We start from the raw sequence: 71,610 nt of genomic DNA, 5'->3' as shown, positions 1-71,610 counted from the left end.
ATACCAGCAGCTGCGCTCACCACTGTGATCACGTTTTTTTTTGTCTATGTGTTTCTTTCGTTCTTACTCATGGGCACGTGGCAATAATTTCGCTCTTGAAATCTCTCCATGCTTGGTGTTTGTCAGAATAAGCCAAATATATACCCAATAAGGTATTAGTACGTAGGTAAAATTCCACGTAAACAAAAAGGCTATTCGCATCGAGATAAAACCCTTCCGGAAGGCTCGCGAAATATGCATGCTTAGAATGGGTTCCCTCAAGGGATCACAATGTCTGGATCGCAACAAGAAGAATGACAGCTGATTTAGACAAATGAATGCACGCAGATAAAAAAAAAAGTGTTAGTCACCTTCGCTGTGTATCTTTGCAAGCAAAAGGCTAAGCAAGCAACTATTTGTCTGAACCAGTGTCGTTCTAGAACCCAATTGGTCGCGCTTTTGCCACTCTTAATGAAAGGATATTGAAGATTTGTTGGCTATTAGAAAGTAAAACGAAAGAGGGCTTCTGCCAGAACAGAATGCAGCACGGAAGGCAATGACTAACGCAGCTTGCGCAAATCATGGCGCGAATGATCATTTGTGACTAATAACTGAGGTAGTGCTTTTGACAGCTTTAGATCTGTGTGTTGTATTATTAAAATGTTGGGCAAAAAAGGCGGCTCGTTGAACTGGCTGCCATAGATGTGCCTGGGGTAGCCGTGCGCATGGTTCAATGTTTGTCATTGACGTTGTATTCTTTACATTTACATGTGAAGACATTGTGGTGTACTATGAAAATGAAAATGAGCAGGGTAATGTTAAGAGACAGGAAGACAGCAGAGTGGGTTAGATAACAAACGCGAGTTAGTGATAGCCTTGCTTAAGATGAAAATGGCAGACATGGGCAGGGTCCATGATGCAGAGGGCAGATAAGCGATAAACCCTCACAGAATAACCGAGTGGATTCTAAGAACGCAAACCCAGCAGGGGGTGAGATAGAGTCGGGTTGGTAGGTGAGATTAGGAAGTTCGTGGGGATAGGGTGGCTGCATGGTCCAAGCACCATGAATAACAAAGGCTGAAGTTAGCGGAGAACCGCCGAGGTTGCCAGGCCACAGTTTCCAGGATGGTGTTAACAGCGGTTGCTTTCATTTTTATTTGAGCGAGCCGGCTTCGATAACGTAGGTGGTTAATTTTTTTTTCTTGTTTGAAATTGATGATGTATTTCTTGAGCGTAGTAGCTGTTACAGAAGGAGGCGAAATGATGATGTAACGAGTCAGTCAGAAGCAGAGCGCCACCTCTGTGATGGAACAGTATTTTAAACTTTCGGCGCCTGGCTACCTATCGTAAACTGCTATTCTCTTCCGAGGCTATTGAACAGTACCTTAATTTTCTGCATATTAATATTTAGACCCACCGTCCTGTTTTGCCCGTCTAGGTCCTCCATCATGCTTTTTAATTCGTCCCCTGAGTTACTCAGCAAGGGAATGTCATGAGCGAATCGCAGGTTACTTAATTATTCTTCATTAACTTTCATTCCCAACTTTTCCCAATTCAGATTTCTCAGTACCTCGTGTAAGCAAGCTGTGAATAATCCGGAGAGATCGTGTCTCCCTGCACGACATAGCTTCTGGTTACCATTTAACACTTTTCTTATTTCATCACTGTCCGCAAATATGGAGACCCAACAACAACAAACAAGTAAACAAGCACACAAGAAACACTGTGCTGTTCTGATAAGCATGAAACTTGGATTTTTAGCTCCCAAGCATTTGCAGCCTCAGCTCTAGCTTTCACAGCGCCGTGTTGCTTTCGCTCGGGCCGGAGTAAACAGTCGACGCGTGCCGCTCCTTTAACAAGCTGCCGCGCACAGTGAATGCCTTGTTTGTGGCCAGTACTGGACGGGGAGTATTCTGCGTCGGCGCGGGATCGATGAGGGCCGGCCGGCCGTCGTTATGTGAAGCACGCACCTGCAATCAGAGTGGGTCCACGCTGGCTGTTTATTTTCATTAGCCCCGCATTCGCACGACACAGCTAATGCGCTGGAGGACTGGCGGGCTTTCTCCGGTTCGCGGAAATGATGCCGTGCTTGCGCTCGCAAACACTCCAGCGGGTACCGGACGGGAAAACCCGTATCATATTTTTTGGCGCGAAATGGTTGCAAAATCAATTCATAGAGGGCGGTGCACTAAGTACTTGCATATGCAGCCGCCTCTTCGTGTGCTGACTTGGAGAGGAACGCGGATGGGCTGTAGATAGAAGATAGATTTTAAAACATGCACGTGGACGTTGACGTGCTGCTTGACGTATCCTGCTTTCTTTCTTAAAAGCATGAAAAGAGAGCGAGCGAAGCTTAAAACAGCATTTAGTGTGCATGGCTCGAACGACGTATGCCTTATTTTTTATTCACGTACACCGGAATTAATCAAGTAATGAGCTGTATTAAATCTTACTATGTTTTATACGTTTACCTCGCATTATCGCAATGTCGACATGTGCCTGAAGGTGAACAGCACATACAGGGCGCACAGAGCGAACAACTGATGCTTGGAGTGAATTCTAAGAGAAGGCATATGTAGCAGTTAGAAATGTTGGCGACAACTGGATGGCCGTAGCTGGCGAGCACAGGTTTAATTGGAGGTTGATGGGGGAGGCTTTGTGCCTGTAGTGGTTGAAATAAATCCGGATCCATCCTGTAGGACTTGTTTTATAGTTCAAGGCGTAGATTTATCACGCGATGAACGCAGCAGCTAACAGACTTTAGAAGAAACCTCCTCGAGAATGCGTAGTTTGGCGCGTTGGTGCACGCTGTTGGTAAATCGGCCTCGGTTGCGAGAGCGCATCCGACCCTGGGAGGTGCGTGTGAACCGTGAGAGAACGGACACCTGGTGGTTTAGAAAAACGCCTCTCTACTGCGTGTGGCGTTGGCGGTCGCTAAGGAGAGGAAAGGGAGAAGGTGGTTTGCTGGCCGCGCAGCTTGCTTATAATAAAGCAGTGGCGAAATAGTGAGCTGCACACCAGTAGCCTAGCGTGCCGCAGGCGCCGACCTTGTCTTAACAAGCACCGTCGACGCTAACGCCTGAACTCCGCATTCTGCACGCCCTGCATGTTCCAAGGGTTGATGACCTCTCGGAGAAAACCAGCAGCTGCTGTCGTGGAAGCTGTTGGTGTTGTCTTTTTTTTTTTTTTTTACTTATACGTTCATGTGCGTGTCTCTTGCTGGGATGAGCTCTGGTTGTGTCTTTATTTTGTGGAGGTTGTGATTTCTGTTTACGGGGAAGAGTACTACGTGACACGGTTAAGTGTAGGTGCAGTAAACTGAAATAATTTGGAGAGCAGTTTATTCCGTAAAACCCCAAATTACCTTTGAATAATATTGTAACGGATAATCTCCGTGAAGACGACGCAGAGGAAGTGCCCAGTGTGTGCGCGCTTGCCGCTCGGGGCTAGCTGTGATCTGGACCCTGTGCTCCGGTCGTCCTTGTGCCGACATAGACTTCGGGCCACGTAACAATATCTAGCGAGTGGGTACTGTGGAGTTTAGTTACAGTCGCTATATCAGGTTTGCATAAAGCGTTTTTCCCATTGTCCAGCAAAAAAAAAAAAAATATATAGTACTAAGGTTTCAGCAAAAATTTAGCGTACGTTTCGAAATGTCGTAAATTTTTGGACAACTGTTTAGGCTTTCATATATTCATATATGCGAAGCCTTCTTGTCGCGACAAAACTGGCTCTATCATTACGACATGGAACTGCACAATACTACGGAAACCGATGTTGTCGCGACAAGAATTTCTGTCGTCAGGTTCCAAAATACTATAGGAAAATCTGTCGTGAGAACAAAAACATTTCTATTGCGTTTTTTTATTTCTTTTTGTTTCTGTGAGTGAGTAGCTATTATAAAGCTTTTCTGCCCAATGGACCGCAGCAGTCCGTCGTTCCTAGGAACAGTTGCGTGACTACCCCTCGATCACGTCATTCGAAATGCTCATTAAAATGTATTCTCAATCACAGTATCCTCAAGGCCGTCTGTATCGTATCGTCACGACCAGCTCGCACTGGGTACGATGAAAAAGATGTCACGGACTTTCCGCTCTTCAGGAATAAAGCGCGCGACTCCATATTCGTCGACCACTAAACGCGTCGGCGTCGATCGATGGACAGTATGGAGAGATGAAGTCGGTCTTCTAGAGTAATTGCCCCTGCATCGCAGATGAGGTGCCGCTCACCATCGATTGAGCGCGAGCAGATTGCTTCCTGTAAGAAAATGAATGCGTTTGCAGCGCCCGTGGGTGTTCAGAGTAGCTTTGGTAATTCCCTTCATGTATCTGTTTTCTTTTTGTGTGGAGAAGAAGCACTCAGACGACTGGTTGCTTCGCCTCTTCGACAAATGAGCGCAACTATCAAAACTTCTGAAATGTTCCTTTAAATATGCGAAGTAAGGGTGTTTTCATAGCTTTTTTTCCATGCTTTAAGAAATCAATTTTATTCAGCTGTTTGGGCTGTTTACCGAGTTTTACAGTCTTTCGTACGTGTAGCATTCGTGCCGTGATTTTTAAGCGAAATACACTACGACTTTTTTTTTGTGCTGTTTCACGTCCAACCAAATGGGTATATTAATGTAAATACAGCGGCAGGTTGCATAATAAAAAGTTCTGTAAGGCGCGCATCCATCTTGTGCTAGGAAAGAGAATTTTGTTTCCTGCGCAAGCAGGAACTGAATGTGAGGGACTCTCTAGTTTTGCACTTATATTCTAATAACTGCAGCAAAGCTTACGGCTCAGTTGGTACATGTGCGATGAAGGAACCAGCCGTAAGAAAACAAAAGGACATGAGCGAGGAGCACGTACATACAACCCTTGTGGTGCATGTGTACCTCTGTTGTGATCTTTCGTCTTCTTTCGACTGCAATTTTTATAAAGCATTTTATCCATAATCATCACTATCATAACCACCACCATCGTCGTCATCAACATCCCAGCTACGTTCAACGTATATTGAACAGTGAAGAATGACGGCCTTTCCATCAGTTCTGCCTGAGACAACAATCAAAAAGTGTTTATTTTTTCGCAGCTTCGCAAAAAGGCTTTGGGCATAGTGGTATAGCGACCTTTTCATTTTGCTTGCGGAACCCCCAGAAACGAACTGTTTTTGTTATCTATAGCTCGATGTTTGAACTCCCGTGCAAATATTTTTGTGTGTGTTCAAAGCACATACTGCGTTTATAAATGGTATACATATGGGTTACCATACACTGTGTTTCAGCTGAGCTTCGAGAAGGCTTTAAAAACACTCGTAGGATTCTCCCTCTCCTGTCACTCGTGACGTCACTTTGTTCGTGACAGTGACGTCATGCGTGACGTCACCGTATGCTAACCGTGCTAGCCTGGCGTGTTGAAGTGACCTTACGCATGACACTAATGCACGCTGAGCAGTGAGCGTGGCGTGGCGTTGCGCTGACAGCGCCGCAGAGCCGGTTAACGGGCCGTTAACAGCTGTCGCTGTAAAACGACAATGTGCTCTACGAAAATTCACCTACCTCAAGGCTGTACGCAGTTCTCTTGACTAAGTCAGCGTGTTTTTAATTAGATAGATAGATAGATAGATAGATAGACAGACAGACAAACAGACAGACAGACAGACAGACAGACAGACAGGCAGACAGGCAGGCAGGCAGGCAGGCAGGCAGGCAGGCAGGCAGGCAGGCAGGCAGGCAGGCAGGCAGGCAGGCAGGCAGGCAGGCAGGCAGGCAGGCAGGCAAGGCAAGCAGGCTAGGCAGGCAGGCTAGGCAGGCAGGCTAGGCAGGCAGGCTAGGCAGGCTAGGCAGGCAGGCAGGCAGGCAGGCAGGCAGGCAGGCAGGCAGGCAGGCAGGCTAGGCAGGCTAGGCAGGCAGGCTAGGCAGGCAGGCTAGGCAGGCAGGCAAGGCAGGCAGGCAAGGCAGGCAGGCAGGCAGGCAGGCAGGCTAGGCAGGCAGGCTAGGCAGGCTAGGCAGGCAGGCAGGCTAGGCAGGCAGGCTAGGCAGGCAGGCTAGGTAGGCAGGCTAGGTAGGCAGGCTAGGTAGGCAGGTTAGGTAGGTTAGGTAGGTAGGTTAGGTAGGTAGGTTAGGTAGGTAGGTAGGTTAGGTAGGTAGGTTAGGTAGGTAGGTTAGGTAGGTTAGGTAGGTTAGGTAGGTTAGGTAGGTTAGGTAGGTTAGGTAGGTTAGGTAGGTAGGTTAGGTAAGGTAGGTAGGTAAGGTAGGTAAGGTAAGGTAGGTAGGTAAGGTAGGTAAGGTAAGGTAGGTAGGTAAGGTAGGTAGGTAGGTTAGGTAGGTTAGGTAGGTAGGTAGGTTAGGTAGGTAAGGTAGGTAGGTAAGGTAGGTAGGTAGGTAGGTTAGGTAGGTAAGGTAGGTTAGGTAGGTAGGTAGGTAGAACTTTTATTCATGTCAATTGTCAGACAACATAAATCAGGCCTACCAAAGCCTCAAAGGGCTTGAGTGGCAGCGCCTGGCAGACAGCGAACATTGGCAAAACAAAGGAAAATAGAGACGTTGCAATGAACTTTGCAAAAAAAGAAAAAGGTCAACAAACGTAGTGAAACAAATATATAACTATTACAACATCAAGACAGATTACAGTACTTTGAAATTAATACAGTAATATAGATAAAATAACTACGGGGCAGGAAGCAACGTGGAGACATACCGCAAAGTTTTTTCAGGGTGTATTTAGTTTTCATGCGGAGTACAGTAGGTGGCAAGCTATTGAAACAGGCAGGTACATAGTAATGACGTGTGCGCTTTCCGTACCGGGTTGAGGAGCGAGGAATGCAGTAGCGGTATTTTGGTCTTAAATCCCGAGCAGGAACATATGGAATGGTGAACTGACTGTACCAGAAGTGTTTTAGCACAATAGTTTCTGTTAATAAAGAGTTAAAACTGATTGCGCCTGATTTGCTAATGAAGCAAGGTATAATAGCTAACATCTTTATCTTTAAGTTTCGCCCATAATTTTCAATTTATACGTTGTAAAGTATGTTGACAAATGCGAATATCAGTTGCTTTAAAGGTACCAAGAATAAATCATTGAATAAAAATTCCGAGAGGCTGAGCAGTCGGCCCACCGCAAAATGCGATATCGGGGAGTTAATGCGCACCAATGTTAATTCAATTTCTTCTTGTAATGTTCCTTCACAGTACGGGTACGATGGATCCGTCGAAATGCACACCCCACGCAAGCCATGGTCACGACTCAACACCTCCACATCCCCTTCAATTGGCCCCAACCTCTCCGGAGACAAGACTCCTCCAATAATAAGAATACCTACGGTGCATCACGTGAGCACTTCTCCCACCATGTGGTACCGACCACCCTGGCAGCCTTGTGCGCGCTTGGAAGAAGTCTTGCCTCGAAGGTTACGAGCTCCTATGCCATCGCGTAAAATAATTGCATAAATCATTAAATGAAGCAATGAATAAACCAATAGGAGTTCGGGCTGTTCGCTTCGTTAGAATAATCTTATTGCAGCACAGGCGCGATCACGTTGGACCAAGGATTTACCAGTGCTAGGGCGTAAGACTGCGCGGCGTGGTCGCGCTGCGCTATAGAATCATGATCCTCTCAAAACAAACATCTCGCATGCATCGCGGATTCATCGATGGGATCGATAGCCTTCATCCATAGTGGCGCATGGTGCGATTCCGCTATACGGCTCACCTGCCACTATAACTTTTTTTTTTAATCGTCACTGCCCTATCGAGGCAAAAACGCGTACGTATAAACAAGAATGTTTAGATTTCGCAGAAGGTGCTGCTTGGACCGACTTTTGAGAGTACTCTAAATTATACCTGTGGCCTTAAAGGTAATTCAGTGCCTCTCAACTGTTAAGCACATTTCTAATTTGTTTCTCCAGCTAAAGGTGCTTTGCCTGTGCAAGAAAAATTATGAGGGGCATACCGCTTTATAAAGTGCATACCGGAAAGAGAAATGGGAAGGCAAGAAAACAGTACAGATGATAACAGCGATGTTATTATTTTGAGCTTCAATCTTTTACAGCGGAAACTGCATAGGAGTTCACAGTAGGTGTTAATCCAACCTGATTTTCGCTGCTCTCTCGATCCTGGGTCCTCAGATTTGCTCAGCGTTGATGGCGGAGCTTTGTGATTGGATTTGAGAGCTGCTCAGCTTTTAAGCATTCTTCAAAAGGTGTGCACACTTTAAAAGTTGCTTTGCTGTTGGAGGATCGATTGTAAAGTGAAACAGTGTTAATACAAGAGAGAGGAAGAGACAAAAGAAGTTTAGAACAAGCAATATTAGTGGCAATCAGTGTAATGCTCGGTATCTTTTTTCTTTTACAATGATCGCTGTAAAGGGGTTTTAGTGATACCTTTATGTATGACAGACGTTTTCTCCGTGATCAGCGATGTTAAAGCAGGTGCTGTATTTCGGAACTGAAAACTCAAGCTTTCAAATTCTGGGCAATACGAGCGTTATCCAGGTGGGCAGGCCTACTGACATCCTCGATATTGGCCTATCTCTAGTGCTGAAAAGCTATCACCCTAATTTCTTCACCTGGGGGCTGAATAAGAACTCTGAGAGTTTTTCAGTCATCGATATACTGGGAGAAATCCCACTTTCTGCATTCCCTTTCTTCCCATTCTTTCCACTGTATTCTCTTTGTCGAGAATATCGCTATTCTATTTAGGGACGCGTTTTTTCGTCTTCTATTTCTTACGCTGCTCTTGCGTCTGCATCCAGGTTGCAGACAAAGACGCGCGCCATGCATGTAAAGAGGGGCTATGTCTCGATGCGCCCTGCAGCTTCAAGCCACTTTGGGGGCAAAAGGCCCATTCACGCAAACCTCCTCCGTCTCCTTCGTTTCATCCTCTCATTTCTCCATCTCTTTCGTTGCCTTGCGAGAAGCGGAGAGGCCGGTGAGGCCCTGCAGACGAGGACCGTCCATTACGTTGACTAGACTTGCAAATTGCTACTTTCCGTCCTGCAGACGTCAATCGCCGCAGCCAGCTTTCCCGTCAGAAATGCTCTTTTGCGAGGGGAAACTCCGTGCTGTTTCCTCCTTTCCTCGCCTTTTCACTTCCCGTCCCTTTGTAGTTTTGCCGCCGGCGACGCCTCTCTACCGTGTCATTTTGCCGCGTATGCTTAGTGCGTTCTTTTGGCGAAGGCTGACGTTACATCAGAGTGGTTTTTTCGCGACTTTCTCGTGATTTCTGCTTTTGATTGTTCGTGGGAGTTTCTATCTGATCACGCATGTATATGCGTACGCTGCCTCACTCTGACAAGTTCTAAGCACTGGCTCCGGTCTTGCTTGTAATATTGGCCCTTAGGCATTTCCGCATTCTCTTATCACCTCTTTTTCAGTCAAGCATGTGTCAGCAAGAGACTTTACCGTTTATTTCCGTTTAGTTTGTGTACTTCCTTCTCACCGAGTTTTGTAAATTTCCTGGAGTCTTCGCGCTTCGGAACTTTACTCTCCCTTTCCATCAATAAAGGTCTCTAACTGAAGCATCTGAACTGCGGCCAGTGCAAATAAAGGGACAGAGAGAGAGATTAAATAAAAGATGGGAGCGATAGGGAGAAAAGACAGGGCTAGGGGCATTGCAAGTGACACTAATATCAGTACAGTAGCTGGCTTTTCTGGAAGGAAGTCACGGCGCTGCGGACTAATTTAGAAATTCCCAGAATGTGCAAGGAGATTATAAGCCTACACTCTTGAAAGGAAAATGAGGCGCTGTAGATGAAGTTGCCCAAAATAATTTATCAAGAAATAGTGTGCGTGTGTGTGAGACCGTTTATACAGGCATCTGCCTTTTTTGCCGAAGGCACGAGGGAAGTGGGTAGAGGAAAATGAGGCCGCGTGGCAAGCTGATCCCAGCGCCTGGCCAATCCCCTGCCGTGGGTATGTGCCATTAAGCCTGAGGACATCATCATCATCATCATTCTACCGCCTTTGTTCGCACAGCTTGCAATGGAAACAATAGACTCACCTCTGGGTTCCGTGCCCATCACCACCCAATAACCCCGTCTTGTGTAGCAGGACACGTAGAATAATAAAAACAATTAAATTTGTGTCAGATGTAGAAAAGAGAGAAACCGATTATTATAAAGAAAAAGAGAGGAGCAATGAAAATTGCCGAATTAGAGCCGAGCTGAAGAAAAGAGAATATATATATAAATAAATAAAATAGAAAGTAAGAAGAAAAGAACAACACAAAATGATAACTACACAAGTATTGGAGTTGCTCTACTCCTCGGCTCGTGTCGAAGGAGCGGGAACAGAATGATTTTCATGTTAAATTAGGTGTATAATCTTTAGGCATACAGGGGAAGTGGAATGAGGGGTTCGTTATAAATATGAGAGAAGCCAACAGCCACATAAACCAAGGGGCACAGGGGATTTTTAAAATTAATTTATTTATTCTGTGGTGTTGATCAATTTATGATATTACTGAATATGTTATCGCTTAAAGATGATTAATTAGAAAAGCAGAAGAAAAAACAACCACATGCCGCCGGTGGGATCCGAACCCACGACCTCCGAAGGTCGTGGGTTGTGGGTTCGTGGGTTCGGAGGTCGTGGGTTCGGATCCCACCGGCGGCATGTGGTTGTTTTTTCTTCTGCTTTTCTAATCAATCATCTTTAAGCGATAACATATTCAGTAATATTATAAATTGATCAACACCACAGAATAAATAAATTAATTAAAAAAATTCCCTGTGCCCCTTGGTTTATGTGGCTGTTGACTTCTCTCGTGTATAATCTTTAGGCATACAGGTGAGTTTACCAGGGCTCTCATTCGGTCCCGAGGAAGCTTTTTTGGATTTATAGATCAGACACGTCTCTCGCACATTTCTGTCGTGCATGGTGTTTGCGGAAGTTTCCAGGATGGTTGCATTCAGGTTGCTGAATTCGGGGCCAGGAATGTTAACATACCTCGATAAGCGGAGATTACGGAGAGATTTAGAGTGTGTGCGATGATTTGAAAACTTATTCTGATGCGGGTCTCTGTTTGGCCGGCATATTTGAACCAAAGCGTTGAACACTGTAAGCATGAAATTCACCGCAGAAAAATGTGTAGCACGTTCCAGGACGGCGGCTAGACGAGCCGTCAACTGCGCCCGCTCCTGTTCATCCTACTGCACCGAAGTCTTCTTCTATTTAGCTGATTTAACAGCTTTTGAATCCGCACGCCGCCGCTGCACAAGAGATAGCGGCGTCGCTTAAGCGGGGGGCGACTTCGGGTCGCTCCTCTTTATCCGCTGGTAATAAATTTTCAGCACCATTACCATCATCACCACCACTACTACTACCAGCTACTGCGCCATTTCCTTTCTTCAAAGCCAATCTTCAATTTTCAATTTTTTAAATATTGCCTAGAAGGAAAACTGGTGATGCTACACTTCGTCCACCATGGAAAGGGGCAGGTTTGGCGAGAGGATGAAGTTTCGCATTTGTCTTGGCTGCTGTTTGACACGAAATGGGGATTCGGCCATAACAATACAACCTCAAAGAAATGCTGTGAAAGCTTCCATATCAGCTTAACACTTGTGCTGAATTTATTAAAGAAATAAAAAAAAAACGCAGTATTAAAATAATTCCATACCCACGCAGACGAGTGCCTCGCGGCGCTGCTGCCGATTTCGAGGCAGGATCCACGTCTTCGGCCAAGACTAGCCAAGTCAAATAAGAGAATAAGATACCTCGTATCTACGGCATTCCTGCGGTGGCCGAAGTGCGCTCTAAGAAACTCGCACAGACGGTGGCGTCAGCTTTCCTTCTAGGTACTATGAGAATATTTATGGCTCTAGCGTCCCTATAGCTCCTTGGGCGATCCGACACTGTCGCCGCAGAGCAAGGACACTCGTGCCTTGAGCTGTGCTCTGACTGGTGGCGTAGCGGCATCGCAATTACAAAAACGTAAATCACAAAATAATTCATCGCGAAATTACAAACGAAAAGCTGCTAGAACTCAACATCCGTGTTGCCACGAATGTGTAATTACCCTAATGTTTTCTTACTAATGGCTACTATTAAGACGCAAATTTCGGAATGGTTCGGAAAAATTCGCCCTCATGTTCGAAACGATGTTCGCCTGTTTGCCGATAAGCCTAAAATAAATTGAAAGAAGAAGACTAACTTCATGCCCAAGTCCGGAGCAGTTCATCGCTCAGGCCTCTTCTCAGTCCCACACACTGGTCTAAAATGAAGTTGCTCTAAAAACACTGAGTGCGGTAATTTCCCACCGACATAATCCCGTCACTTTTAAAAAAAAAAGAGATAAAGTAATGTCTTCCTTATCCTGTAAGCGGAACGCGCCAGTGCACAAACTTTTCTAAATGCACGCTTGCCTCCTTGGGGAAATCAGTCATATGGTGAAGCAGTGGTTCTGAAATAGACGGATTGAAGCTTCAAACCCTGGGTGGTAACACCGTGCAACCGAGAGATAAAATTCTTGGTATCGACTACTCTGCTTTCTGTTACGCACTTATTAGCAAATAAGGGGATGTTCGTTGCTCTTCAAATACAGTAAATTTTATCACTCAGTTAAATTCGGATTGATGTGGTGCCCCGCAGAACTGAAAACAGAAGTAGGGCAGACGATATGGATATAAATCCACGTACACGTTTTGTTGTTTAGGTACGGTCTTTGTCAAAAATACACAGCCCAAGGGGTTTGCTGCCAAGCCGTGCAGCGAGACTCTTAAGCACACCTGACACTCTTAAGCTTGGGAGGATTGAAGTCTTAAGTTCATGCCGCGTTCGTGGGATTAGGATCCCTAGGTATGCAAGAGGAGCCACGCTGCAGGCCTCAGAAGCAGGCTCCTCGGGCTGTGTACTTTTGACAAAGACTGTACACAGCAAATACAAACTGCTGGGTACGCTGGCGCATCAGAACGCGCCTTCGCCGCCTGAAAACAGACTCCTTGATTTCCCGGCGTAAAGCTGTTTTTATGCTGCAGCTTTTGGAACAACACGCGCCACCGAAAATGCAACATTATCTTGCTTTCCATCTAACCAACAATATCTTGCCAGCGAATGTCGAAGAATTCTGGGAAAAAAGATAGGTTTACGTGCGCTGTTCTTTTTTCATCCCTGATGGCGAAAATCTACGGCGATGCAGAGTGAATGCAGCCAAGTGAGATGAGAAGGGTTTCTTTTTACTTTCATTGTGCATTGTTTTCGAGTGGGTCAAGAGAGTGAATTCTTTTGGTTTATGCTCCGTTTACGATTGTTTTTATGCCTCAATGTCTCGTGCACCCAGCGGTCGTTCGTCTGCTAGAATGTGCGCACTAATGAGATGTTTCCTGCATACACATTCACGACCCGTTTGTGAGAGAACGTGTTATAGGATGGATGGATGGATATGAGTGCTCTCTTTGAAACGGGGTGGTGGCAATTGCCACCATGCTCAGCTTTTCTTTCTTTACTATTTTTTTTTGTTTACTGTGTTGGCAATTCTCATTAAGGTTCGCCATCATCTTTACCTACGGTTTCCTACAATTCTAACCTTATGCCACATCTCTGCTTTTCAGCCACCAATCCTCCAATCGCTTTTTGCTAACTTCCACTGCAGATTTATTTACATGACCATTGTTATATTTAAACCCTAGGACCTCAGGAAGAGTGACTGTGCCTGTATCGACATCCGGATGGATACCATCACATTTGATTATGAGGTGTTCAATTGTTTCCACAGATCTACCACACACTGCACATGTGTCATCTTCTTCGTTAAATTTCTTTTTGTAGCTGCGCGTTCTAAGACACCCTGACCTAGCTTCAAAAAGTAGGGAACTGCCTCTTGAGTTATCATAGAAAAATTCTTTCCTGATCTGCCTTTTCCAGTATCGATATAGTTCTACACTATGTTTCTTTTCTATTGAATTCATCCAATTTTTTACTTCCGCGTTTTTAACCTGTCGTTTAATGCTCTTTCTTTCTCCGTCCTCATGACCGGCATAATTGCGTGACCGGCAAAGTGGCGCCTGACAGCGCCCTCTATATTGTTCGGGCGCCCACGATCATTGCGGTAGAGGCGTGCCATTCAGCGCCTTCGCCCATGAATTGCTCGCTTTGAAGAGCGACGGAAAGATGTTAGCGGGGCCTCAAGAAGAAAAAGAAACTGCGAATTGTTCGTCGTGCTTTGAGATTTGCGGTCCTTTTTTTTTTGTTGAAACAAACTCCTCGCACAAAGTAGGGGCTGTCTTCGTTAGTTCAGAAAATGTCCCGCAATTAAAGTAAGAAGGCGCAATTGCGCTGCTAAATGCGTATTGAAAAGTGCCAAAAATTGGCTCGTAAATGGCAATAAAATACTCCTGCGATCAATAAGCAAAGTGAAATTAAATTTTAGACTGCTTTGTTGCAGATACATTGAATAACATTGACATAAGTCAAGCACAATATAATTACAAATTCGTACTGAGAAACTTCTTGAAGCTGCTTCTCAGCCTTTTTATCTTGCGCAGGTTGTGAATTCTGTAATGACATAGCCGTAGACAAAGCGATTTGCTTGTCATATTTATACTGTATTGTCTAAAATCGGAGGTCAATATATGTCACAATAAAAATTGTAATGTACTAAAACTTAAATTAAAAGTAAGTATATTAGCATAAAGCTTGACAAGTCGCGAAAGTCCAGTGGCTGTGGTGGCCTTCTTGCATGAAAAGAAACGTTGAAAAAAAGAATTCTATGTACACTATAATTTTGAGGCCAGTTAAAGTGGCAGAAATTAATCTCCAGCTGCCCACAATGGCGCTCCAAGTAGCCAAAAGTGCTGTTTTGGTATGAAAAAATCCACTAAGTGTAAACAAAAAACATTACGGTATACATTCCCTTTCGGACTATCGTAAATTTATTGCACGATATATTGCAGAGATGTAGCTTCTAGGGGGTTACGAATAGTACTTTTTCGAGACCGAATCTGTAGCTAAACACCGAATAGAATATGACCTGGATTTTTTTTTACGATATTCGGAACTTGTGCGAATATTCGTTCAATACGAATAATCGTATGGCTTCACTAAGACCTTGCGAAGGCACTGGGTTACGGCGCTATGACTTGCGGAGTTATAGCCACTGCTGTTAAGGGGCGCAATGCTAAATTCCACTAGGGGAGGGGGGGGGGCGGAGAGATACGCGACACGAAGTCCGTATATTCACTTTATGACCATCATGTAATAGATGCGGGAGAATTACATTTTGCTACCGAAGAAAACAGCGAACAAACAAGCGCCATATTTCAGTAGTCAAGGGCGAGGGCTACGTATGGTTCATGGATTTTGAGATGGTTCACGGATTTTGAGATTTGGTATCAGGGCAGGTTTCGCTAAACCTGCCTGAGCCCCTCCGCATCTTCTATTCTTGGAAGCCGTGTTTTGGAATACACTAATGTACCGCGTCATGGCAGTGAATCCTTCTTCCCACGCAGACCAGTTGTGACAGTGAGCTGTGTGAGGTCGGCATGGACCTTGTTTTTGAAACAGACTTAGAAGAAGACTTCGTCAAGGTTATGCGAAACCTTGAGATACATATTTGATTTGTTTCGAATTAATTTTGAAAGTGCACTATTTGATTCTTTCAGCGAATCAAATAGTCAAATAAGAGAATATTCGATTTCCTTTGATTTACTTTGAAGAATTTCAACTATCCGCACACTCCTATTAGTTTTATGTGGATGTAAATGAATTTTCTAGCGTGTACCCGAATCTCACTAGAATGAAGTGCGCCTCTGTTAAGCTTGGACAAGATGCCACCCAGAACTTAAAGTCTGCTTGTCCAGGAGGTTTGATATATGAATAGTTTTAAAGGAGAGGAAAGGCAGAATAGTCGCCTCACTCCCAGTGGGCATCCGAACTGAGCAGCGTGGCAATGAAAATTGGTTTTGAAGCAGTGTAAGGGGCAGTAACGCTCGCAATTCTCTGTGGAAGGCGGGAAGGCAGGAGTGAAAAAATAGAGAGACAGAGATATCAAGGGCTTCGGTATAATTTTCATCCCCTGGATTTCCCTAACGTGCACTGACATTGCACAGCATACGGGCGCCTTTACTCTTTCACGTTTATCCCTAGATTCGCCCCCCCCCCCCCCCCCTCCTTCCCTCCCCAAACACACACACACAAGGTATTATCGGGTCTTGCCCAGTGCAACGCATACTTTTCTGACAGGATGAAAAAATTGGAAACCCTGTCGAACAAGTGTCAAACTTTTTGTAGACTCTATGTTGGTAACTTACAGGACTTTTTTTTTTTTATCGCAGAAAGAAAGATGTTCAACTCCGTTTTCTCATCATCATCAGCCTGACTACGCCCAATGCAGTGCAAAAACGTTTCCCATGTATCTCCAATTAACCCTGTCCTTTGCCAGTTGCGGCTACCGTATATCTCATCCGCCCACCTAACTTTCTGCCGCCCCCTGCTACGCTTGCCTTCTCTTAGAATGCTCTCCGTTACTTTCAACGACCAGCGGTTATCTTGCCTTCGCATTACATGCTCTGCCAAAGCCCATTTCTTCCTCTTGATTTCGACTAGGATATAATTAACCCGCGTTTGTTTCCTCACCCATTCCGCCCGCTTCTGATCTCTTAACGTTACACCTATCATTTTTCTTTCCATAGCTCGCTGCGTTGTCCTTAACTTAAGCTGAACTCTCTTTGTTAAACTCCACGTTTCTGCCCCATAGGTGAGTACCGGTAAGATACAACTTTTGTATACTCTTCTCTTGAGGGATATTGGTAAATTGCCATTCGTGATCTGAGAGAACCTGCCAAATGCGCTCCACCCCATTCGTATTCTCCTAGTTATTTTCTTATCATGATCCGGATCAGCGGACACTACCTGTCCTAAGTCGACATATTCTCTTACTACTTCCAACACATCACTCCCAATTGCGAACTGCTGTTCTCTTGCTAGACTGTCAAACATTACTCTGCTTTTGTGCATGTTAATGCACAAAACCAAATGTTAATATTGCAACGGATATTCACAGAAGACGATGTGAAGGAAGTGCCTGACTAGTGCGCGCGCGCTATTGTTCGGTGCCTCCTGTGTTGTTCGCTCAGCGCTCCGGTCGCCCTTGCTTGTGACTAGCCTTCGGGCAACGTAACAATATTAATGTTAATGCCCTTTTCTAGTGGTTATTGTGGGCGAATCTCAAAGGTCTCTAGTAGAGTATTCTGTGAGACTGGAAACTTTATTTGACCAGCAGTGCGAAGCCATGCTTGGCCAGGCACATGTGAAGGACGCCCTAAGGGAACGGGAATACTTTGCATGACTCTGCGAGGGCTGGGCTGAAACTTGGCTGACTCCGCCTTATAGAGATGCTCATACGTTAAAACAAACTGCTTGTGACATTCGCACTGTAGATGAGTATGACTACTCCGCTACAGGAAAGGGCTTGTTCACAATGCTTTCTTGCACATTGACAGCTGTGTCTGACCTGTGTCCGAGAGACCAACGGCTGCCTTGTGGGGAGTCTACGGGGTCGTGAATAACAATTTCATCATCATCATTATAATGAGAACTGTCCACTGCAGTGTTATGTCCTTTCTCCCCAAACTAGAATTAACCCTGATCTGCGCCAGCTGCAGCCACTTTATCCTCGCACTCGCAAGCTTTCGGATCTCATCATTTCACCACACTCTCTACCACCCCGTGCTACGTGTACCCTCAGGGATCTACTTCGTTACCATCAAGGGCAATTGGCGTGTTTTTCTTGCCATCTGTGTTGGGACACCCATCCTCCTATCCTGTAAACAAACTTTCTTCAGTAACGGGAGCTGTACATGGCAGGGACTCGAAACTTCCATTTTATGTTTTATATTCGGTTTGTTCACTATTCTATTCGTATTCGATTCGATTTATAGCTACAATATTCGTATTCGAATCGCTAACAAGGCTACTCTATTCGTATTCAACTCGATCTTGAAAAAGATTGCGATGGTCAAGCTTATGGCTTGGCAAGAATAACTTAGCGAGCGGCTGACGCCTGTGCTCGGTTTGGCCGCGACGTCCATTACGTTCGCACTCGCTTCACGCGCTGCTGGGTCTAGTCGCCCCTCCCTCTTTCCCTCCCGATCTCGCGCCAGTTTGCTAGCAGCCGCGGACGGCTGCTCAGATGGTACCACATCCTGCATGCAAAACTCGCTACAACATGCAGCTGACGCGCAGCGCCATCTGCGGGGAAAGCGGCTTGTTCGAGTAGGCTACACGTGGGTGCCCGGTGGAGTGGTCACGTGTCCCCTCTGAACAGTGGTGGCCCTAGGGGGGGGGGGGGTGCTACCCCCCCCCCCCCCCCCAGGCCTTTGCAGATTCTCCCGAACGTCCGTTTCCGGGCTCTCCTAGAGCGAGACGTAATTTTTGACGAAGATCTGGAAAGCCTTTTCGCCTGTGATGTGACAAGTAGTCTCCTACTTTGTACGTTCACCGTGTTAGCGGATGTCTTATTTCACACAATTCCGTGTTCTACACGTTAGTAGTTATACCAAGCACAATTCGTAGTGATTGTCGAGCTATTGTGTTTCTGCCGTGCCCCCACCGTTGTCTTGCCATGCCTCCGGCGCGGCGACCACGGTGCCAGCGGTGCCATTCACCTGCGGTTGCGGTGGCCAGCAACCTCGTCGGGGCGGAAAGGAGCCACCCATTCACGTCATTATCCCCCCCCCCCATGGGACACAGCGACGCCAGCGCGAGGAGATCATCCCTTTTTGGCTTCACAAGGAGCGCCGACCAGCCGCCTTGAAGAAGGGGACTGAGGGCGGAACAAAGCCACTTCCCAGAACTGAGCAATGACGGCCGCTAATCCCACTGGTGAAATGTCGGGGCAGGTGCTTTGATCGGCATTCGCGGACATGTCGTGGCGGGATATCTCAGCCGTCCTCTTGTTTCCCCTGGTATCGAAATGAAGATTGCTCGCGTAAACGTTAACATTCAAAAAATGAGTAATGGTATAACATATACATGGTCTGTTCTGAAAGTAGTAGGACTGATTTTTTTAAAGAAAATTTATTCAAGAGAACAGTACAAACGATTATAATTTTTCAAGGTAGCACCCTTCCGCACCTACACGCTGCTTCCAATGAGTTTTACAGTTTTCGTACGCCTCCAGGAACGCCTGGACCGGAATGCTGTTTAGCTCCCTCGTCACGGCCTGTTGAACCACCTCTACCGATCCGTGATGTTTCCCCTCGAGCGTCGATTTTATTCTCAGGAATAGAAAAACGTCTGGCAGGGCCAAGTCGAGGCTGTAGGGGGGCTGAGGCAGCGTTGCCGCCTTGTGCTGGGCAAAAAATCGGGGTCCTCATTCACATGATGAAGAAGATCCTACCGGTTGGCCTTTTCCTCCTCTGACAACACTCCCGGCACCAACTTCGCGCACGCTTTCCTCATGGATAAGTTTTCGGTCACGATCTCGAAAACTTGGGTTTGAGGAATGCTCAAGTCATCAGCAATCATACTGATACTCATCTACGATCACTGTTAAGTAAATGTTTCACTCGCTACACATTTTCGTTGGTCTTGCTGGTCGAAGGGCGTCTGGAGCGGTCGTCTTCCTCCACTCTTTGCTTACCTTCTCGGAAAAGCTTGTGCCACTCAAAAAACACCTGATCTACCCATGGAAGCGTCACCGTAGGCCTCCTTAATCATTTTGTGAGTCTCTTTGCCCGTTTTACCAAGATTTACTCAAAATTTGATCGCGTATCGCTGATCCAGTAAACGCTCGACGATTCTGCGTGACGAGACGTTTCGGCAGGGGTTCACAGTACAAGCGACCTCCTCTCTTCAACGGCTGAGAGCCGACTGCCGATTTTCCCCAGCATTCCCAATATCCCCCTTCAACGATCCTGCACGCGCAGACCACCTCTCGTCCGCCCAATCGCCCAGAAAAAAACCAGTCCTACTACTTTCAGAACAGACCCTGTATATCGTTCGCCATTTATTGGTCAACAACAAAGCGCACAAATTTTTTTTTGTGTAAATAAAATGAATAAAAAATCGTTGTTTCTATTTTTTTTTTGGCATACAGAAGTTTGTCCGCCCCCCCCCCCCCCCCCCCCCACCGCCCTCCCTAAAACCACTCTATGGGACCGCCACTGCCTCTGAAGAACGGAGGAGGAACAGCTTTATAATTGCTACTGGCGGTGAAAGTACTGTTCGCGCATCTATAGTATCTAGGCATCGAACAGCACTGCCCTGAATGTTAGTGTTCTACTATATCACGCATATTTTTCTGACAATAATTTATTGCATTTCAATCTGGAGAACTACCACGTGATCGAATATTGATAAAAAAACTGCTCCTTCAATGAAGATACCTGTGTTTGATAGGTTTTATTGATCGCCATTTTACGACGGTACCTCTTCGCGCCCTAGAATATAATTCGCCTTCAAAATTACTGTTGATATCGATTATTGCTTAATTTTTATTTTTGTACTAATTGTTTCTAGTACGTACCCATCACACTCACTAAAACTAAAAGTGTTCAAATAATAGAAGAATAGTTTAGCTTTGTTACCGCGTCGAATACAAATGGCGTACCTAAAAGTCGAACTGAATACGAATACAAATAGTGAAAGGACCGAATGGAACACGCATCGGATATTCGTACGTAAATTTGTTGCTTATGGCGAATGTTCGCAATTTGTGGCGTGCGAGCGAAAACAGCGAATCCTGTGCCCGCTGCTAGGCCGACACGCGGGACTGGAAACACAAAAGAACAGCGACTACATTTCACGCAAGGAGCTTCGATATCCAGCGAAGTGAAAGTGAAAAGATCATGGAACTGATTAGGTGCTCGCGAGAACTGGAAGCAACCAGGTGTTTCAAGAAATAGGCGCGAAGCTAGATAAAAATAAAAAAAACTCTGAGAACGCGGCGACTACAAGTGAAAGAAGTGCCGTAAAAAGATGGCGGGAAAAGTTCTTGGAACGCACCATTGCTTGGTTCATTGTAATCGAGTTTCGTCGAAATGCAGCTGCTAGTTAAAACGAAGCGAGAAGATACGCGCGAAGTCCCGCGTCTGAAAGTGCTTAGATTTGGGTGCTGTATGCTTTGCCTAGCGTATGTGCGAGACATCTCGGCTTCTTGTGGAGGTTTAAAGACTCCCTGGCACACGCCAAAATACCGTTTCGCACTTCGTGTTAGGTGCAATGCGATTTGAATCGAGCGGCTTTGCCTGCGGCTTAGTTGTCCGAATATAAGAGAGCGAAAAAAAAATGTTTTTGTCCTTCTAAGTATTGACCAGTCTAGGTCGGTAACGACGGGTTTTATCCTCTTTGAGATTTTGAAAGCGAAAGCGAATGCTTGAGGAAATGAACGGACTGCAAAGCGATACTTAAATTATTTATTAATTTATTCACGCATACTGCAATTACTACAAGTCGACATAGGTGCTGTGCTAAATGATAGACTGCAGTACACTGCACAGAGATATAGGGAGTAAAGCAATAACCACTTTCGTAAAACAATAATAAACATCGTACTACTCTCAACAATTCAAATCTTGGTCCAAAATTAGTTTAGTAGAACCGAACGAGGGCTGTCGGATAGCGAGTTCTAGTCATCGACAATCGCGCTTGAACGCTGCTTTTAAGGACGTTAGTTAGGGTGTAAAAAGGGGGCGATGTTCAACGTATGGTCGTTTCTTGTCAAGGATGGTTTAGGAAACGCTATAGTTAGCATGTGTCAAAACTGGCGCGACAGTTGGGTTTTCCACAGACGACTGCGTCATTTCTGCCACTGTCTGACACATTGTCAATCAGCTAGGAGCAAATTTCAATTCTGAAAAAAAAAGATTGATCAATGATTTAATACCGAGAATACGCAAATTATTCTGAAAAAAAAAAAGCAACAGTTAGCTTAACAAGGAAAAAAAGTCCCCTTGGATTTCGGGACACGATGTCGGTTTGTATCACGCTTTGAGTAAGCAATGAAAAGAGTTTGGGTGTCACATTAGCAAAACGGCAACGCGAGAGGTTCGTGCTGGCACGCGCTAGCCCGTTGGAGGAATCAGAATTAGTTGGAAATTTAAGTCACTTCACATTATTTTGAATGAAGTCCATCAACCCATTTTAAAAATGTCATCAAGTATTCAAGTATCATTTGAAACGTATCTTGCACAAAAATTTCAAGTAAAATAAGATAAATTGGCGGGGGCTTAGCTTTGGTTAAGCCTGGTAGGTTGCGAAAGCAGATGTTTTATAGTGCATATGCAGCGCCTCTAGTGGGAAGAGCGCGGCGCGCCGTGGCAAGCGGCCGCCATTACCCGACGAGCCTAGTTGGTAGCCCGTCTCTCGCTCCTGGTATGACGTCACGCTATAACGTCACTAGCGCCTCTAGCGGGAGGAGCGCGGCGCGGCGCGCCGTGCCAAGCGGCCGAGACGGAACAGTGGGAGAGGATGCTATTCAGCGACATCCTGAAAGTCCAACAAGGACTAGTAAGGCGCGCACGCAGGGCAGCTACCCTCAGCGGAGCCCTGGACTAGGGGAACCGACCTTGATGATAAATGGAAGACTCCATCTGAAGACGCAAAAAAAAATGTAAAATAGAGCAAATAAACGTTTTCCACCACCACCACCACGGCCGCCGTTACCCGACGAGCCGAGTTGGTAGCCCGTCTCTCGCTCCTGGTATGACGTCACGCTATAACGTCACTAGCGCCTATAGCGGGAGGAGCGCGGCGCGCCGTGCCAAGCGGCCGCTGTTACCCGACGAGCCAAGTTGGTAGCCCGTCTCTGGCTCCTGGTATGACGTCACGCTGTGACGTCACTAGGCATGGTATGTCGTCAGGGGTCATTCTAAAGGTCAAACGTGCCAAGTGGCCGCCGCTACGCGAGTGGCACGTCTTTTCAAGATGTTTTTGGCATGAGAGCATAGAGACCATTTGCATATAGAACAGCTCCCGGAATTCTGTGTGGCATCAAGACCCGGCCATTTAAGTCAGTTTTCGTTCTCTATCATTTGGATGTCAATAGCAGTTAGGATGCTTATTGAAAGGAACACTCCAGCGAGCGTAACCACAATAAACGCATAGCGCAATCATCACATATCTGCTCTTTTTCCGAAAGAGATATAGAGTAAGAAATGTTACAATAAACAGTGATGTGAATTCTGGAAACAATGATAAGTTTGTTGATCAAGTTTACTGTTCCTTTTATTTTTCTTCCTAGAGCAAGCAGTAACGTATCCGTGGCTTTAGAAGTAGGCAGTGCACGATACCGACATTCACGTCCACGCCTCACTTACGTATATTTAATACCAAGGACACCAACAACTCTAGCTTAAATACCTGTGTTCCGTTTACTGTGCCGCGATTGGTGGTTCGTTAAACAGTAATCAACGAATTTTTACGCATCAAAACCAAAATGGGTTTCGCCGAGGCACGTAGGAGGGGACTCTAGATAGGTGTTGCCAATTGGAGTTCTTTGAAATACACCGATGTCTCAGTACGCGAGCGCGTTCGCATTTGATCTCGATGAAAATGCGGGTGCAGCGGTTACGCTCGAAGAAGAGACCCCATGACGTGCCTCTGTCTTTCTCGTGCGGTGTTTACGGTGATTTACATCAATATCATGCGTTCTACTTAGTATACAACGCGGAGAGGGATACCTTGAACGCATTTTTGAAGAGGATAGAGGCGTCACATGATGATATGCAAGGCATAATTTTCCTGCTAGGAGGACTGAGAATTTCAAAGGCATGCTTTTCGGCTACTTTTAAAGCAAGTTCATGACGCTGAACTAGGCTACAGATGGCTACGCTGACAGGTGGAGACATTTTTCGGGTTCATATTCGATTGGCAACAGGGGACTGCTACAGGCACTCGAACTATGCCGCGAATGCTCGACCATGATTAGTCACCTACCTTTCGCTAGGGTAGAGCGTTTTCGAGTCCCGCCTGCAACTTCACCATCCTCAATCTCAAAAGATTACACGCTCAGTAGCAAAAAGCTACAGCCAGAGCACCACAAACACATGTCACCGCCACACCTGTTCCTGCTTTGTTTCCGTGTCTTCATTAAATACGTTTGAAAGATTTCGCCCATTTCTTCTGTGAACCTGAAAAAGGCTTCCAGTGCAGATAAAACGATGGGTATCACAAAGACGTGCCGTATCCTTTAGAAAGATAAATGCGTCGTGAGGTACTAATACAGTCCTTCATCTAATATTATCAACCCTCGAAATTCAACCGTGTTTAGAAGCGACAAAGAAAACAGATTTTCGCAATTATTACTTATTTTAACAATTTTTTCGGTTTGAAAATGACTGATTCGAGTGTACGCAGTTATAATGCACTTTAATTGACACGATATAGCTGACGAAGCCAATCATTTGTTGTTGCAAGATAAAAACTTTGAAACGGCTACTTTCATTTTAGACTAGCTTGTATTGCTTAGTGGTACCTCGTGTACAAGATGGTTTTTATACGTGGATAAATAACAAGATACCTCAGTGACTTCGGCGCTTGGCTGCTAGTCTCGAGGTTTCGGCACTGAATCTTGTCCGCGGAGGCCGCATTTCGGTGGATTCAAAATGCAAGAACGCCCGTGTCCTGTTGGTGTCCGTGTCCCCCCCCGTAAAAATTACAATAAATAATAAGGGAGAGGCAGGCAGGCAGGCAGGCAGGCAGGCAGGCAGGCAGGCAGGCAGGCAGGCAGGCAGGCAGGCAGGCAAGGCAGGCAGGCAGGCAAGGCAGGCAGGCAAGGCAGGCAGGCAAGGCAGGCAGGCAAGGCAGGCAAGGCAGGCAAGGCAGGCAGGCAAGGCAGGCAGGCAAGGCAGGCAGGCAAGGCAGGCAGGCAAGGCAGGCAGGCAAGGCAGGCAAGGCAGGCAAGGCAGGCAAGGCAGGCAGGCAAGGCAGGCAGGCAAGGCAGGCAGGCAAGGCAGGCAGGCAAGGCAGGCAGGCAAGGCAGGCAGGCAAGGCAGGCAGGCAAGGCAGGCAGGCAAGGCAGGCAGGCAAGGCAGGCAGGCAAGGCAGGCAGGCAAGGCAGGGCAGGCAAGGCAGGGCAGGCAAGGCAAGGCAGGCAAGGCAAGGCAGGCAAGGCAAGGCAGGCAAGGCAAGGCAGGCAAGGCAAGGCAGGCAAGGCAAGGCAGGCAAGGCAAGGCAGGCAAGGCAAGGCAGGCAAGGCAAGGCAGGCAAGGCAAGGCAGGCAAGGCAAGGCAGGCAAGGCAAGGCAGGCAAGGCAAGGCAGGCAAGGCAAGGCAGGCAAGGCAAGGCAGGCAAGGCAAGGCAGGCAAGGCAAGGCAGGCAAGGCAAGGCAGGCAAGGCAAGGCAGGCAAGGCAAGGCAGGCAAGGCAAGGCAGGCAAGGCAAGGCAGGCAAGGCAAGGCAGGCAAGGCAAGGCAGGCAAGGCAAGGCAGGCAAGGCAAGGCAGGCAAGGCAAGGCAGGCAAGGCAAGGCAGGCAAGGCAAGGCAGGCAAGGCAAGGCAGGCAAGGCAAGGCAGGCAAGGCAAGGCAGGCAAGGCAAGGCAGGCAAGGCAAGGCAGGCAAGGCAAGGCAGGCAAGGCAAGGCAGGCAAGGCAAGGCAGGCAAGGCAAGGCAGGCAAGGCAAGGCAGGCAAGGCAAGGCAGGCAAGGCAAGGCAGGCAAGGCAAGGCAGGCAAGGCAAGGCAGGCAAGGCAAGGCAGGCAAGGCAAGGCAGGCAAGGCAAGGCAGGCAAGGCAAGGCAGGCAAGGCAAGGCAGGCAAGGCAAGGCAGGCAAGGCAAGGCAGGCAAGGCAAGGCAGGCAAGGCAAGGCAGGCAAGGCAAGGCAGGCAAGGCAAGGCAGGCAAGGCAAGGCAGGCAAGGCAAGGCAGGCAAGGCAAGGCAGGCAAGGCAAGGCAGGCAAGGCAAGGCAGGCAAGGCAAGGCAGGCAAGGCAAGGCAGGCAAGGCAAGGCAGGCAAGGCAAGGCAGGCAGGCAAGGCAGGCAGGCAAGGCAGGCAGGCAAGGCAGGCAGGCAAGGCAGGCAGGCAAGGCAGGCAGGCAAGGCAGGCAGGCAAGGCAGGCAGGCAAGGCAGGCAGGCAAGGCAGGCAGGCAAGGCAGGCAGGCAAGGCAGGCAGGCAAGGCAGGCAGGCAAGGCAGGCAGGCAAGGCAGGCAGGCAAGGCAGGCAGGCAAGGCAGGCAGGCAAGGCAGGCAGGCAGGCAGGCAGGCAGGCAGGCCGGCCGGCCGTCTGTACCGGCCGTCTGTACCGGCCTGAACAAGACTAGGGGAAATGAGGGGCTTGGTATGCCATACAATGAGGAAGCCAACAGTGACCGAAACTAAGTAAAGCAGAGGCGAACGTTTCTATTTTCTTTGTAACTTCGGATGTTGCTCAACGAGAAATCAATAGCGTAATTGCTTTATGGGTGAAAAATAATTGAGTAGAAGATAGAAGAGAACAACAACATGCTGCCGGTGGGAACCCACTACCCCCAAATTTTTCATTCCTAAAGTAATTGTACTATTAATTTCCGGCTGATCAACACCACAGCATTCCTCTATGGTTTCCATTGTTTCGGTGACTGTTGGTTTCCTTCATCTCTCCTACAGGCTAGCCGTTCGCTTGAGGTCCTTCTTGCTTAAAGTCGGTACGTATGCGTCGTAGCTGCTTTGGTTTGGTTTGGTTTATGGGGTTTAACGTCCCAAAGCGACTAAGGCTATGAGAGACGCCGTAGTGGAGGGCTCCGGAAATTTCGACCACCTGGGGTTCTTTAACGTGCACTGACATCGCACAGTACACGGGCCTCTAGAATTTCTCCCCCAAAGAAATTCTAGCCGCCGCGGCCGGGATCGAACCCGCGTCTTTTGGGTCAGCAGCCGAGCACCATAACCGCTAAGCCACCGCGGCGGCCGTAGCTGCTTTGAAAACGTTCTACTTGTTAGGCATCTGCTTCCTTTGCTTGACCCTTCAAGCTTTTCTGCTGTTCGCTCTTTCCCAATTTCATCACCCCTTTTCCACTTCCTCTCCCTTTCGTGCTCTGTGTACCTCTACGTTCTGAAATCGGGCCTAAACAGTGACGAATGACTATTGCTTAACAACACGACGTCAGGCGCCATTAGAAGCAGTCTTTGTGGCAGCAGTGAGGAACGACCTCGGGGAACACGTTGCATTAGTATACTCCGGTGCCAGGCGGACCCGTCCCGCTCCCTCACACCGCGAATTCCACTCTGCCCTTCATCTAAGCCTAAATCACGTGGACAGCCCGCATCCGTCGGACCTGGTTGCAGCGGCTGCAGTTACGCGCCGCTGACGAGCGCGGCTTATCGGTGTTCCGCCTGCTGCCTATCGGAGAACGCTGCAGGCTCGAGCCGCGGGCCGGACACAGTGGGCCGCAGTTTCCCCGGAATGCGTTCAGAGAAATTACGTGCAAAAACAAGAAGTGCAGTTCGCTTTCACAAGATGCAGCGTGTCACGCTTATCTCTCTTGCTTTGACAAATGAAATCACAAGCATCGCGTGCGGCGATCTGCGTGCAGGACAATTACGTCACCGCGAAGCGTTTTGCTGGACAGGTTTTGATTGCGTAACTTGTGATTGAACATTCCGCACGCTCGTCGGTTTGGCAGTTTGGGATGGGTGCGACTGGTTACACGGTTGCTAGAGAATCCCATGCGCTTTCGAAATGCACTGCTTGTGAACTTTCCGAGTCCTCGGGCATCAGATCTTATTTGAGTGCCGTACCGCGTTGGGGTACAAAGTACGAGTCGCTTTTGGCGCACCGTCAATGTGTAGCAATCAGCCAGAGCACTTGTTAGGGGGGAAAGAAAGCCGCGCATATTGTTGCGAAAACAACACTACGCGAGTAGCCGGGCCATTTCGCGGAGCTGACGAAAGGCCACACTGCGCATGCGCGAGAAGCAACGCCACACGGAGCGCAGCTGGCGCGTCGCCGCCGTCGCTGCGCGGGTGACTCAGAGGTGCCGCCGGCGCGCTCGCCACTTGAACAAGCGCAGTACCAGCGCATAGCTAGCGTGCCGGGGCCGCCGCCACTGCCGCGCGTTCACCATCGCCTCTCTCTCTCTCTCTCTCCCCTCGTTGCTTTTACAATCCTCCAGATTTAACCAGAGCTAAACCACTGTCAATTTTTTCTTAAAGTTCGAACCCTTGTAAACGGTGAGAAGAATTTCACTAGACGAACTAAGTCGCCGCGGTGGCTCAGTGTTTATGGCGCTCGGCTGCTGGCCCGAAAGACGCGTGGTCGATCCCGGCCGCGGCGATCGAATTTCGATGGAGACGAAATTCTAGAGGCCCATGTACTGTGTGATGTGAGTGCACGTTAAAGAACCCCAGGTGGTCGAAATTTCCGGAGCCCTTCACTACTGCGTCTCTCATAGCCTGAGTCGCTTTGGGACGTTAAACCTCCATAAACTAAACTAAACTAAACTAGACGAATTGAGAAGGAAGAACGAGCCAAACACTTGTGTAGCACCAAAAACCACGAAGAAAACTTAATTTATTGTCTTCTTAGAGGCGCAGCAGGACACTGAGGGGTGTATACTGCAGGTCGCCAAATCAAGTGCCATGCAAACCCTTCAATTCAAGGCAGCAAGATTAGACCATCAATAAAATAAGTGTTTGTGTAATTTCCGCCTGCAGGAAACTTTCGCGGGCATCTGTATAGTTTCTGCGCTCCATACCCGCCGATGCTTCAATAAACAGCTCGTTTCAAAGCTATGCCGTTCGTGGCGTTGTTCACGGCAATGTCTCCACACGTGGTTTGTCTCATGCCGCCGTCCAGTCATAACAGCAGTTCTTGCTTCATTCGGCAATCCCAGGCAGCGCACGGCAACCGTTGCGGCTGCGGTCGCCTCAAATGTGTTCCGCACGTGCGGCTACAGACGGTCGTTTCGTGTTTTCTGCTAATCTGTTTCCACCCACTCGAATCGCTCTCCGAGGCTCCTCGTGGACTGAAGCTTTTTATGTCCTTCCAAGTACTTATTGCGTTCTTGTGCAAGGCTGCGCTCGTGAGAGGAAACGGAACGGAATTTTCGTCCTCTACGTACTCTATAAAAAAAAGTAAGTACCGAAATACTTGTCCACAAATTTCTGAACGATGTTATTAAGGTTTTACCACTTCTTATTTAAGAAGTACGATTACTGCATCCTCCCTTTAAATAATTGTAGGTGAATGTGAGAGAGAAGGAAATCATGCTTGAAAAACTTTGAGGTGCAACGATTGGCTTTGCATTGAAGCGGTTAAGTTTGTACGAAATTACGAAGGGAACCTTAATAAACTGCACACAGGAAAAGACAAGCTACCTGAGTTCTTGAGCGGTGCCACATCTTTTGCAGCGTATTTCGAGCGGGAGTAAGACACGGGACAGAAGAAAAAAAGAGGAACGCCACCACCCGTTCGGCGCGATGCCTTGCCCTTTGAACGCAGCGCTTCTCCTCCGGATCACGTATGACAACGAAGTGTAACGTGGTATTTATGTGCTTTTTGCACGCGTTATTAGAAATCGGAAATTATAATTCCGTGCATTATCAAACCCACAGCTCCACTGATATCTTGATAAACATTGAGAAGGCACTGGCAGCAGTTATTTTTTGTCTCACTTGGAGACCAACCGGCGCTTGCATGCCGGTCGCGTAGGAGGGCTTAGAGAGTCTCGTTAAATCTCGTTAAGTCTCGTACGGTGCCCGGATGTTCTCGTTTCAGAGCCCGGATGACTGGAATTCAGTGCCCGGATGCGTGGATTTCAGTGCCCGGATGACTGGAATTCAGTGCCCGGATGACTGGAATTCAGTGCCCGGATGACTAGAATTCAGTGCCCGGATGAGTGGATTTCAGTGGCCGGATGACTGGAATTCAGTGCCCGGATGAGTGGATTTCAGTGCCCGGATGATGGCTCTCGGTCTCGGCGTGACGTCACCACACTGCCGACAACGGGAGCTAAAAGCATTTCATGCTTAAAACAGCGGGCGTTTTGATATGTTGCTTTCTGGCAATTTTTATGGCGCCAGGCCTTCATTGATTCACGCAGTTAATGTTGAGGTTGGACACGAAACGATAACCATGAGCAAACTTTTATCTTTCCCTTTCGACACGTAGCTTTAGTTCAAGTTGCAATCGGGAACACTGCATGAAAAGACAACTGCGAGTCTGTGGTAGGAAATCTCGTAACTAAGTCGTCCGGTGACAAACGAGCGAAATCATTATTCAGTACCAATGCTGTTGCTCACTTTTGTGTTTTCATGCAGAAAAAAGACAACTGCGTCGTCGGTTCCTTGGAAATCGAAAAAATATGTCGAGAAATACGTATGAATTCCGACATACAGGGTCTGTTCTGAAAGTAGTAGGACTGGTTTTTTCCTGGGCGAACGGGCGGACGAGAGGTGGTCTGCGCATGCAGGATCGTTGAAGGGGGATATTGGGAATGCTGGGGAAAATCGGCAGTCGGCTCTCGGCCGTTGAAGAGAGGAGGTCGCTTGTACTGTGAACTCCTGTCTAAACGTCTCGTCACGCAGAATCATCGAGCGTTTACTGGATCAGCGTTACGCGATCAAATTTTGAGTAAACCCTGGTAAAACAGGCAAAGAGACTCACAACATGATTAAGGAGGCCTACGGTGACGCTTCCATGGGTAGATCAGATGTTTTTTGAGTGGCACATGCTGATCCGAGAAGGTAAGGAAAGAGTGGAGGAAGACGACCGCTCCAGACGCCCTTCGACCAGCAAGACCAACGAAAATATGTAACGAGTGAAACATTTACTTAACAGTGATCGTAGAATGAGTATCAGATTTAATGCTGATGACTTGACCATTCCTCAAACCTAAGTTTTTGAGATCGTGACAGAAAACTTATCCATGAGGAAAGCGTGCGCGAAGTTGGTGCCGGGAGTGTTGTCAGAGGAAGAAAAGGCCAACCGGTAGGATCTTCTTCATCATGTGAATGAGGACCCCGTTTTTTGCCCAGCACAAGGCGGCAACGCTGCCTCAGTCCCCCTACAGCCTCGACTTGGCCCCGCCAGACTTTTTTCTATTCCCGAGAATAAAATCGACGCTCAATGGGGAACATCACGGATCGGTAGAGGTGGTTCAACAGGCCGTGAAGAGGGAGCTAAACAGCATTCCGGTCCAGGCGTTCCTGGAGGCGTACGAAAACTGTAAAACTCTTTGGCAGCAGCGTGTGGGTGCGGAAGGGTGCTACCTTGAAAAATTGTAATCGTTTGTACTATTCTCTTGAATAAATTTTGTTTAAAAAAATGAGTCCTACTACTTTCAGAACAGACCATGAATTTTCTCTCTGTGCTTTGTCGTGTTGTGTACTGTGTCACTCCACAGCTGGATTAAAGGGCAGAAGTTATGGATAGGCCATCAGCTCGTGTTCCTTCCTCTGTGAATGGGAATACTTTCGAAACTCACGCAAAACATATGCAAAAAAAGCAAACAAACAGCTCTTCCCGAGAGCCTCAACGCAAACCTAATTATAAGATTACAAAATGGCTACCAAAGGAATAACACACCGTTATTTTCCACAAGACAACTGAGTAGTGCAATTTTGGAACCAATTAGAGCCATAGAAGATTACCAATTAGAGCCATAGCCGTGGAATGAGACTCCTAAGATGCACCCAAAGTTTCTAAATTTTAAAAGGCTGAAAAACGGGATTGCGTTGAATTAGGATGTCGGGCCTGGCCGGTATAAGGAACGCTGTCGAGTCCCACAATTTCTTAAGCACGAAGCAAAGAACCGCGCTGGATCCTGAAAAAAAGGAGACAAAAGTAAAGGAAGAAAATAGGAAGAGGAGAAGCTAAATTAAGCAGAAAAACAAATATGATCAAGTTAAGCGGCTAGAGAACCCGCAGGCATGTTTGACTGTTCCAGACAGGATGATAGTAAGGGAGGTTTTGGATTATATTACGTATACACAAAGGACAAAAGTATTACTTTTGAAGAAGTTTGTGCTAATCTAATGGTTATTTTTTTTTTTGCCCACTGTAGCTAGCATTTGGACGGCGAAAGACGGAACTATAAGCATAACGTCTCAAACTGCTCGTTTTATATGAGAACGCAGTGACCAAACATTGTATTTGCGCTTAGCAAATATATAGCTTAGCTGGTTATATTTGTTTGAAAAGCCTCCGTGTATTGTCCCTGGCACTTGCTTTAATTAAGAACGTGCTTTTTTCCTCTGAAACCATGTTTTAAAACGAGAAGCACAAACATTGCTTTATCTAAACAATCGGGTGCTTTATTTTTTTTAAGCTAGATTAGTTGAGATGGCTATGAAAATTTCCTCCATTTTCTTACTGCTGTTTTACTGCGGTGACTTTCTTTTTCGAACTACAGAAGACTGGAAACTCAAGTAGACAGTTGAAGTAGTAAATTCAGGCAATGGGGCGTCGCAAATATTTGTGAAGCGCGTACGATGGGTGGAATATTGGGGTGATGACGTTAGGGAGATACCAATACGGGCCACAAGTGTGCGTTTGGAGGCCAAGGAAGCTGGGAGAATGGATGACATCAGCGTCAGTGCTAGTTGAGTAGGTATGGAAGGCATCAGTGTGTGCTATAGTGTCCGTGGGGAAAGGGGTATTGTGATGAATTGCGCGCGCCTGTAGCCGTCTCTCGATGCCAGGGGCCATGCGCCGAGAGATGGGGGCTATTCTGATGTCAGATGGGCGCCAATATGTGGCGAGGGAGGTTGATGGGTTGGATGCCAACCACTTCTAGTATCCAGCGACCTTGCAAGGTGGCCAGTAGTGGAGTAAATCAGTGATTCCGGAGACGGCGTATAAGGATATAGGTAAGGGGAAGAAATAATATTATTACGCAGGGGCGTAGATTCGAAGTGAGTATAGGGAGCAGTTGAGTTACCTTGTGTGGGGACTTTCGAGCGCTGATGATGGTCTGGTCTTTTGCAGGGAAATGAGAGAGAAGCGTGGGTGCAATAATGAATTTTATTACTTGCTAGCGCGTGCGCTAAATGAGTGGCGTGTTTTTTATGTACGCCAGTTTACCATTTAACGATTATGTGGACCAAATGTGTGACAGAGATATGTGACGAGTGCCCTTCCTCAACCCTGCAGGAGGGTACTCGTTGGATGGCGTGGTTGGTAATCGACACGAAGGCACATGACTGGACTGAACAAGTGTCGGTAGAGGTGGAATCCAAAAAATTCCCGTGAGCGGTGCGATGTCAGTGCACGATAGAAACGCTCAAGTGGTCGAAATTTTTTCTTTCTTTCTTTCTTTCTTTCTTTCTTTCTTTCTTTCTTTCTTTCTTTCTTTCTTTCTTTCTTTCTTTCTTTCTTTCTTTCTTTCTTTCTTTCTTTCTTTCTTTCTTTCTTTCTTTCTTTCTTTCTTTCTTCCTTTCTTTCTTTCTTTCTTTCTTTCTTCCTTTCTTTCTTTCTTTCTTTCTTTCTTTCTTTCTTTCTTTCTTTCTTTCTTTCTTTCTTTCTTTCTTTCTTTCTTTCTTCCTTCCTTTCCTTCTTTCTTTCGTTCTTTCTTTCTTTCTTTCTTTCTTTCTCTCTTTCTTTCCTTCTTTCCTTCTTTCCTTCTTTCTTCCTTCCTTCCTTTCCTTCTTTCTTTCTTTCCTTCTTTCTTTCTTTCTTTCTTTCTTTCTTTCTTTCTTTCTGTCTTTCTTTCCTTCTATCTTCCTTTCCTTCTTTCTTTCTTTCTTTCTTTCTTTCTTTCTTTCTTTCTTTCTTTCTTTCTTTCTTTCCTTCTTTCTTTCTTTCTTTCTTTCTTTCTTTCTTTCTTTCTTTCTTTCCCTCCTCTATTCCTTCCCTTACGACGCTGTACGGGTGTCCACCGAGATACATGAGAAAGTTACTGCTCATTTCCTTTCCTCAAAACCAATTTTTCAGACCACAGCTCTTAGGCGCCCGTTTCTGCGTTTCGTGGTGTCGCCGTCGCCGTTGTCCGTTGTAACCAAAAGAGGGGAAAAGCGCAACCTCCTCCCCTCATTAGCAAGAAACAAACAAACAAACAAACAAACAAACAAACAAACAAACAAAATACAGCGCCGCGCGGATGGCTCTCGCTGGCGCGCGTCGTAAAACGAGGGAGAAGGAACCCCTGGAGAGCGACTAGCCTAGTGTGGGCTGCCCCCTCTCCCACCGCTCGCCGACGCGGCGTGCGGGGGGATTGCCGTCGATTGTTCTAGACTGTCCGAGTCGTTTCTACGCGATTTTGACGGAGAAGGCATAGCCTTGCGAGCGCTAAGAGATGCCCTCCACCTTTTCACTCGCGCGACGGCAGCGGCGCCACGACAGAAAGTTCCAGATGCTCCTTGAAGCCACTCCCGTCCTTTGACCAATGAGGACGCGCGCCCAGCGCGAGAAGGAGACTGCACAGTCGACACTGTGCGTATGTGCACGCCTACCTTGGCGCGAAGAACAAACAGACGTGGAGCGAGCCTATATAAGAAGGGCTTTGACCGCCCGATCCACCGTTTAAGCTTCAGTGAACAAATGTTGAGGAAACGAAATGCGCAGTATTTGTCTCCCACAGCTGCGAAACCAATAGAGCGGGGGCTTGGAAAGCAGAGGGTAAAATTTGTAAATTGGTTTTTGAGGAAAGGAAATGCGCAGTATCTGTCTCACACATCTAGGTGGACACCTAAACCAGAGGGAAGGCGCATTACTGCCCTCTCGGAACAGTGGACACCTCAATCGTGCTTTAAGCTGCGTGGAAGTAGTGACAGATATGCGCTGCATGCTTTGGCATTGATAACGTTGTGCCAGAAACGCTGCCACTTGCCAGGGTGGCAGGGTGGGTGGGGACTTTAATGTAGATATAAAGGCAAGCGGGAATTTCTTACCACTTATGCGGGAGAACATCCCATTCCTCTCCCTCGTAACGGCTCCCACAGCTGTGACAACCTCGCGAAATATTTGTGCAGACCTCGTCATTGAGAACCAGGCATTGGTGCAGCAAGTCGAGCATATATCCATCTATTTCTCCGTCCACAACGCTTCCTTCGTGACAATCAAGAATTGTTAGTGAAGTGTTTCTTGAAGAAGGAATATGTGTAAAAAATAACAAGTTTTCCGTAATTGTACATACATGCCTTGCTGGAATTCGTTGCCTCAATCTATCGAAAGGCTGAAACAGCTGATGAGCTGCGCTCAAATTTCGCATGAGGAAGTAACGTAATCGTCGGCAATTTTTTCTTTGCGCCGTCGCCAACGTTGGCCGCCGCAGCTGCCTATGAATATCTAGAATGCGCCGGCGCGCCGTCGACGCCGCCTCAGGTCAAAACCGGCACGGCGCACACCTCTAGCGCAGATTTTGCGAAGCCGCTTCACAAGAAACCGAAACGTGTTATCAGTAGTGTTCCTCCTAACGCTAGTGGCGCTGCAATCTGTTTCGAATGCCAAATCGCGTTCGACGACCACCATTCCTGCCTCTAGGACGGCAACGACGGCGAACAGTTGCCTTTGCTGCCGTGCATGTTTGGCGTTTGTATGGAGCGGGACACAAGCAATCGCGAGCAGCGTGGGACAAGTTCCGTCAACGGCGCTGCGAGGGCTCGACGGGGGCTAGCCGTGGCAGCTTGGCCCAAGCCGAGACACACACTTCGACCCAATCCGCCCAAGCCACGCAGTGCTGCAGCTGATACAAGCAGCTTGTCGGTACCTCGACTGCACGAGGTAAGTCCTACTTTCACCGCGCATGCATTTGATTCCTTTGAGAAATGAACACATTCAGTCAGATGGGTCATGCGGGGGGCAGGGAGCGGCTCTTCACTGTGTGGCGTCCGCACCCATATCGGAACTTCACGAAAGAGACATTTGCTGTGGCGCAACAGTTTGAATATGACTTGGCTGAAATTAAATGTGAGCGGGAACTTTCCAGTCAGCTGTGCAGGATTCGTCCAGCGGTAAAAAAACGCCATCCCTCTCGCAACTTACTTGTAGCTTCAGCTCATTGTGTCTGAGTATGCTGTGAATCTGAGGAGGATGAGGGGTAGGGCGAGCCGTGCTCTAGGAAATCACAGAGAGCGTTCTTGTGATTAACGCTGTGCTGTGCGCACTGCATTGGCTCAAACAGAATGAGAAGAACGACATGAGGAGGTCGTTCACTGCGTACAGGCTGTCTGATCCTGTTTATCATAGTTTTATCGAGATGGGCACAGTAGGCAACCAGCGAAAGGTGGGGTTAAGAGGTTTCGAACGCTGGGGATCGGTGGGGAGGGATCACCTATGGTCCGTTCACGTGCACTGACATCGCACAGCACACGTGCGCCTCAAACGAACCACGGCTGGGTTCGAACCCGGGGACTCCTAACGCCAGCTGATGAGGGTGGGGGGACAAGATGTTGGGGAGAGGGAAGAATGAGGGAAAGGGGATGAGGAGGAAGGGCGCAGCCAGCTTTTGGACGAACTGCCCCCCCCCACACACACACGCACGCACGCGAAGCGTTAGTCTGTGTGTGAATGTTTCTACTGTGTATGAGCCGCTTGAGATAAGCCTGAAGGAATTTTGTTGCGGAAGCAACACTACGCTAAGTCTGAGCGATTTCGCGGAGGCCCGGAGAGCCCCAACTGCGCATGCGCGCGGAGCGAGTGGTGATAGAGCAGCGTCGCCGCCGCTCCTCCACTGTGCGGATGACTCAGAGGTGCCGTCACCGCTGCGCCAGCAGTGCATTCTCCAGGAGGAGTGACGTCACACCGCGCGCCTGCGGCGCTGAGGCCACCGCCCACTCCTCTGCTACGCTGGTGACTCAGAGGTGCCGCCGCCGCTGCGATTGCCGCGCCGTTGCTTCCGCAATTCTATTTATCCTGTTTGGATCTGCACCAAACCCTGGCCCATCCCGTATGTGCCGTCGCTTCAGATGCAAGATGTGCCTCTTGCGCTAAAGTTATGCCTAAAACCGCCTACATTTTTTTGTGGGCCGCCGCGGTGGCTCAGTGGTTATGGTGCTCGGCTGCTGACCCGAAAGACGCGGGTTCGATCCCGGCCGCGGTGGTTGAATTTCTTTGGAGAAATTCTAGAGGCCCGTGTACTGTGCGATGTCAGTGGACGTTAAAGAACCCCAGGTGGTCGAAATTTCCGGAGCCCTCCACTACGGCGGCTCTCATAGCCTTAGTCGCTTTGGGACGTTAAACCCCATAAACCAAACCAAACCGTTTTCTTTGTGCTAAGCAAAGCAACGTCAACACTGCCAGAGAGGAGAGTACAGCGCTACACACAAGTGCCCCCATGCTCCCTTCGTCGGCTTCAGATGGGACGCGCGCTCACGTGATCATTTAACCTCCCTACGCACGCAGCCCGTGGCTCGTGTCTCGCGCAACCTTCTTTTTTTATCGGATTAGACGCGCGGTCTCTCTCGCTTTTGTTGCGAAAGCAACACTACGCCAGCCAGCTCCGCTCGTCGCGCGGTCGCCCTTCAGCCGTATGCCGTGGCCCACGAACGACCTTGAGGCCTTGAGCCGCCGTTGCCTAGCAACGCCGAAGCCGCGCTCCAACAGATGGCTCCGCCGTCAACGCCGCTCGCTCCACCAGATATGCTCCGCTGGGGTAGAGGGAGAGGAGGTGTCGCCTCGCGGGGGTTATAGTATCGCCTCAGTGGATTCTGGGGAGGTGGAGCGAGCGCGGCTTTTGCCGCTTATCAGTTTTTATTGCGAAAGCAATACTATGCTCATGAACTGCCTTTCGCGTAGGGGCGGCCGGTAGCCACGTTTGACCTTTAGAATCACCTCTGACGTCAAACCAGGGTGAGAGATGGGCTACCAAGTCGAGTCGTCGCGCAGCGGCGGCCGGTAGCCACGCGTGACATTTAGAATGGCCTCTGACGTCATGCCATGCCTAGTGACGTCATAGCGTGACGTCATACAAGGATGAGAGATGGGCTACCAAGTCTAGTCGTTGCGCAGCGGCGGCCGGTAGCCACGCGTGACATTTAGAATGACCTCTGACGTCATGCCATGCCTAGTGATGTCATAGCGTGACGTCATACCAGGGTGAGAGATGGGCTACCAAGTCTAGTCGTCGCGCATCGGGGGCCGGTAGCCACGGGTGACCTGTGGACGCGGCGCACTGCGTTCCTTCTTTAGACGCGGCGCGCCGCGTACCTTCCGTTAGAGGCGCTGCGCTCGCTTTCGCAACCTACCAGGCTTTACCAAAGCTAAACCCCCGCCAATACTTCCAGCCAGCGTCCGCTTCGGCGGACGCGGTTGTTGCTGTGACGCGCGTCTTTTCTTTTCTCTTTCCTCTGATCTTTTAACTCTCCTCTATCTGCACGTGGCAGCGGCGGTGGCTCGGCGCGAGCCAGTAGGCAGGCCCGTGCAATTTCGTTTTCATCCTTCTCTCATTCGCAACAACAACAGTGGTGGTGGTGGTGGTGAAAACTTTTAATTACTGAAATAGAGTTTGGGAGCCACAGAGTGGCCCCGCTACATGGTCGGCGTCCCTAGTCAGGGACACCGCATGACAATGCCCCGTCTCTAGCCCGTTTCACCAGAGCCCTTTGGGACTCAAGCGAGGAGCAGTTGAGAAGGGCAGTCTCCCATGCCTCTCTGGAAGGGGTCGGGGAAGGGGGGAGGTGGGGATTTTGAGTACATGCCCACACCATGTGGGAGATATCACAGGTCTCCCCACAGTGTGGGCATCGCCCATCCGTGTTAGGATTGTAATGCTTTAAGATTGCAGGACAGAGTAGAGTACCTGTCTGCAGGCGCATTAAAGTTCGCTCCTCCGTCTTACTCAGCCCCTTTGCAGGGGCCGGGAAAAGGCGGTGGATGTCGCTATAATGCGTTATAATTTCCTTGAATCGCAGCAGCGGCTGGTTAGTCTCCGAGCCAGAAGAGCTGGGATGAGGAGCCCGGTGAGCAAGCGCTCGGGCAGCCGCGTCAGCGGCCTCATTACCTCGTAAGCCCTGGTGGCCAGGAGCCCAAATGATTCTTTTGGGTGTTGGATCAGTGGTAGTCCGTCTTAGAATGCAAGCAGCTAAGGGGGAGATCTCCCTGGATTCTAGTCGTTATGGAGAGCTCGAAAGAGAGGCAACAACGAAAGAACAAAGCGAGGAAGAGACAACGCGCTCAATTGCTTTCGCAATGCAGCTAGAGTTAACCAGCGCTAAACCACTGCTAATTGTTTTAGGGCTGGTGATTGGATTGGAAAACATTTATTTTGTCAAGAACAGCTTGGTGATCGGAGGACCGTGTTAGGTGGCCGCTAGTCCATGACTGTTGGCGACCTGATTGGCCCACTCGACGGCCCGGATTTTCGTCTTCGGGTCTGAGCTGGCCAGCGCAGCCTCCCACCGCTCGAGAGAAGGGATTCGTGCTAGCTCCGCCAGAGGCGGCTCTTCCCTACAATTCCATAAGATGTTATCGCAAAAGTGGCGCGTTCGCCACAGCGGAAACATTGGGGTTCGTACTGAGAGGGGTAGATGAGTGACAGTTGCGCGGGGTTCGTCAGGGAGCGCGTCTGAAGCCGCCTCCACGTGGTTTCTTGTGCTCTGGACAGCGTTTTAGCTGGAGGGGGATAAACTCACCTGACCAGGGTGTGATGGTGGGTAATGTCATGAAAAGAGGTCATGCCGTCTCTCGTAAACCCCGGATGAATGAGTGAACTCCCTGCCCGCTTGACGAAACCTCGGGCTTTATTGTGAGCTGCCTCGTTCCCCTGATTGTCCGGCACCCAAATCAGTTCGACCTCTCTGGAAGGTTGGGCTGCTTTCTTTTTCAAGAATGCTAAGGGTGGTGGGGGCTATCCGGCCCCTCGCGAAATTGAGGACGGCGAATTTTGAGCTGCTGAAAATAATATCAGCGGTAGTATTAGCTATAGCTAAAGCTACTGCCGCCTCCTCCGCGATCTCGGAAGAGCCCGGTGGCTCAGTGGTTACGGCGCTCGACTGCTGACGCGAAAGACGCGGGTTCGATCCCGGCCGCGGCGGCCGAATTTCGATGGAGGCGAAATTCTAGAGGCCCGTGTGCTGTGCGATGTCAGTGCACGTTGAAGAACTTCAGGTGGTCGAAATTTCCGGTGCCCTTCACTGCGGCATCCCTCATAGCCTGTGTCGCTTGGGGGCGTTAAACCGCAATAAACCAAACATGTTTTCATAGTCGCGGCTGCGAGCAGTCCCTCGGGCCCATCCACCGCCACCAATGCGTAGGCCTTGTGTTGGTACTCCGCAGCATCCACGTAGACCAGTCCCGACTGCTGTCCGTTCTTTCCCGACTGCTCTCCGTTCTTTTCATGCAGAACGCGTGCTCTCGCCCGACGACGTCCCTCGTGTGGTGCACGGGATGCATGTTCTTGGCGAATGGTTTTATGAGCAGGTTCTTCCCAATATGTTTCGGTGGCTGAGTTTTCGCGTCTCCTGTCGGAGGTGCGTTGCCCATTCCTAGGGCTGGTAAAAAAAATTATCCGCCGACACTGCCTCAGTGTTGGACTTATGAGCATTAACTACAGGAGCACGAACGCTTGTGTAACAAAGAGAGGACAGCACTGGATTAACAACTAACGTTGTATTGAGGAGTACATAAACCATGCAGGTAAATAGACAGCGCCTACGCGTCAGAAAAAAAAAAAGCCGGGAAGGAACGAAAAGATAGGAAAGAGGAATACACTGCCAACTGGAAGGTGTTTTCTCATCACGCATAAATGCAGACTTCCGGAACAAAAATTACCGGAACACATTGGAAATTATAATGTGTGCCTGGCTAAAGCCTTGTGGCCAACCCACTGCCGCTTCCCCGAACCGCTTGGCGCGGAATCACTGGGCCGCTTCGGAGCCATGCGTCTCGTTCACTGGAGTGCGAGACGTGTTGCGAAGGGGCTGCGGTGCAGCTGCCACCACCGACGCGCGCGTGCTCGTTCTAGCGCTACTTTGTGACGTCACGGTTGCTGTGCACAGCTGCGCCCCCCACCGGCGCGCCGGTTGCTAAGGAGGGGAGGAAATTGCGCCGCGGCGCGGAGGAGAGGCCACAGTTGGAAGGATTCCAGCGCACGGATGGACACCGCGAGCATGAGCCATTAAAGGCTTTCGTCTTAAAAGTTCAGTGTTGTCCCATATCCTCCTCATACTTGGGCTCTCGTTTATTCGCGTGTTTCGCGATGTTTTGCTTGTACGGCAACTATAAAACCGCTTGCGATCGTGTTACTTGTGAATTTCCCATCTTCAAGAATTTTCAGGATGTTGCCACAGTTCTCAGGTGCACTAGAATCCGCCATCAGCGACCGCTGTTTTCTTCTTCGCACCCAGGGTTCATCTTTGGTTAAGAGCTCCAGAAAGCAGATTCATGGGCAAGAGACGGACGCAGGGTACCTGGCACCCGAGTACTGGGTGAACCCGAATCGAGTGCTTAACCAGGACCACGGCGCTCACATGGCAGTGGAGCATGTGCAGAAGGTAAGATCTCTTTCTCCTTAAAGCGGCCCGTTATGCATCGAATCCACCGCAAAATGGACAAATTCAGCTCGAAGGGACGACAACCAAGGCGCGAGTGTCTGTCCGCAAAACGTGTCCGCAGTAGTTGTGACGTTCTCGGAAGAGGTAGCAAGAAACGAGTGGTTGTAACCTTAAGAGGATGATGTGAGGATGCCGAGCAAAAAAAATAATGTCGATATGATGATTAGTTAATTAAAGCCAAAAATATCGAAAAAACGTAGAAATAACACGGACGTCAAAATAGTGAGTGGATGGGAAAACAGCCGTGGACGGCAAAATAGTGAAAATATAGGCAATAAGAGTGAACATAAAGTTTGAAATGAATTGAAATGTTTTTGATGAGAGATAATTGATCGAACAAGAAGTTTCATTGATATAGATTAATTAATTATCAGCAAAAACCATTGGACAGTTGAATAGGCGGGACGGTGATATAGTAAATGGAAGGAAAAGCAACCACGGCGCCACATTTGAAAAACCAAAATAGTTGATTGAGATTAAAGGTACAATCAGAGTAAATAAATCAATCTTTAATTAAAGCATAAGATAATTACGCTGATTCTGTAGTTAAATTAATTAACAAACAAAGAGAAAATGATAAAGGGAGGCAAAGAGAAACGACGAATGCCGAGGAGGCGTCGGTGCTTTCGCATTCCCGCATTGGGAGAATGGGAATCTGTAATTTTTTATTGACTGTGAAATGTTTGGTTAACTCAAGGTTCAGCCTGTTCAGTTTACGTTCATAGAGGCTTCTCTGACAGGTACGTGCTAAATCCCTTTCGAAAATATATTGGTTAGTACATTACCGCTGTTTTTCGTTTTACGCCGCCGCGGTGGTTCAGTGGTTATGGTGCTCGGCTGCTGACCCGAAAAACGCGGGTTCGATCCCGGCCGCGGCGGCTGGAATTTCTTTGGAGGAGAAATTCTAGAGGCCCGTGTACTGTGCGATGTCAGTGCACGTTAAAGAACCCCAGGTGGTCGAAATTTCCGGAGCCCTCCACTACGGCGTCTCTCATAGCCTTAGTCGCTTTGGGACGTTAAACCCCATAAACCAAACCAAACAGTTTTTCGTTTTACCTCCTAATTTCCTCCCGTCCGAAGCTGTGATTGTCCCCAGCCATGGAGCTGCGTCCCCCCTCACCCCCACCCCCCCCCCCCCAAAAAAAAAAAGGAGAGAGGGTGGCGTCACGCGGCCAGCCTTGGCAAGCTAAGTGCTCGTGAATTAGTCCATCCATCCTTCTCCCATATTTTCGCTCTCCGAGTCTGTCCTTAATTTTTTGGTGTCTGCGTATATAAGCACGCACGCTTGCGCGGCATACTGCGTCGGTGTCTGCAGTGGCGAGCTCCAAGCCGCTTTTTTAGAGCGAAAACTGGTTTGGTTGGTTTGTGGGGTTTAACGTCCCAAAGCTACTAAGGCTATGAGAGACGCCGTAGTGGAGGGCTCCAGAAATTTCGACCACCTGGGGTTCTTTAACATGCACTGACATCGCACAGTACACGGGCCTCTAGAATTTCTTCTCCAAAGAAATTCGACCGCCGCGGCTGGGATCGAACCCGCGTCTTTCGGGTCAGCAGCCGAGCACCATAACCACTGAGCCACCGCGGCTGTTAGAGCGAAAACAGCTACTTGGGGTACAACTCAGTTTCGCCTAGATTTGCGCGTTTGACCTTGAAGCTTGACCAAGGTGAAACAAAGAACATCCCCAAGACTAACAATGAATATGTGCCTTTCTGCACGCAGCCATGATATGAAAGGTATCGAACTGCTCAGAATGGAAAGCCAATGTTTGTTTATGCTAAGTATCGGTGTATCTTCGTCCGAATCAAATAATCTAGTAAAACATAAAAGTGCTCAGTCACTGTGACGTCATTCCTTTGCGCTAGAGACTCGAAAAAATGGAAACATCGAGAAAAGAAAGACCCTAAAGAATCGCAAGGAAGTGCATTAGGGGACAGCTTACTCCCATTTTACTCCCATAGAGGCGTATTTATGCTCACAGCCGCCGCGGTGGCTCAGTGGTTATGGTGCTCGGCTGCTGACCCGAAAGACGCGGGTTCGAACCCGGCCGCCGCGGTTGAATTTCTTTGGAGGAGAAATTCTAAAGGCCCGTGTACTGTGCGATGTAGTGCACGTTAAAGAACCCCAGGTGGTCGAAATTTCCGGAACCCTCCACTACGGCGTCTCTCATAGCCTGAGTCGCTTTGGGACGTTAAACCCCCACAAACCAAACCAAACCGTATTTATGCTCGCAATGGACAAGCTTTTCCACGATCGCGCAACTTCATTTTCAAGAACAGTCAGTGACCAGCTCACCTCGTTTTATCTGCACTTTCCACCACCGACATGCATCCGCCTTCGCCTCGACCACACGCAGTGTCGTCGGCAGATAGCCCGGAACAACGATGATATTCAAGACAAAGGAGCTGCCGGAGTCGACTCGGACGGAGATGGGCATGGCCCTGTTAGCGTACCGAACCAAGGCGTCGGACTATACCTGTACCTGGACCCTGGAGAACTTCCGCAAGAGACGGCTGACTATTGGACATTAATCCAGAAGGTCATGCAAGGTACGCATCGCACTACTACAATACTGCATTTTGGGCTAGTTGGTTACCTACATTCATTATAACAGCGCAAAGACGGCACAGAACAAGAAGGGGACACAACAGCGCTGTTGTGTCCCCTTCTTGTTCTGTGCCGTCTTTGCGCTGTTATAATGAATGTACGCATAGCGTAGGGGCCGGAAAGGGAACGTGGGTCGTTGATTTAGACTGTGGCGGGATTGACGATGATTTTGCGGGCATGACTGGGCAGCACGAAGATCACGCGCTTATAACACAAGGAACGTTTTCCGAAACTTTCACCGCGTTCTCGCAACGTGAATTTTTATCGAAAGCGCAGAAAGAACAGTTCGGTGTCCGGAAGGTCGCAGGCACACGGAAGTTCACGAGTTCGCGCCGGAAGGTACTTGTTCTTAGAATGATCGTGGCGCTGAAAAGACTGCGACGAAGACAACGAAGTTTCAGTTGCAAAGAACGAGGCCACGAAACAAGTCAGCGGCAGCAAAGTGCCAACAGCTGAGAGAACTCAAAAGCGCAAGAAAGCTGCTCACGCGCCAGCTTTATTTGAGCCGCTTAGACGGGGCCTGCTGTTCGAAAAATCTTCATAGTACTCAGAAGGGCGCATAGGCGTTCGTTTCCAGCCTAGGTTGCTCTTAGGAGAAAGCGCGTTACTAGGCTTTTCATGTGTCGTTATGTTAGGAAACAGATGTTTCAGCCGAACCTGAAAATCTTTGGAAAAGCTTGAAAATGTTTGAAAATTTTTTTTAACACAACATACATGTAACCTACCCAGTCTTTACACAACATGCATGTAACGTACCCAGTCTTTTAAAGTCGTGTCCAAAATACTACAATGTTCTGTGGTGATGTCGTAACGGTAGTTATTTCGGTCTTGGTATTTTTCTGCAGTACTATAGTGTTTTTCTGTACTATTTTGGCGCATTTCTGTCGCTACGAAAAGTGAGAGCGCAATACTCCAATATATATATGTTGCTACTAAAAATCATGTCCCAAGATACAACAAAATATGTGTGACAACAGAGAAGTTTTTTTTTAAGGGTTAGTGTTTGTGCATGATAGCTTTGGTGGCCTATGAGCCACAAAATCCAACACATAAACTACAACAGCAGCAGCACTTAGCCGCATTGGCGCATTGCCGCCTCAATACCGCCGTCTTTTTTTGCGGGATTAATAAATCACTTAATCGCTTGTGGTCTTCCATAATAAAACCGGAACTGGTAGTAACAGGAATTGTTTTTATTCTACCTGTATCATTTGGCAGGACTACAGCGTCCAGTGCGTATCGTTGAACGTCTTTGAACGGTAAGGTTGTTTCAACGTTAGCTTCTATGCTGTTCTTGCTGAGCCGTGTTATTTAATGCATTCCCTACTTAGTTTCTAAGCTCACTTTCACCTGTCTTTGGTTATGCGTCTCCATAAGGTATACGGAAAACACGCCTAGGGTATTAACACCTACGTCAGCGCAGCGGCACGGCTAAGAGGGAAAACCACCGAGCCTTCTCAGGTCTTCATATTAGCGCATCTCTACTCCATGCTGCGGACATTTGACATAACGGGGTTGTTTTCCTTTGTAGCCGCGCGGCGGCGCTGAGGTGGTTCAAACGAGGATTATTGGCCTGCCTAAAATTCACCTTGGCGTTTAACTCAGAAGAATTGAAAGCTTGTGCCAGGCCGTACAACTGCGAGCGTTAATCAAAATAATGTCCGGCTCTGTTGTCGCAGACCAAGAAATGACCAGGGAGGAGTTGAGCCTGCTGGCCGAGCTTATCCTCGATAAAGGAACTCGGGACGTCTCCTGTGCGTCCAAGGCGGCCGGAATCTGCGCGGTCATCATTGACGTAAGCTGTGCTCACGGTGTGCTGTCGAAGAAGCATGTGGGCTGTGAAGGTTTCCGCAGTGGAAAGGCGCTGAATTGGTTTAGACCACCTTGGGCTCTTTGATACGCATTCGCGTCGCGCAGCCGTGCACGGCTGTCTTTTGCATTTCGCCACCGTCGAAATGCGGCCGCATCGGACAGCCGAGACACCTTTAGCGATACCGTGTTACCGTTACCGGAGCACCGAGAGCCCGTGCGCCGTCAGTGCGCACGCGCTGATTGGTCGCGATGCGGCAGACGCGCGCTCAGCTGCCGGGCAACTGGCGCCATCTGGCGCCCGCAAGGCGATTTGCACATGCGCAGTCGTGGCGCGCGGGTTTCCGGTACTCTGGTAACGGTAACACAATAAATAATAATAATAATAATAATAATAATAATAATAATAATAATAATAATAATAATAATAATAATAATAATAATAATAATCAGCCTGACTGCGCCCGCTGCAGGGCAAAGGCCTCTCCGTATCTCTCCAAATAACCTTGCCCTTTGCCAGCGGCAGCCACAATATCCCCGCAAATTTCCCACCTAACTTTCTGCCGCCCCCTGCTTGCTTTCTCTTAGAATCCAGTTCATTACCCTTAAGGACGATCGGATATCGGTTCAAAATTCGTACAGAGCCCATCTGTGTACGGCCCCATTCCGGCTTAGGCACGCTACTTCAGGCTCTGGCACGGCCTAGTCTCAACGAAACAGGACCGGACCCGGCCTTCCAGGCCGGCTCGAGCCCCTGCTGTGCTGTACTTTCGGGTTGCCCGCCACGTTATTATTCCTTCCCCGCAGAGGCAGCAGGGACAGGCCTTCCTTTACGCCCTGCTCCAAGTGATCCGGAGCTGGTACAACGAACGCGAGGAGAAGTTGCCCCGGGCAATGTGCCTTGGCGACCTGGACACGATCCACGAGAAGGGTCCGCGTGTGCGGCTATGGACTGCGTTCGTGGCGTTTATCGTGGACGTACTGGTCGTCTTGGCCCGCCGGGACGTGTCCTCGACAGCTGCGTGGAGGGTGCCCTCCATGGCCCTCTTCAGCCTCACCGTGATGCTCTGCGAATGCTTCCAGCTGATGCTTCGCAGTCATGCCGTGAACTTCGAGACCGAGGTGAGGAAGGGAAGAACAGTCCGATCGCTCAACCGATAAGATGAGCAAGTTTTTGTAGGGACAGCTACACTACTACAGATGGGACACATTTCGCCGTGAGCCTCCCAATGACCTTGAAACGACCTTGAGATAAGTCATGGCTAGTGTTGCTGTGCACATATACCTAACCATGTGTGGTCCACTTAGTGGACCACCTTTGATCTTGAACTTAGACCTTCAAATTTGACCTTGACTTTGACCTTTGATCTTGACCTTTGACCTCGGTTAAAGAGAGATGCTGGACTCTCCGCGAATTTAACCGCAAGAAAGAAGACAACTTGACGGTTGAACCAAAAGTTTGGATTCCATCTAGCCAAAATCCTAACATTCAGACTATGCAGCGGGGGGCCATAATTGACTTAGTCTACCAACTAGAAACTCGCATGGCTAATTACTGCGCGTCGAAGATCGAAACAGCGGCTATCTACTTTACTGACCATCGATCAGTCTCCATCTCCAACAAGCCTATCAATGAAGACGAATACGGCGGTTAAGTGGTGGGGGTATTAAGAAAAAATAAAAGATGTAGCAAAGATAAACCATGTTTAATCATGCTTATGTAGCTTTCGCTACGTGAAATCGGTTCGGCAGAGTTTAACCGCTGCCTAACTTTTTTTACATTCCTAGCTGCATAAATGCTTCACGCTTCCCAGTCGAAAAGCACCACAGTAAATGTTGTGTCATTGCAATAGATTTTCGGTATTTCCTTTTGCCATTACTAGTAGTAAGAACAGAAATTTTTGCAGTAACTTCGGAATTTCCTGCACTGTTGTGGTGCCCATGGTCTTAGCGACAGAACTACATGAACATGCCACAGTACATAACAAAAATACTACAATACTTGCAAAAATTTGTCGTTACGACAAAACGACATTTTTTAGTATTTTGGGCACGATTCTGTCGTTTTTTTTTCAACTGTGCTTTGTGCGTGCGCGCATGCGCTGAGCAGGCTTAGATAACAGGGACAGGCGGGCTAGTTGGTGGTTCGAACTTGTATGCATATTGTAACCGCGCTCCTTTCTGTGTGCATCTTTCTTCGTCCCTTGTCGTTCGCGCGGTTACAATGTGCATACAAGCCGAGCAGGCGAATGTCGACCTCTGAGTCTCTGCTAGCTTCTGAGGAGCATGGAGCATTGCCGAAGGCAGCGTTGCCTATCTACTCGACATATCGCCACCTGCTCCGGCCTGCACCGCGGACACTGCGCGCTGTACTACAAAATAGAATAAGTGAAACCACTTGTATACCACCTAAAATACATGAAGTCTGGCTAGTGCAGCCCATTGACCACCTCACACGTCAGCCACATCATAATGAGGCAGGGTTCAGCGAAGAGCTGGCGCTGAAGTTCGCAGCGTCTTTCGATGGGCGCCAGCTCAAGAATACAATTTTTTTTTTGGTTAGAACATTGGTGTGAGAATAGTACTTTTTTTTGAAACCGAATCGAATACGAATAACAAAGTTAGAAACTATAGGGCTGCGTTAATGTTCAAAACTTGCGAATGGCGAGCCGAGTAGCCTCCGCTTCGATTCGCTGAACGAATCATATAGAGAACTTCAAAAATTATTCGGAACGAATCAAGAACGAACCATATAGCGCACTTCAAAAATTATTCTTAACGAATCGAATACATGTTTCAATTTTCGGAGTAGTTTTCGAATAACCTGCACGAAGTTCGAACGAGGCTGGGCGTAGTTTTCTTCTAAGACTGTTTCAATAACAGCGCTGGCACCAATACCGCACAGCTTACTGCCACGATTGGACTGCGTGGCGTGGAAAGTTCTGCGTCACGACGCTCTTATTCGTATATACCTGCATATCGTGGCGTTCATAATGTTCGTCGTGAGGTTCGATCCCCAGTGCCGGCCCGCCGGGTACCCTGCGGTGATACAACGGCTACAAACTTCCCTTGGCCTGGTGCTCGACTTATTCAGAGCGAAATACTTGGGAAATAGGCCTTTGACCCCACCTTGACTAAACGAAAATACCTTGTACCATGGGGCTCTTTGGCTGGAAATGCCCTTGTGCCATAAAAATTCACTGTCGTTATCATCATCATATGCTCTTACATAGTCTCTGAAATCTGACAGAGCGGCAGGGCTCACGCAAGTTTAGCAAATTCTTCTTTGATGCCAGATATCGGAATCCATGGCTTGTCCATAGCTCTCGTCCCTGTCATCTGGCCTTGATGGCAGATGGTCTGGGGTTCGCTGAATTTCAGGATGGGCTGCAGTCTGCATCTGTAGTATGTTTTGTGAAGCGGTCTGTTGATTGATGTTCTTGAATGTGGCGACCGTAGTCCTTGATGGGCCCTTAAGGGTAACGGAGTGGATTCCAAGAGAAGGCAAGCGTAGAAGGGGGCGGCAAAATGTTAGGTGGGCGCTTGAGAATAAGAAGTTTACGGGGATACGTTTGCCGCAACTGGCAAAGGACAGGGTTAATTGGAGAGACATAGGGAGAGAGCCTTTGCCCTGCAATGGGCGTAGTCATGCTGATCATGCTGATGATGGTGATGGTGTCATAGTGGACATGATGTTTGGTTGGCCATTGCGGCATCGTTATGTCATGCTTGGCTGATTGTAGATATTGTAAACCCGCATTGAAAATCCTTCGAGCTTCGTAGACGACAGTGATGTATGGTTGCGTAAAACTATAAGTGAATGTCAAGTGCTGAAGAAGGAGTGGGGATTGGAGGGTTCGAAGCCGGTAGATAAGTTTAGTGGGCCCAAGAAGAGGATTTTATTGTCTCTTTCCCGTGCACACTTTTGTTATGTATAATTTTGTTTGATGTCGATAAGGACATCCGTAAGAGTTAGTTCCTTGTAGCGAGACTGGATTGAATTGCTTAGTCTAGCAGCATTCCAGTATAGTTACAGGCGTCTTTCACCTGTTTGCAGATGAACTACTTCCTGTGGGCAGTATCTACGGCGGGGCAGATCGCCGACGAAATCGCCCCTGTACGCTTCAGAACAGTCATGGAGTCTGTCAGGGCCGTGGTCGGTCATCCTCAGTGCGCAGATGAAGTTCGCCAGGTGCTGACACGCGTCCTGGAACTGCGGGCCTCCAGTTGACAGGAGCCTGAGGAGGAGCCGGAGCCCAGCACGGAACAAACGGACAGCTGAAGATGTGCTTATTTAGAGTTTTGTTTGTTTTCAGATATTAAAATACAGTGGGGAAAAACAAGGAGAGAGAGATTCCGAAGTAAACACTAATGGGACCCTCTTATCGTTAGTGCAAGCACCTAACTTCCGGTGTGCAGTGCGCGCCTGTTCTATAGCTAACAGTGCTTAAATTCGGCTGGAAAGAGAAAGCCTTTTTTTTTTTTTTGCTAGACAGTGTGCTGTTGCCGCGTAGATTTGCGTTAGACATTTCATTCCATTTTGGGTGATATTGACGAAGAAAATGGTGTATATCCCGCAACTGTAGAGGGTCTGCAAGGCCCAATGTTTTGCATTTCAAACGTGTATACCCAGCGTTCTGCATACCTGAATTTACGGTAATGTGCTACTAGACTGAAAGAACTGTTGATGTTTATAAAGTTATTAATAGAAAACAAATAAAACTCAAATAAAATACCAGAAAGGAAAATAAATAATTCACAAGCAAAAGGTCAGTGTCTATCTCCGAAACCGAGTGCGTTTTCAAGGTTAAAGCATTTGGAAAGTGCGAATGGGTGCATGAATGCTTTTGTTTTAATTTTTCTTGACCGTTGTTCCGTTTGTTATGTCAGTAATGTTAATTCAGAACAGTTTACATCTCTGAATGTGTGATGAAGTGAACGCAGCGCATGGGTAGATCCAAGTAAAGCCACTGGAAGGATTTTCCAACTCTTCTCCCCTCCTCTAGCTGCTTGTTGACTGACTGAGGGTCATTCACCTTGGCGCAACGAGTGGGCGATTGCTTGCTTAAGGTGTGCATAATTTCTTGCGTATTTCCATGTGGGCTTTATTCACATTTATTTATTCACAATACCTTACAGGGCCCAGAAGGGCATTGAGTAAGGGGGGCAAAGAACGACAAATGTGCAAAAGAAACTAATTGATACAGCATGAGATACAAGAGATTAAGTAAAAAGAAACTAATGTACAAAGCAAAACTTAAAGGCGAAATTATACATAGGATACAAGGTTTTTATTAGTAGCGTGAATGCCGGACATACGGCCAAAACAAAACGTAATGGCAAATACTAGAAGTCACGTGCTGACTTGAGCCAGGAGTGGACGATTCATTGGATCCGGCTGGTCGCTATCCGCACCAGGAGAGTAACGTTATTTTCATACTTGGGCGATGTTCGGTACTACGGGTGATTAAATATACTATGAAACAATTGTCACCGAGGTTAAGAGAAGCGGACGAACAGTCGATATTCCATCACACGTCGCCCCACTGCAAGAATTTTCGAGATAGCTTCATTAACATCTAAAATATGTGATTAAAACGACGCTCCTCCTCTTCCGCTTCATTCATATTCTCCTGAAAAATGAAGAAAGCAGGTTTAGATATAGCCCCTCCCGTGAATACGTCATGCATCGACAACCGGTTTGTTTACTTCCGATGGCCGCACCCGCTTACCCCCCCCCCCCCGTCTGCGCAATAGGCTGTGTACTTTTCACCGCTTCCATCTTAGCTCGTGATTGACCCGGAGCTCAAGGTGCGACTTCTGTAAATGAGCGGCGGCCACCGCGGTGAGCTTCGAACTCTGCAAGCACGCCCTCTGTAGAAGACCGCTGCTGAACGCCGGCGATGCCAGCGACACTCGTCGGCGATCTCGCCGGACTCTCCTAGCGTACGGGCCCGCTGTGAGCGGCGGCTCGTTCCACTCCCTATGCCGCCCCTTTAGTTAGGCCGCGCCTGGCGGCGCTGGAGACTTTTCCCCTACCGGAAGTGTGCCCATGACGTCATAGCTGTTGTGGCTGCAGGGAGTGGCGACGCCTGGTGGCCTGTCGCTCACCTTGACTTCAACGGTACTGCTGAGGCGCGCGTCTAGAAAAAAAAAAAAGAAAAATCCGCCGCAACGCGGTGAATGTTAAACCTTGGAATTAAAAAAAAACAACGCGGTTTTTAAGAATAATAAATCACCGGCTCTGTTCTAAGGAAGCATACTTTGTGTGAACACTCAAAAGCATTCGTTCAACGCATTGGGCACTTCAAAACCGTGTTTCATAGCCCCCTTGACATTTCTTTCCATTCGCCGCCGCGGTGGCTCAGTGGTTATGGTGCTCGACTGCTGACCCGAAAAACGCGGGTTCGATCCCGGCCGCGGCGGTTGAATTTCTTTGGAGGAGAAATTCTAGAGGCCCGTGTACTGTGCGTTGTCAGTGCACGTTAAAGAACCCCAGGTGGTCGAAATTTCCGGAGCCCTCCACTACGGCGTCTCTCATAGCCTTAGTCGCTTTGGGACGTTAAACCCCATAAACCAACCTAAACCAACCATTTATTTCCATTCCTAGGCTAGTCGGAGGAGGATAGCTAACAATATTTCAGTGCGAACTTTTTTTTTCAGCAGTGTGTATTGCCTTAGGGCAAGAAAGTGCAATGGTGTTGCGAATGAAACAAGGGTGATGGCTCCGATGGTCCTCGTGCTCGACAACCGTGCGGCAAACCACGTGCTGACTTGCCTGCTGTGAGCACGCTCTTCTTCCCCCGAACGCTACGAGCAAGGTCAGCCTCTGGGCATGGGCATAATACACGTCATCTAGGTGTCGTGTCTGCAGCGCTTCACTATCGCATACTGATAGCAACTCGCCGACCACGTGTCCCGACGTCCCAGTTCGAATTTATCTGCTTCCCGTCATGGAATGATAACGTCCAGTGGATGGAAATCACTGTGGAGCCCGTCAAGAACTGCTTCTGTGAAGCAGCGTTTAAGGACGGATCCGAGAAAAATGAAGGACGCGGTCGAGCGCTGCGTTATCGGACGCATGCGGATTTGTGGCAACGCGCCGTATATGCACAGCTCGCCTTACCTGATGCCGCCTAGGATAACTTCGTTGGTGCGGACGATGACGCCGACATGGAAAGCCGTACTACACTGACGAAACTAATAGTATGCGAAGTACAAGAACTCCCGCACTTCCAGGAACCCGACGAAGACGATGACGCGGACACCGACCTACCACCTGCTACCGTGAGTGTTTCTACCGTGATTAGTTATATCGCATCCCTAAACCAGCCTGTTGGTAGCAAGGATATCGGCGAGCAGCATGTGACTGCGCTGGAGGGTTTGGAGAGCGTCGTATTAATGTATAGTTTGAATAAGCAGACGCGTATGAAGGACTTACACGGTCCGACTTTGTATTTTTGACTGTACTACTAACCTCGGATACAATGATCTGAATCTGTGCGGTCGTCAGGTTCGTTATAAGTGGCCTCGACTGTTACCTTGCAGGCTATTATTTTACAACGTCACAAAGAGCTTCAGCCGCCGCGGTGGCTCAGTGGCTATGGTGCTCGGCTGCTGGCCCGAAAGACGCGGGTTCGATCCCGGCCGCGGCGGTTGAATTTCTTTGGAGGAGAAATTCGAGGCCCGTGTACTGTGCGATGTCAGTGCACGTTAAAGAACCCCAGGTGGTCGAAATTTCCGGAGCCCTCCACTACGGCGTCTCTCATAGCCTTAGTCGCTTTGGGACGTTAAACCCCATAAAACCAAACCAATCAAAGAGCTTCAAAATACTTATAGATCAGCTTTGTGCAGTTTTCTAATAAAACAATCCGGTTCCTCTCTCATGCGGGTATGCACAAGCGGTTGCGCTACGCCGAGGAGCGTATATGTTTCGTTCTGTGTCTGTTTCCGCTCTTGTCGCTAGGCATCAGAATCCAAATGACACAAACCACAATATTTCACAGGAATAAGCGTGAGACATAGACTCGCGAATATGTCGTCACGCGTACGTTCTTTGATCTAGGAAGTAAACTATAGCTACTGAGTCAACGCAATCCGCTGATTTGTTTCCCATATTGCCGCAAAAAATTGTTGTGCCACCATGTCAGTCACGTGCACAATCTGCATGCATCAACGTGACTGGAAATTATGTAGCAGTTCTTGTGCATTGTTTTCCACAGAGCTACACATCAGATGGTTTATCAACAACGAACCGTGGTTGGTATTTCTGGCCCGCCTGGTAAAGATGAATAAACAACGCACGCCACCTTTGACGATGCGATACAAGGCGTTTTTGCAACGGGTGCGTATAGTGTTTTTGGTGGGTCCCAGATTATACTGCGATATTCATGGCCGAATTTCTTGGCATTGGTTTGACCTTGCACAAGATTCTCAGAAATGTCATTATACTCTCCGGCTGCCTCAATGTCTTTACAGCGCCCGAAAACTCGACGAATGGCCTTCTACACGAGCCGCTCTCTTTTGCTTTTTTTTCCAAGACATCTAAAATAGCATAGTTTCAATGGATACCGGGACAGTGCAGCGTCTGTTCGAACACGGTGACTGATTTCTTAGCAAATTCAGCCATTAATAGACCTGTCGCGCCTTTCATACCAAACCTTACCCTGTTGACAGTGGCTCGTATTGAGCGGCACCAATATCTTCACTGAGCCTCTCCATGCATTAATGCAGCTCACAGCAGGGTTTAGGATCCATGGCGCTCTAGCGGTGTTCAACACCACGTCCAATTCTTTCTTACACTGTGCAGGATCCCCACCGTCGAACCTTTGCGAGTCACGCGATGACGGTCAATCCCTAGCTCACTGTAGTCTTACCTACCGGCGGTTTGCACCTCAGACAGCAACTAATTTGTCGATTACCCTCGCGCGATTAGGGCTGTACTGTTCCAGTTCTCCTCTTCTTCGGTCAGGGGGCTTAACCTGAAAACAATGCACGAGTTTCTGGACAGTTACGTCATTAAAGCAGGGAGATTTCTTTGCTAACTTCCAAATTTATTTCAAAATTGTCTTTTCCCAGTTGTCATTGATAATACCTTAATATCTGTAAGAAAATTAGCGCAATTCATCCCAGCTTCCTCAACCATCTAGCCAGTCCTGTTAGTCCTAACTGAGCACAGCTATTATGTCCTTTGTTTTGTATTGCGCCAAACGATCGCCAATGCCCCACCGTGGGTATGCACCGTTTCAACAGACTCCAACGACAACAACCGTGTCGCAACCGGCCCAATTGATGCCTTGCTTAGATAAATCTTTACGTCAGAGCTAAGCACATGGGCTACAAGGGACGCCGGACTGAATAACTCCAGGTTATCTTAAACGAAGTGCGGCTCTTAAATTTGTATTCAAATATCGACACATGGGTGTTTGCTTATATCTATTTTGCTTTCACTAAGCCTGTTTACATGAACTCGGTAGAGTCGAGTCGAGTTTGCTTGTCGAATAAAAAACCAGTTCACAGGTTCATGTAAACGCTGTCGGGTCGAGTAAAATAGCGGCAGGGCGAGTTGAGTTAACTCGCCTGCAGGGGGTAGGTTAACTCGCTTGACCCGCCTCTCTAAAAGCATGAGAACCAGTTTTTCGTCGGCGCCGTCGTGCCTCCGAGACAGCGGTACCGTGCCGCCATCTTGGAGGCTGCCACTCCCCTCTCCCGCTTGCGCTGTTTGACGCTTGGTGTCGCTGGAGTTGAAGCGGTCTCGACTCGCGCAAATCAAGTTCACGTAAACACGCAGTCGTCGAGTTGCGCTGACTTTGCTCAACTCGATCCCTTGACTCGACCCGCCCCTGTCGGGTTCATGTAAACGCCGCTACTGAGAACGCGGTAGCTGCTACTCAGAATCTGGTCTGCGCTCTGCGCCGACTCAGTTCTGCTGGTTCGATGTCGCTATGAACGCACAATGCCACAGCCGCGAAACACTGCAGCCGGTCGTGACCCTGACTTTGCATCAAGTTTAAGCTAATAGAAAGGAACAACCCATCTAATTAAAATTTTGAACTTGGTGCTATCTCTGTTCTACAGAATTCTGAGCTAATAATTTCTTTCGTTTGGCCGTGTGCGAGCTCTCTGGGAAGCAAGGAAACAAAGCAAAGAAAGCGACCTAGCTATGCTGTGGTAAAAGAAGCATTGTAACGAGGGGAAAAAAAAGTTCTGCCTTCAATAGGCGGTGATAAATCCTCTGACCTCGAGAACGTTCTGATCGTGACGCACGATGTCGTTCTGTGATAAATGCGGCATCCTGGAAGGCATTGAGCGAGTGTTGCTCTCAATCATGACATGAAGCGCAGTCGGCCGTGCTGAAAGTGCCGTCATGGTCGCCCTCTCTTTCGTCTACATTTTTTAAACCCCTTTTCACTGGAAGGTGTCTGTACCAGACGCATTTTCTTCACTCTTACGATTGTTTAGTTCTTTAATCTCTCGCCCACGTCATGCCCATTGCTTTAGTTGCGGTATATTCCGTGCCTGGGGATCTCGTGAATCGATTAAGCGTTCCTAGGACACGCCGACAAAAACATCGCAGAGCATCGTTTGCAGCGGCCGAGCAATAAATCTATTGGTCTGCGTGTTGTCGGCTTCATGAACAGAAGGGAATACTACTATTAGCCACAGAAGCTGGTGCCGAAAGAAATAAATGAACGTAAGAGGATACCAGTAAGACAAAGTAAACCACGACCGAAACCTAATCACGGCTTAGAACAGGAACCAGTAACACTAAGTAAGAGACGCATTGTAATGTTTTAGGGCGAATTCATAGTTAAGGGCCATACTCATGCGAGAGAAGTTGTAGAGATGTTTTAAGTGACTTCTAATACATTGGAGGCGCTTTCTTTATTAATGCGAGAGCATTATATGGCTATGAACGCGCCATTATAAAGTGTCCGCAAATTTTGTCCGCACGTTCATGTCGTTCTGTAAAGATATATGAAAAAAAGTTTGATTGCATTACGTAGTGGGTGAAAAAACCTCGCTATATTTCAAATTTGGTTAATGTGGAGTAATTAATTAATTAAACACCAATAACAAGCTTTGACGTCGCAATAGCCATAGACGTCGATATAGCGCTTGGACGTCAGAATAGCCAAGGGACATTTTGCTTTCACATTGCTCCAATGCGGGTTGCGCAGTAATCTGGCAAAAAAAACCGAAGGGAAAGGAAAACAAAAAGCAACATAAATAAAAAAAAATGGACGGAGAAAAAGTCATTGTCGGCTTATCATCGTGCTAAAATCGCCATGTTCACCTCTAATCATTTTTGTAAATAACACTAATCAATTTTGACACAAGGACACAACAGACAGTTGTACCGTTTCATATAACTATCCGCCTGCTGGACTGCGGTTTGGCAGTAAGCTTCTTCCAAAAAAAAGTTAGCAGTAGCTTACCTCTGCTATGCCAGGATATACGTAGCTTGAGCACTGATGTCACGTGGCTCTGCGCTGGCGGAAGCAGCGGCGAGGCACGCCAGCTGAGCGCAGTGACGTCACTCGCGCATGCGCAGTATGGTAGATGGAGGGAGCACGCGAAACGGCGAGACTGTGGCCAATGTAGCCCACGCTACAAAAAAGTGTCCTTGCGATAATACGATGCAGTATTGGTTGTATACTTCGCTTTAACATTGATCTCCTTCCCATTAAGTATTTGAATTTAATTTGGCCGTCGTTTTTTTCGTCCCGTTGGCATGTGGGCTTCTGGTGGAATGAATCTACTGCAGGGTGGATTTGGGTGGGTGGAGCTTTTTTTTTTTTTTGGGGGGGGGGGAGAGGACAGTGAAGGATCGTCTTTCCATTACTTGTCTGAATTGGTTTTCTTTACCGATTATTCGTACCGGTGCTACGTCGGCTTGCATTGGGTGGATGCTTCCGAAACTCACATGCTCCGAACAGCTAGTGGGCCCTGCCATGATTTACAATGCAACTCGCTCCACTACCGTTCTCCGCCCGCACCTTTGTTAAGCGTTTTTTATTAGAGGTGTGTAGAGCTGTTGGGAATGCAATGTCGGCTCAAATGTATCTCAATGAGAAAGGGAAGGTGAGCTGCAAAAACCAGGTCACGCATCCTTGACAGGTCTGAAAATACAGCCAAGATATACACGCAGATCAGTCCTAATATATGCGCTAAGTGACAGGAGCACGAACGCTTTTCAGTCCAACGAGAATAACGCCAATACATCATCTACAATAGATCACATATCATCAAATTTGGAGGTCAGCTCCTTGAAATCTGGTGCGATAAAATATAACATTACAGACCATTTCCCGACCTTTCTTATCGCTCCTACAATAGCTGTACATCAGTCCAAGGACAACACTCACAGAGCACCTAGATGGGACTATGAGGCAATAAAAATTTCTATCCAAGAAAAAGACTTTTCAAGCATCGATTTCGATGGCGCCAACAAAGCATATGATGCATTCAACTCGCTGCTTTCATCATGTTGCGTGCACAAGCAATACAACTCTCGCAGAGCACGGTGCCTTAATTCACCTATTTGTCCTTAGATGAATGAGGAAATACTGTACGTGAGTACAAAACGGCCATTTTAGTCAACCAGGTTATTAGCACAGACTCTCCACATCCTTCTTTCACATTCATCTCTCCCAAACGTGACACTAGGCAGGCACAAGATAATTTTAATTTACCCATAGCTCACAACATATACGGGCGGCGCTCAATATCTTTTATCGGGGCTAAAATATGAAATACCGTTCCGTGTTACATGAAATACACGTCGAACTTTGTGTCTAAACTAAAACGGCACTATCTCAACAAGGAATTGGATGCATCAAGTTAAACACATGTTGTTGTTCATAGCAATGCTCCGTATAGTGATTGTTTAACTCTGATAATGTTTGTAACGAATCCATCACTAGCCATAGCGGCTAAGGATCCAGATGACTACGCAGCAATTTCTGTAACAATTTCTGCTTGAATACACGTTCTTATTCTGATTCGACTGCATTTTTGTAAGAAATCAGTGAAACGCGCGTTACAAGTGTTTGTAAAGCATCCGTTAGGCAAGGCCCCAGAATGTTCAGCCACGGATTGTGGTCCTTCGTGCAAAGCGCCGAGGCCATCGCTTTAAGTTTGCTGGTGCCTGGAATTATGGATTCGTCGGGCTCTCCGAAATGAAGATGTCACACGGCCAACTCGCGTTATGTGTATGAAAGGTTCCGCTTAAAAGCGGTACAGAGGTGCAGTCTGCGCATAGCCGTTTCAGCAGAGCAGCTTACACGCTGACCTAATTTCAACAGAGTTGCTGTCACCGTATATTTAGGTCAATGGGAAAAAACAATTTTCCAGCCATGCTTTTTGGCCGATCGTGGCTGACATCTGGCAAACATGTTTTGCTCGTCAGCCTGAGCAAAACTATTTAGGCGTGTTTTGTTACCGTAACAGGCCGCACGTGCTATGGGGAAGCGACAGGAGTGGTTCTCGGGAGCTCAGAGTGCCCTGAAGCAATAAAACAAATTTCACGATGAAGTTTTTTTGCACTTGTACATGTTTCTTGTAGTTCGTACTATTGGGGTCAAAATTTTCCAGGACACGCTACCGACAACTAACGTGTAGCTTTGTTATCAGCCGGTGATTCTAAGCCACACTTGCGAAGGTGAAAGTTGCTCTTGGGCTCTGCCATGTGTGCTAGTTAAATCAACGGAACATGGGCACGCTTTGTACCTATGCGCCAAAATTTGCGGTTACGTGTCCTGGAGACTTTTGTCTCCAATAGTACATCCGAATAGACGCGATTAATCGGTATACACTGTGGAAATGCACTGCGAAAGCCGGAATGGCTCTTAAATTGCTGTTTTTTTCTGATGCATCATCATCGGTCCCTCAGTTTCTTTGTCACTGTTTTCGGCTGCCATCTGCACCCGTGCACAGTGGGAGCGTGTAAGTGAGCATTCCTCAGTTTAACGGAGCCCTGAAACACAATCTTAGTTGACTATTTTGCCTGTTGATCGCATACAGTAAGTTACAATGGTGATATTAGCGTCGGTAATACCGCGTATATTCCATTTTTAATATCTTAATGTCCTCTCAAAAACAAATTCATGGCTCTGATGATGTCCCCACACAGTGGCGGGTTTCAGCAGCGGATATGACATACCCTGGCGCGAGCTTGATGATTGTACAAACGGTAGATGTACTGCAAATTGTCTGAATAAATAGAGAAACAGTTTGTCACCTTCCTGTGTTCTATATTAGATCAACAAAAAGAACTTGTTTGTCTTAGATAAAAGCCCTGCAAAGCAAGTAAAATAAAAATACACCACCAGGGGCTCTGGCATGGATGCGACACTGTCAGTCTCAGCAAGAACGAGTTACAAAGAACAGGCAACCATGGAGTGCAAACTTCCGCGACGTGCTCTGGCGGGCTGTTTTGATTGGTTGCGCCAGGTGCCGTCATTGGGAGAGCGAAATAGGAGTGGGAAGCCCCGCCAAAATCGAGTCGAGGTCAGCGTTTTGTTTGCTTTTATTTTGAAATTTCTTCATTGAATAACTCCCGTTCCTGTGCATCGATTCCTGTAATTCTTTTTAAGTCAGCATCTGTGCGACATAAAGAAGCCACTTGAAGTATAGCCGGTACCCCCCCCCCCCCCCCCCCCCCCCCCCCCCAGCAGTGTTTCGCAGCCCCTTTAACAAGTGCACGATTAGTTGGTACGACATCTACAGGGTATGCTGTGGGCTTCAAGCACGCCTTTTTTAAGGACAGATCCATGCACTTGAAACAAGCAAGAACGCTGAGTGCGCATGTAATCGTAAGACGTACACTATAAACACTAACAGACCTATATAAAAGAGCTTACTCCCTGTTTACTCCTTTCTGTTCAGAATGCATTCCATACGCATGCATTGTTTTGTGCGCATCCCCCGCCCCTCGCCTCCAAGAAAAACAATTCAAGTCTGTCAGGTTCACCTTAGCCGCAATTTTGAAAGGACAAAGGTCTGGGAAGGAATCGTTATCATCATCATCAGCCTGACTACGCCCACTGCAGGGCAAAGGCCTCTCCCATGTCTCTCCAATTAACTCTGTCCTTCGCCAGCTGCAGCCACCGTATCCCCACAAACTTCTTAGTCTCATTCGCCCACCTGACCTACTGCATAGCGCCCCCGCTACGCTTGCTTTCTCTTGGAATCTACTCCGTTACCCTTAAGGACCGGCGGTTGTCTTGCCTTCGCTCTGAATTAAGAAAGGAGTATGCTGTGAATTAAAGAAAGTTTTAATGTTGAAAATCTGCCGATGCACTTCAAGAGTACGCAAGCCTTCGCGATCTTAGGAACGTTTTGTTAATTATACGAAAGCAGTCAATTATACGAAAAGAGAAGCGTAGGATGACTGTGTAGTGCCCATGAACCATAAAGCTATGGTATATGGTCTCAAAGGGACTGAGGCTATAAGGGACGCCATAGTGAAGGTCTGCGGAAAATTCGACTACCTGGGGTTCTTTAACGTGCCCTGTCATCGCGCAGTACGCGGCCATCTAGAATTTCGCCATTTTATGCTAACTAGAGCCGCGGTCTATCATGCTGGACGACATTAATATTTGTTTTTCATACTCTTGCTCGACGGCGAACTGCGCACCCATCAAGTCGTAGTGTATCACATACTAACTGCTGTAGGTGGTTTACCTCGCGCGTTTCCATTGTGCGTCGGGATGGGTTTCAACTGTGCCTTACGCGGTCCATTACTCGCATTAGAGCCTTTTCTTCGACGCCTCTGAGGTTGAAGACGCATTTCATTGTACCTAAAACGGAGAGTTGAGCTAGTTGGAACATGTTGCTGAGAAAAAACACCGCTAAGACGAAGGACAAAGAAAAGAGGACAACAGTACCGGCTCTGTCCTGTTGCCGGTCCTGTTGTCTTCTTTTCTTTGTCCTTCGTCTTAGCGCTGCTTTTTCCCAGCACCTAAGTCTAGGCGGCATTTTCCTCTGCTAGTTAGCGAAAGCTCTTTCAGTGCTCTTAAGCGTTTATAACTAATTACGCCTGCCTTTATTGAGAACCGGGGCCGTTCTTGAACTGTGACTCACTTGATGCCGTTATTTGCACTGCACTGTCATCCAGTGGTGCCGAAGCATTGCTCACAGCCCACGTTCACCAAAACACTACAGCCAGGGGGCATAGCATTCTTGTAGCTGTCAAAGGTCGATGCGAAGGGGCGCTCCATCCCTGCCGCGGCTGATATCGAAGTGCCCGAGGCAAAAGTCTCGAAACTTTGAACTCAGCGCGAGCTGTCAGCGTCAGATAGCTGCTTCATCGAATTTTCTTCCTTTCCTCTTTGTTTGGTTGGCCGGCGCAACAGGGGTACACACACGCGCACTGATGATGCTTGGCCTAAGCGGCGTGCTAGGAAAAAACTAAAAGTACAAAAAAGAGGAGAAACAGGGAAGAAAACCAAGAAGATAGGCAGTTGATTTCTGACCTGTCAAAGCCGAGTGCGGCTTGCGAAATGCCTTTCCTATAAAGCACCCACGAAATACCTCTCACCGTTAGCGCCTCATCGTGGTGCCGACGCACCGTGCCTGTTTGCGAAGAGCCAAAACAGAGTTCCTCTGAACTTTTGTTGCTGGTTATCTTTTCTCGTTCTTTTTGCAGAGAAACTGCAGATTGCTTTCGATTGCTTTTTTTTGTTGTTGATTACTTTTTTGAGCCCTGTTGCTCGACCTCAGCCGTGTCTAGTTGATCATTCCCCTGAAGAAACGTCCAGGCGCTTTCCGGTTCACTGTTAAAGAAAGGAAAAGGAAATATTCTGTCTGTCACATATTTATTGCTCGCTGTTTCGGCTCAATCCTTGGCTGTATATTCTATGTCGAACGTGGTGTATAAGCAACCACCGGTACGGTTGACCTAATTACACAACTAATGAAATATGCCTCCGCTTCCAGTTAGTAGTTTGGAGCTTGGACAGTTTGAAAACGAGTTCTCAAAGACGTGGTCTTTTCTAACGTAGCCAGGAGACTACGAGAATAACGGGAGGAGCCCACTGATCGCATCATGTGTTTCGGTACGGGTTTGGCGAGCACATTAGAGCCCAGAGAAAAAAATGCACGTTGCAAGGGCTTGTGATGCATAGCCGTTGTACCAGTCATGTGTGGGGAAACGCATTATGGGGGTGGTGAAAACTTTGATTGTACACAGGAGAGTTTGGGACACGCAGGTCCGTGGAGTCCCGTACGGCCCCACTGCAGTCAAATGTTTTATGTCTAGGAGGTTCATGGCGCTGGAAGCCCGGCCTGTGGCGATGGCTTGCTATGGCCGGGTCCTCGGAGCGAAGCAGGGTCGCCTGAGCCTCCCAAGTGGTAAGGTGCTCCAGGCCCCGCGGGGGAAGGTCCGCCGGGCAGAGGAAAAAGGTATTGTTTTGGGGAAGTGGCAGAGAGTACATGAGGAGTTTGTGTGGACGTGGTGATATGTAAGAGGAAGGCGTAAGTAGGAGAAGGGTATAGCGTGCGCGTTTGGAAGCGCATCCAAAGTGACTGATGATAATTATCAAGGGAGGGGTGAGGTTGGGGTAAAGCCGACGCTCGGCCTTGTAGGCCTGCGTCAGATGACTGAACGAGTGCATGCGGTCCCGCGAGAACCCCAGATCGGAGACCACCGGGGCCCTGTTGAGGGAACCTCGGGATAAAGATTTGGCGGCCTCGTTTCCGGTATACCCGGAGGGGGCAGGCACCCATATCAGCTCCATATGGCGGGGCGGGTATGCAGCGGGGGAGTTCAGTATGCAAAATGCTGGAACGTGAACTTTCCCGTGCACAAAATTTAGTATCGCAGTTTTGTAGTCGGATAGTATGTATCGGGCCTCCTTGCGTGTGATGGCTAGGACAACGGCAGCATTTTTAGCCTCCTCCGAGGTGGCGGTGGGAAATATGTGAAGGGTTAAAATGGGCTGGAGGGAGGCGTCGGCGATGGTTACTGCCGCGTCCTCGCCTTTGCATGCAGCATCCGCCCACACGGCATCCGGTTCGGTGCCATAGTGTTTGAGGAGCTCCCGTGCGTGGGCTCTGCGGTGGGGTTGTGGTAGGGGCGTGCATGTTTTTAGGGGGAGGTTTAATAAATAGGTCGCGGTGAATGGGCGAGGGATCTGGAGCAGTGTGGGATCCGTGGGTGGTATGCGGATACCTAGGGTGGGTAGGATGTGCCTTCCGGTGATGGTTTTTGCGAGCCGTATGTGCTGCGGCTGTGGGTAAGCCATGGATAAGCTCCCCTATCGTACTGTGCAGGCCCAGTTGCAGGAGTTTTTCAGTTGAAGTGTTTAGGGACATGTGTAGCGCTGTCTTAAATGCTTTTGGGATCGTGGCATCCAGGGTGGCGATTTTTCCAGGCCTTGTTTTTTATGTAGGGGAGCGGGTAGAGAAAACGGCTGAGGACGAAGGCAAGAATGAGACGACATTGGTCATAGTCCTTCATGCCCCGGTGGTGTCCGGAAACTCGGCGGCTGAGGTGGAAGATCGCCACCGTGGTCTGTTTAAGTTTCCGGATGATGAGCGTGTTTTTCCCATTGTTCTGGATCTACAGGCCTAGGGTCTAGGGAGTCTAGACTTCCGGAATATGCTGCTTTTCCAGTGTCACGGTGGTGGGGTCTGTGGGGAAGTTTCAGGTGGGGGGGGCAGATTATAAGGAGCTCTGACTTCTCCGGAGAACAGGAGAGTCTGATGCTGCGCGTATGTGCTTTAGGGAGGGTAGCTGCCAAGTGTAGGGTATCCTCTATGTCTTCGTCACTGCCGTGGGTGGTCCATAGCGTTATATCATCGGCATAGATGGTATAACGAAGGTTGGGGATGGTTTGCAGTTTGCGGGCAAGGGGGATGAGAGTGACATTGAAGAGAAAATGGGAGAGGACGGATAGCTGAGGGGTGCCAAATCCACTAAAGCTGTACGGGGGGGGGGGGGGGGGGGGAGGGATGTTTGTGGACGCAGGGTTACCCTTGATTTGCGACTTGGTCGGCAAAATAGGCCTGATGGCGTGGGACATGTTGCGTTTCTTTTTTCGGAGCCTGGGTGAAAACATAACCCATATGAACAAGGTTCACGTGATTTCGTTGCGGAAACAAGGCTGTCGGTCTTGTTTTTTCTTCATTTTACGCGCTAAAGTGCTGTCCACTTGCCGCTAATTCGCAGCGCCTTCCCTTGCCAGGTTCCATGATTAAGAAGCAGAAGCACACTATTACGGTCTAAAGCGCGCTGCATGTAAGCTTTCAGCGTAAGGGCCTCCATGCTGTTTGTAGATCTGAGTCGCTCTGCACCCTCGCGTAGGACGCTTCACCCACTTCAGGGTTCCTATCTCGGCCTAGCTAACATTCATGTACCTTGGGATAGTCGGGAATAAGCGTTTCGTGCAGCAACGGCGCTTTTGAATTTCTTGATGTTGAGGCACACTTATTACCGGCCACCTCTAGGCAACCTTTTGGTGAATTCCAGTCGGTGATCTGGTCTGCTCTCCGAATCTGGGAATGGGCAATATGTCTAAGGAGTCTAGGAACCGGACCGTCGCGCTCCAGTCAGAGCTCGGGGCCTGAATCCAAATGGACCACTTAACGGCTGTTCGGTTTCGCGGGGCGAAAAAACTTGCTTAGGACCGCGCGTTTTTTGTGTGGTCCTGTACCATTTAATGCTTTATAGTCCCTGTAAGCCCGTATAAAAAGGGTCTATAGACTCTCTGTAGAGTTCTTATTGGTACTTCCTTTTGTATATTCACGCCCTGTAGACTGTCTATAGGGAAAAGTTTACTAAAAGAACATTGCCATAAATCTGTGGATTGTCTACAGACTTTCTATAGAATTTGTATTGCCTGTAGACTAGTATTTATGAGTTGTCTACAGCAACTCTATAGACCTAACGGACAAAAGTTTATGGCTATAGACTATCCAAGGAAATTCTTGTAAGAGAGGAGTAAAAATCTGGATGTATTACTAGACAAACATCTGCCCTTTCGGAGTTCTCATTGCCCTGAATGCGGTTTTGAGTATTGATATGCTTTGCGATGTTGCCTTCAAGGCCAAATGCATTGCACGATGGAGTGGGTTACAGAAATCAATAATATATAACGGGGAATTATTCTCCTTGATAAAACCACCTTGGTGGCTCAGTGGCTTTGGCGTTCGGCTGCTGATTTCAAGGTCGCGGGTTCGATCCTGGCAGTGGCGGTCGTACTTTTATGTGTGCGCGCTAAAAAGACCCTAAGTGGTATAAATTATTCCGTGTCCATCTACTATAGCGTCCCTCATAGCTCACGTGTCTCTTCGGGTCGTTAAACTGCACATACTGTGACAGTTTGAAGTTGTAAAAAATGATAAACCAGTCCAGGATGCACGATTATGACCAATGACATCCGGGAAAGATCATGCATCTTAAACTTGTGTACTGCCTGCAGGAAGACGGTTCTCTCAGACTGACCACCGGGAAGGTTGGCATTGATAGAAAGCCTTCGTGTTCCATGCTTTTATGTAGACTTTGCAGTAATTTTCGATACGATCGGACACATGTTCTGGTTGCGCCTTGAATTTGTCACTTTTGGGGAGTCATCTAGAAAACTTTGTGGTAGCCGGTTACAGCGATCTTTCTTTCATCCCGTCAATAGCGGGGAAGGTTGGCTGCCATGGTCTAGATCCTCGGAGAGGTGTTTTAATTCGAAAAGACGAATACGTGCTAGGAGCATACACAAGACCAAGGTCGTTTTGCAATCGGATCGTTAGGCACCAAAAGTCTGAGGCCGATAGAAACCGGTAGGAAGTCATTTTAGGTGTGGCATTTTTACTTAAGGAGCATACATCACCAATGCCAATTGGTACGATGACACTAAAAAAATAAATAAAAAGAAACTCGTAGAGTGACATAAAGCAAAAAAAAATGTGGAAAACTAAGCGGAGTTAGCCTTGTGGGGTTGTACGGCAACCTATGACACTGTACAGTTGTGAACACGCGGGCTCTTCTGCGTTGAACGCTAAACATTATTCCGTCGAGGCTTACTTTGCAGAGCGCACCTGGCATTGCGCGCAAGCTTAAGCAGGGCAGACAGGATACTTTGGGGCATCATTGTTTAATATCTTCATTTTTATTTATCTTCTATTTTTTTATGACAAGGCTTCCCGATGTGGCATGTCTCGGCATGATATAATCTGCAATACCCGCCTTATGGCTCTTTTGCAAGAACGAGTAAGGGTTTCTGTAGTTGACGAAGGTAGACGTTGACATCTGTCCTCATCCACTACGCCGAACTTTCCAAATGCGCGCGCCCATGGCGCCGTGAATGTTCTTCTTTCGTGCTTCATGCGTTTTGCGCTACAACGTATAGCCACTGGCGAAAAGTATAGAGCCCAAAGGAATATACTTCTGGACCAGGCTGTGTGGTGCGATATGCATCGCCAGTTTTCAATATCTTTTGAGAGTGAGGGATACTATATCCCTCACTCATGTGAAAGTTGGTGCTTCCACGTATGCTACTGCCGTTATGTGGCTTAGAAGTAGACCCCTTGGAATATTTCTGACAAAAATTAGTGGTTTTTGAGGGAATGAAATGTCGAAGTTAATGTCTCACTTCTTGGTGGACACATCAACCGCGCCACGAGGGAAGGGAAGAATGGGTTAGTGAAAGAATTCAGAGAGAGAGAAACAGGTGCCCTAGTGGAGGGCTCCAGAATAATTTCGACCACCTGGGGATGTTTAACGTGCACTGACGTCACACAGCACACGGGCGCCTTTAGGTTTCTCCCCCATCAAAACGCGGCCGCAGCGCACGTTAAAATATTTCAGTTTTCTGATTCTGAGTAAAGGTGACCCGTGAGACCATAGCGCAAATTCATTCACTTGGCATATATGTATACTAAAGGAGCGGCGATAAGTAAACGGATCACGCCTTCCGTATCTGAAATGAAGCAACAGAAGGCGCGCTATAGGTGCTATGCACTGGCACGCAGCCGCGCCGCGGCGCTGCTGTGCGCCGCCGCCGGCCGCCATGATTGAGGTGCACGTAGCAGACGAACTCCTGCTCCTCAAGCATGTTTCCTTCGCGTGTCGCGTTCAGACTGCCGTTGGAATCCGCGTGCATCGGAAATTCGGCCGGTAAGTCGCCGAGCGCTAGAGCCGCACGAAACCACTTCGTAAACGAATGCCAATTTGATTGGGAAGCTGGGCTTGTTAGCGCTGCTCTAGCCGGCCGAGAAAACAGGCGCAACGACGAAAGTTGGTCGCATGTTTAGTTTCCCTCGATTCCGGGATAGAAGCTCGGATAGCAGTCAATGACAGCAGCGCTTCCGTGAAACCAAAGAGCCGCATATGTAGTTCAGGCACATTTGCGGCGAAGTGATCGGTGACTCGGCGGCACTATAGCTGGCAATTTCAATTAGGCGACGCGTCAAAAATGTCACAAGGCAATGACATGCTCCGTTTGCTTTTTGTCCGTATCTGTACGACCACAAACACGTCTGAATTACGAACACAAACACCTGTCTTATAAAATGACACCTGATAGCAGACTGAGTGCAGCAAGAGAGCGTTCAGAAACGATCAGGCTGATATTAATATTTGTAGGAAAACACGCAGTATGCAGCAGTATGTTATCGAGCGAAATGATTGATCCAGATTAATGGAAATATATTCGGAAGGAAAGAACAGTTACATGAACATGCAAAAGATACCTGAATACTTCAAAAATAACTTTCGTATGCAGCCTGGCTCACGAAGTTAAAACTAATATATATATATATATATATATATATATATATATATATATATATATATATATATATATATATATATATATATATATATATATATATATATATATATATATATATAAAGGACAGGCTCTGTCCGGAACGTCTACTCCCAATAAATGTTTACCTAAATGAAGCGTTTCTCAATTTCGCATTTTTACCTCTAGCAACAAAGTACGTGTATCTTTTTGTGCTATATATATATATATATATATATATATATATATATATATATAGGCTGCTGTTTTGCCTAGTACGTACGTTTATCCTCAGACCGAATGAACGTATACCATAGCGTAAGGGATGCATCGATCCTCCAGTCCAGGCCATAATCGAGCACGGACGGCTGCACATAGCACCCTCTTTCATCTTGCCTGGAATTTCCCCTTCTGCCAGACCTTTCATTTCTTCCCCTCGATTCTCACCGCAGCAGTGTGATCTGACATCGAAACGATTGATCTTCCACCGCGTTGGCCGCTTCGATCCGCGATATATAATACTCGCCACCGCTGATCCTCTCTTGTCTTCCGTTCGCTGCATTTCTTTTGCCACTGAGGAGGTTGTGAATAAACGACTCCGTTTCTGCCCTCTCCACAAAGTATGGTATATATATATATATATGTGTGTGCCTGCCTGTTCATTCATGCGCGCATTCCTGCTTCTGGGCCTTTTCCTCTTACCCTTTCCTGAAAGTTGTCGATGTTTCTCGATTGCTTCAGGGGACATTGCTCCCTTTTTATTCTCTTTATTTGTCTAGGTGGCGTGCAGCCGATATTGAAAGATGCTTTCGTTTTTTCTTTTTATTCGTCTTTGAACGTGCCCTTCCTTTCTTCATACCCCGCAGACTTTTTTGTATGTTTAATTTGCCCTCCCATCTGTGTAAGCTGCTCGCACGCTCGCTCACTCACCGCGGTGTTTCTGAACAGCACTGGCCTTTGCTTCGTGGAAACACGCAACTGTACAGACTATTATGGACCGGCGCTCAACGCTTGAAGGAAGCTAAAAAACATTATAATGGAGCTCTTGCTATGTATACTGTCACGTAGTGGTGGATGCAGTCCGGCGAACAGGAAAACAACAAGGGTGTCTTCGAAACGGGAATCCTTATTTGGGCTGACTTGCGCCCGCAAAGAACTGAATCACTCGGCGGCGGCGTAGCAACAAGCGTGCTCGACGGTCGTCGAACAGAATGACCGCAGCTGTCGGCCGTGCTCTTTTTAAAGCTGATAGCGAACATTCGAGATAAAGCTTGGAAAGTTACTAGAACATTCTGGCGCAAACTAGAACCGGCTCCACCTTGATGCGATCAATCGAGATAAATCTAGGCGCGTCTTGCGTCACAAACGAAGCGATAAAGTGGCGTGTCGGCAGCATTGCATCATGAACAAACACCACAAACAAACGCTACAAAGATTCGAGGCAATACATATTACAGTGTTCTAGTTGTATTCTATTTGAAATCTTTTCGTCATTTCCCGCGGATTCTAGCGATCTGTCAGAAGCCACAACGCGCAGTTTGAATGAAATATAATCGATGGAAAAGAAGATACTAGCAATATGAAGTCCCTGGTGTAGCTTGATAGTCCCTTAGGAAAGTTATAATAGTATGGAACTCCTAAATTACGAAGGGAATAAAAGAGAGGGTGAAATTGGTGAAAGCTAACTTTCTTTTTATTCCGTTCGGGCAGCCGATGGAAGGATAGGAAGGTGTATAATGAAAGGAAAGTAGCAATTTTCTGTGCCGCAACCAGAAACTCTCTTATTCAGACACGAAAATCCGTATTTCAGGCCATTTTCTGCTGAGAAGCTTGAAATTTCTGGCAATTAAAAAAAAAAAAAGAGAGACAATTTCGGTTCCTAAAGTTTCCTGAGACTCCGTAGCAATTTTTTTCTTGCCAAGTTCCACCTTTCAAATTCCCTCGAAAGGGAACAATTCTTCCTATAGAAAGCCGCCGCGGTGGCTCAGTGGCTATGGTACTCGGCTGCTGACCCAAAAGACGCGGGTTCGATCCCGGCCGCGGCGGCTGGAATTTCTTTGGAGGAGAAATTCCAGAGGCCCGTGTACTGTGCGATGTCAGTGCACGTTAAAGAACCCCAGGTGGTCGAAATTTCCGGAGCCCTTCACTACGGCGTCTCTCATAGCCTTAGTCGCTTTGGGACGTTAAACCCCAGAAACCAACCAACCAATCTTCCTATAGAACATCTCTGAAAGGGCCGCCGCGGTGGCTCAGCGGTTATGGTGCTCGGCTGCTGACCCAAAAGACGCGGGTTCGATCCCGGCCGCGGCGGCTAGAATTTCTTTGGAGGAGAAATTCTAGAGGCCCGTGCACTGTGCGATGTCAGTGCACGTTAAAGAACCCCAGGTGGTCGAAATTTCCGGAGCCCTCCACTACGGCGTCTCTCATAGCCTTAGTCGCTTTGGGACGTTAAACCCCATAAACCAAACCAAACCATCTCTGAAAGGAAACTAACGGCAGCTCTATCGACTTTGCGTTTGCAAAACAGCGAAATAGCGGTAGATTGCGTTCTGCTTTCACTCGGTATTCTTTCACTGATCGCCGATTGATAGCATTTACGCGATCCGAAGCAAAACCATTGCTTTTACTACTACCAAATGCGATAGTAAGACTGGTACAGGCAGGGCCCAGTAGAAGACTCTGAGCCGCAGTTAATACCGTCTTGCTTTCGTCGCTCGAACAAGTAATTTCATCGACAGCTGGCCGGGCACGTCGTTCTTGCCATCTTTACACTCTAAGCAGAAAAGAGTAAAAAGGGAGTGAACTGTACTTAAGCGCACACCCTTAAGGAAGTGCGCTAGAGGACAGCTTACTCCCTCTTTAATCCCATATAGGTGCATTCGTGTATAGAGTGTATATATATTCAACATGTCAGGTTCATTGACCTTCTCTTCGGCTTTACGCATGAAAATTGTGAATACAGCTGGGCGCGCATACTCCTTTAATATTTTAGTCATTCTGCACGCAGTGACTCTGTGTCGTTACGCTAACAAGCGTCGCTCTTTCCGAAGGTTTTGTTTACAGCGACATCTGGTGCCTTAATGTCCGGCCCGCATCGACGACGGTGTTCGATGCGCAGTCACGGTCTCGCAATCGTTCCGGCCGGGCTAATGGTCTGT

General features: G+C 47.9%; 1 protein-coding gene across 2 annotated transcripts; it reads left to right on the top strand.

Moving 5' to 3' along the window:
* Nucleotides 1-35,236: 35,236 nt before the first annotated feature.
* Nucleotides 35,237-50,342, top strand: LOC149358288 (uncharacterized). 2 transcript variants are annotated; one of them, XM_089568811.1, is made up of 6 exons: nt 35,237-35,525; nt 41,087-41,233; nt 43,648-43,840; nt 45,578-45,693; nt 46,515-46,829; nt 49,765-50,342. In XM_089568811.1, exons 1-6 carry the CDS (start codon nt 35,325-35,327, stop codon nt 49,936-49,938), a joined length of 1,146 nt encoding a protein of 381 aa, XP_089424937.1. In that variant the 5' UTR covers nt 35,237-35,324; the 3' UTR covers nt 49,939-50,342. The 2 variants fall into 2 exon arrangements, with proteins under 2 accessions (XP_089424937.1, XP_089424938.1); XM_089568812.1 differs by lacking the exon at nt 45,578-45,693.
* The last annotated feature ends 21,268 nt before the right edge of the window (nt 50,343-71,610 follow it).

The sequence above is a fragment of the Amblyomma mixtum genome, chromosome 2, assembly GCF_055824585.1.
Source record: "Amblyomma mixtum isolate Tamu chromosome 2, ASM5582458v1, whole genome shotgun sequence".
NCBI classification, from domain to species: Eukaryota; Metazoa; Arthropoda; class Arachnida; order Ixodida; family Ixodidae; genus Amblyomma; species Amblyomma mixtum.
The sequence above is the reverse complement of the archived record's forward strand: the minus strand, read 5'-3'. Positions and strand labels throughout refer to the sequence as shown.

Excerpts from the sequence above, each read along its gene's own strand:
- LOC149358288 (XM_089568811.1), top strand. The coding sequence starts at position 35,325 with ATGTTTGGCGTTTGTATGGAGCGGGACACAAGCAATCGCGAGCAGCGT. Across the intron at positions 41,234-43,647 it reads CAGTGGAGCATGTGCAGAAG|TGTCGTCGGCAGATAGCCCG; the intron begins GTAAGATCTCTT and ends GACCACACGCAG. Across the intron at positions 45,694-46,514 it reads TCTGCGCGGTCATCATTGAC|AGGCAGCAGGGACAGGCCTT; the intron begins GTAAGCTGTGCT and ends CCTTCCCCGCAG.